At 47.8% G+C, this 69,074-nt stretch overlaps 5 protein-coding genes across 7 annotated transcripts; 4 read left to right on the top strand and 1 right to left on the bottom strand.

Moving 5' to 3' along the window:
- Positions 1–8,963: 8,963 nt before the first annotated feature.
- On the top strand, positions 8,964–15,433 carry LOC104829758 (cornulin-like). Its single transcript, XM_010564206.1, is given in 5 exon segments — positions 8,964–9,163; positions 9,439–9,676; positions 9,750–9,938; positions 10,044–10,111; positions 15,424–15,433. Coding segments are annotated over 5 exon segments (705 nt in total).
- Positions 15,434–15,445: 12 nt separating this feature from the next.
- Positions 15,446–18,831, top strand: LOC104829757 (trichohyalin-like). Its single transcript, XM_010564205.1, has 2 exons — positions 15,446–15,583; positions 16,072–18,831. Exons 1-2 carry the CDS (start codon positions 15,446–15,448, stop codon positions 18,829–18,831), a joined length of 2,898 nt encoding a protein of 965 aa, XP_010562507.1.
- Positions 18,832–22,060: 3,229 nt separating this feature from the next.
- Positions 22,061–24,455, top strand: S100A11 (S100 calcium binding protein A11). The gene is made up of 3 exons (XM_010564140.1): positions 22,061–22,176; positions 23,345–23,482; positions 23,778–24,455. Exons 1-3 carry the CDS (start codon positions 22,174–22,176, stop codon positions 23,928–23,930), a joined length of 294 nt encoding a protein of 97 aa, XP_010562442.1. The 5' UTR covers positions 22,061–22,173; the 3' UTR covers positions 23,931–24,455.
- Positions 24,456–24,593: 138 nt separating this feature from the next.
- On the bottom strand, positions 24,594–45,553 carry COPA (coatomer protein complex, subunit alpha). Its single transcript, XM_010564141.1, has 33 exons — positions 45,445–45,553; positions 45,134–45,247; positions 44,586–44,659; positions 44,195–44,275; positions 43,819–43,895; positions 43,261–43,370; positions 39,223–39,332; positions 38,526–38,625; positions 37,749–37,884; positions 37,220–37,302; positions 36,506–36,656; positions 36,008–36,074; positions 35,827–35,902; positions 33,685–33,767; positions 32,550–32,689; positions 31,548–31,633; positions 30,980–31,118; positions 30,469–30,631; positions 30,225–30,371; positions 29,745–29,934; positions 29,515–29,610; positions 29,051–29,139; positions 28,686–28,809; positions 28,302–28,391; positions 28,102–28,211; positions 27,834–27,911; positions 27,559–27,627; positions 27,195–27,331; positions 26,431–26,617; positions 26,236–26,346; positions 25,859–26,020; positions 25,564–25,758; positions 24,594–25,240 (listed from the first exon to the last, which is right to left on the bottom strand). Exons 1-33 carry the CDS (start codon positions 45,482–45,484, stop codon positions 25,181–25,183), a joined length of 3,675 nt encoding a protein of 1,224 aa, XP_010562443.1. The 5' UTR covers positions 45,485–45,553; the 3' UTR covers positions 24,594–25,180.
- A 71-nt stretch (positions 45,554–45,624) lies between these two features.
- NCSTN (nicastrin) lies at positions 45,625–66,505 on the top strand. Of its 3 annotated transcripts, none has more exons than XM_010564138.1 (17): positions 45,625–45,784; positions 46,078–46,182; positions 47,627–47,750; positions 48,271–48,389; positions 49,452–49,597; positions 49,786–49,936; positions 50,372–50,481; positions 51,312–51,464; positions 52,867–52,971; positions 53,148–53,225; positions 53,371–53,540; positions 54,766–54,868; positions 55,145–55,240; positions 55,759–55,846; positions 55,989–56,140; positions 56,466–56,678; positions 66,429–66,505. In XM_010564138.1, the coding sequence occupies exons 1-17, from the start codon at positions 45,673–45,675 to the stop codon at positions 66,453–66,455; spliced, it is 2,052 nt and encodes a 683-aa protein (XP_010562440.1). In that variant the 5' UTR covers positions 45,625–45,672; the 3' UTR covers positions 66,456–66,505. The 3 variants fall into 3 exon arrangements, with proteins under 3 accessions (XP_010562440.1, XP_010562441.1, XP_010562439.1); XM_010564139.1 differs by lacking the exon at positions 66,429–66,505 and adding an exon at positions 58,206–59,197 and having other exon boundaries at positions 53,473–53,540; XM_010564137.1 differs by lacking the exon at positions 66,429–66,505 and adding an exon at positions 58,206–58,900.
- Positions 66,506–69,074: the final 2,569 nt, after the last annotated feature.

The raw sequence follows: 69,074 nt of genomic DNA, 5'->3' as shown, positions 1-69,074 counted from the left end.
CTGTAGTACCAAATATGCCCTTGCAAAGTTAAATCAACTCAGCTCATTGTTACAAGACACTCTTTTGACATCCTATTACTGGCTGTCCTTTACAAATTGTCGTGCTGTCCCACATCATCTCAGTTAGTTACAAAAATAACTTCTCATTACACATTTGCATTGCCCTGGCTGGCACTTCCCCTCGCAACCCCAACATTTATGGTTATGCCAACACAGCATGCTCCATCCATCCCAGCACATTCGACATTCACACACCCATTTACTGATACTCAAGAGTTTGTTGGCATCATCCTGGGTGCTTCTAAGTGCTTACCAACAACAACCTGGAGGCTGAGCCATTTCCTCCAGCACAGCAGCTGCTCAGCAGGCAAGGAAGTGGGTTTCCTTTCCTCAAGTGTCACTAAGTGTTCATCAAGACCAAGGTGAAGGTTTCTTTAGCTCTTTAAAGGACTCCACAGTCCACCCAGGGCCATAAGTATGTCACGTTTTATATGAAAACTAAACCTAGAAAAACTTGTCCTTTCTGTTGGGTGCATTGACTGTAATTTCAGCAAGCATTTCTTCATTCGAGCAATGTGGGGCAGGGATGGTCTTTGTGGCTGGACTGCAGTGCCCTGATCCTAGTCACAGGCCTGCAGTGCTGGTGGTAAAGCAGCAAAGCAGGAAGGAAGGACTAGATCCAGCTAGATCCTTTCACTGGTCCATGTTATCTGAGGATGTACTGTGTTTCCATCTCTAAACTCAAGAGCAGCCTGTTCATTGCCTTCTCCCAGCTCTTCATTCCTTTGATGGTTCTCATGTTCCCCTCACCATAATCTCCTCCCCTCACTCATCTGCCATTATTCCTGCCTTGTGACACCTCATCATCATCAGGGTGGAGTGTAATTGGTACAGCTGGAAAAAAGGCATCAGGTGTGATTGTGGCATTCCTAACATATCAGCTAGTAATTTATACCTTTCCTACAGAGAGGAAGGAAAGGACAAAATGCCGTCCAACCTGGGTTTGGCCAAACTTTGTTTGCAAACAAAAGTCGAGGACCTCATTTCTCAGACATGGCCGACAAGGCTGAGAGCTTGCTTACGGACATTTCAGCTGGTACTGAGATGAAGGACTGTAAGCAGTACCTCAGGGCTGGTACTGCTTATTTCATGGCGCCTGGTGAGTCATTTTAGGAAGCTGATCCTTCCAAGCAGGTCAACTGCTACACGTCTGCACTTGTGAGCCCTGCCAGTCTGGAGTCCACATTCTCCTAGCCTGAGTCACCAGCTCCAGAGGGTCTTCCAGGCACAGGGAGGAGACTGACAAGTCCAGTTAAAACAGGCATCTCCCACTCTTTACTAAAGCCAGAGAGGTCAGCACCCCTTAGCACATCCAAGTAACTCTTCAAAACACACAGGAGCTGCACTAAGTGAAGCATTTAACAAAAATAGCAAGTTCAGCCATTGCCACATCAGCTCCAAATTCCCTATTTCTTCACCCTGTTTTCTCCCCTCTGGTTTTCAGGTTCCCATCCAGCATCTTGCTGGGTTCAGGACCAGGTGACTTTTGCCCGTGGGCTGCAACTGGCTCCGTTTCAAGCAGGGCACAGTTCTAAACTTCAGCACAAATGTACACCTGGGCAAGAAGTTTCTGAGAATAGCTGCGAGCCTGCCAGAGCCCAGCACACCTTCCTCTGCGCTCGCCTTTCCAGTGTAAACAAACAGAAATGTTGCTTTTAAACAAGGCAGGCCACAGGCAGAACTGGTAGCGCCTGGTTTCCACCATCTGTCCTGTGTCCAACAGCCTGATGAAGGGAGAACTGATTAGTCCTTTCTACTACAGCAGCATGAACCTAGCCTCTACCAATTTTCATGAAACTAGTAAAGATTTAACATTTGTTTGAACCATGCCACTGCGTAAAATTTGCTTGCAAATAATAGGTTAGGATATTAAACACGGGACCATAGAAGCTTTACTTCTTGGGAAAGCCAGGTGAAAGATGAATCCCCATGAAAAAAAGAAAGCAGGTGATTTCCCTGTCTGTATACCTCCAGAAAAAAAGGAGAGGAGTGGGCAGGGCAAGCAGAATCTGCATTCCTGCAAGCAGCACAGGTAGCACAGTGCAGGACAAGGTGCATCAGCCTGCTTACTGCCTGGCTTTCCCCCCTGCTGCCAGCCCACAAGCCTTGTGCAAGCAGCTTCCAGACCTGCACTGTTCGCCTCATTGAGTGCTGCCACACCGCTGCCAGATATGCGTCCCTGCCAGGCAAGCTCCATCTTGCCCCAGAGCACCCGCTCTGGTCCTCAGCTGCCAGCCCGACACAACGTCTTGCTCCTCCCCAGCGGCACCTTGCCCAGCCAGATCCACCACACTGCCAGCCAGGCTTTGGTGGGGTTTCTATCAGGTTGTGTTTCCCAACACACCCTCTCTGCCCCCTTCCACCCTCTGCTCTAGATGACACTCCTGTTGTTGCAGCACAGCCACCCCTGAGCAATTCTTAGCTGCTTCCTCTCCACCTGCCCTCAATGCTCCTGCAGTCACTCCCTGCTGACCAGAGCTGCTTTTCAAGACAGCAGAAAGCAGCTTTCCACCCCAACCAGAGAAGACACTAAACCTGAGACTTTAAGCCATTGCCCAAAACTGCAGCTTCCTCCAAAAATGAGCTAGCAAAAGGAACTGAAATTCTCCCACTGATGTGCTGGACAGTGAGGAAGCTAACGGGCAAAGACACCAAAATTGTCCCCACCACCAAGGGGAGCACCTGAAATGAGTGCAGCCCATGACTCACTTCCACCATGGCCACAAGGGGTGACTCAGGTATCCACCAAACCCTCAGCTTTCAAGTGGAACAAGCTAGCAGAGACCACAGCCAAGGCAAGTGCCCCGTCCCGTCCCAGCCCATCTCCTCTGCTGACAGCCCTGGGAGAAGGCAGCGAGCTCCATGGGTGCACAGGTGGCAGGAGCAAACTGCCGCTGCCTCCATCCCCAGCCAGGGTCCCCGCACATAGCAGGAGCAATGGCTCTGGGCTCAGGATGATACAGTATGGGAAGAAAATTGAAGAGGAGTGCTCACAGCCCAGCTGCTATACCTGCCCAGCCTCTGAGCACTAGCACAAAAAGCTGGTTCATGGTAAGAGCTCTGCCCAGAAGCTGATTTTCCAAAGCTAAACCCTGTGGCCAGCTCAGGGAGTGCGTCTGAGCGAGGTCTGGGTGCAGGCAGCAGACCTGATGGGAGGGACGGCATCCCAGCTGCTCACACCAAATGCGCAGAGGTGTGTCTGTGCATACACACACTTGGCCCGGGCACCCACAGCAAACACACACACGTGTGACCATGCATGCACACACACACAGCGTCCCCTGGTGATGTACAGCATGGGAAGGCAGGAGGATGTGTCCTGCTGGAGCTTGGAGAAGTTGAAAGGCGAGGAACATACAGGCAGTGTCAAAGCTCGTTTTCTGATGACAGATAAAAAGTAGGATTTGGAGTCTTCTGGGCTGGAGGTAAAGAGTAGTGGCAGCATGATTAATTTTGTCTTGATCGTCTGCCAGTTAACAGCATTCCCGAACATCTGGCGTGAAGGACTGCCATACAGCATGCTGCCTTACCAGCGGTCTGCCTCCCTACAGTGAAAAACAGGTGCCTTCAGAGGGAGATTAAATAATTCCTCATAGCAGTAAATGTGGGATAATCTCATCTCACCTTCCTCCCTACCCTTTTTCCTTGTTAGATTTATTCTTAGTCTCTAATTGCTAAATATTTGTTTAAAATGAGACACAGAATTTCATCCGTGCTCTCTATGTGCTGGCTAGCTACATATCATCATTTCCTTTCCTTTTCCAGACCTAGAGCTCTTTAAGTAAACTTGTGAGTTCCTTTGCACCTTCAGAAAACATAATTTACTCCATGACAGCTTCTATGTTTTGAATTAAAAGAGACGGCTGGATAAGTTACAAGCAAACGAAGCACAGAAAAATCCTGCATTCACAAGGAGGATCAATGGGTGAGAGGAACAAGATAATCTGAGATACCCATGCCCCTTTATGAGTTCTAGGGTACAAATGCAAAGGAAGGGCTTAATTAACTTCTCCATAAGTGTAATTAACATATGTATTAAAACTGTCTCAAAACAAGAAAAGTATCCTCAAAAGCCTTGTTTCAGCCAAGAGATTAATTCCTAATTTTAATTGTGGGATTATTCAAATGCAGAAAGAGTCTTTTAGATATTAAAGGCATTGCTAGCTGGCTTTCAGTGCATTACCACAGGGAGACTTAGAATCCAATTATCTCTGAAGAAATATGTTAAATATGCTCATTAACATGTAAAAAAGTGGAAACATCTATTAGAGAAAAGCTGATGTATTACACTTCTTAATGTCACAATGAATTAGCAATAAAGAAGGTTGCAACAGAAATAACTTGCTGAAATGCCTAGGCAGCACAGGAAAACACAGCATTTTATTCCAATTAGCTTAATTCCTGATAATGACATAGATGTAGCGATAAAACTCTCTGTATAATGGGCTCCAGCCCCAGGAAAGTTTAGGAAATGTGCTTCATGTTGGAACGAGGTAAGCCTGAACCTCAGTGTAAACTGCCCTCAGCTCTCAGCAGGCAAAAGAAAGAAGGAAACAACAGGAAGAAAAGGCAAAGGAGGCATGTGAGGAAGGCAATAACCCCAGATAAAACCTCTGGGTCCCATGGCTGCACAGAGTGCAGGCACTAACCAGGCATTTGCTTTTTCTTCTAACCTCCCCCCTAAAGCAAGCCCCATCCATTCAAGCCCCAAAGACTTCCAGCTCTCTAAAACCCATATTTAAATGCTTTCTCACATTAAACCTTTAGTGCAGCACTTTCCCTCCTTCATCAGCACTAACCTACACTTCTGCTCTTCCCTGCTGAGCAGGAATAATCAGAGTCATGCAGGAATAAACAGTAATTTCCTGCTTTAGTTTTTGTTGAGGAACCTGACCGCTCTGACCTAACTCCCACCCCCTTGAGCCCCAGACCCTAAACACACCCAAAGCCTAACACCCGACACCAGCTCAATACCAGTCCCTGCCATTACTGCCTGACATGCACTCATGACACAGCCCCAATTGCTGGCAATGCTTTTTCTGTGGCCCCTTCCCTCCCGATGCCTCCTTCATCTGCTTCTTCTTTCCTCCCCATTAACCAAGGAGCTGAGCAATTTCCCAGATCCACAAGGTCTTCGAGCAGAAGAGAGGAAAATAACCCAGGGCTGTCTGAGGAGGCACCGGTTTTCTAGTTCTTTTTTCAAAGAGAAGAATTTTAGGTGAGATGGCTGAAGTTTCACACATTAAAATACAGCAGGAGAAATTTAAGCATGACCTAAGTTGTAGATCTTCAGCAATCACCACAGTGGTAATAACAGCTCCTATATTATTTTAAAGCTCTTGTGTAACCATGAACACTTAGATTTTCCATACTTTTCTTTTTTTTTCTGCACTTCTGACACAAATCTTGCTCCAAATGATCACGCTAGAGTCCCAGTGCTGCTGTGAGCCAGGTGTCACCTCCAGCTTCACCCAGCCCTGGTGTGCATCACGCCTCCAAACCCATGCCAGTGGTGCAGTCCAGAGCCCAGGGAACCACAGCTGCCCCTCGTGTGAACACACAGAACCAGCATGCTTAGAATATCTTTTTGCCCAAGAAACAGAAAGAAAGATGAACTGGACAGATGTGCATAAAATTAGGTAATCAAGCTGCTTAAAGGAAGCAACCAGAGAGCATTTTACCAGCAGCATAAGCTTGAATACACACTCTGCCTATCCAGAGAAGCTGGTTTACCCAGTGCCCCAACACATTTTCTGCTGGTGAGCTCAGAAAATGGAGCTCCTTCAGCAAATACACCTGAAAAATTTGCTAATTTTAGTGGAGTGAGTTTGCCAAGTAAACAATATGCTGCAGACTTGTTCCCTCCTCTGCCACAACATGCACCTTACCTCTGCAGGAAATCCACCTTGGAAAGCCATCCCTAATTAATGTCCATTTTGGCTGCTTTGAACGCAAACTCCCAAACTATTTATTCTTCTCTGAAGTGCAGGTGGCATCACAGCAGAAAGAGCTACCCCTCCTGCCCCAAAATTTAGGCTAATGATGCTTTTCTAGCACCAGCATGGCTTAAAGGTCTTGGGGTGCCCAGGAATCTCTAACCACACAGGACACCACCTTGGAAGCTGCTGGCTCCTTTTGATATTGGGTGAAAACAGAGAAATTAGAACCTAAGCTTTATTTCAGCCAAAGGCATTACCAGCTAATTGTATTAAGCAATTTGGCTCTGCTGCAAGAGCAGTTTTCACAGTAAAGAGCAGCACAAATGCTGTTCTTCTGTTGTAGAGGTGTTCCTAGGAAGATCAGCTTCTTTCCAGACCTTTTCAGAGAGCAAGCCCTCCCAGCCCCATCCCAATCCTCTTCAAAACCCCCCAGCATCATTGCAAACCAGGTGTGAGCTTGTGCAAAGCTTCCCCTCCTATTTCACAGCTCTCAAGGCAGCACCACTGAAGTTTCATGTGATTAGGTTAGCACAAGTCTCAGAAGCACCTGCCCTCCACTCCCTGGATTCAACATAATTTATTGCAAGCTCTGCTAAAAGTGATGTTTTTCTCTTTTCTGTTGCAGTACTTTTAACTTCTTCAGATATAATTTGATCCTCTAACCTTTTCTGCTTCATAAAGCATGCATGAAATCCCATACAACATAAACCTGTTATTGTCTACAGTTGTCTACAAGAGGAGAAACCGCCCTGCTCAAGGTCTGGGTGGTTTGACTAGAAATAACTCCAGCAAGAACACCCTAAACACTTCTGCCTCTCCAAGGTGCCCCAGTAATTGCCCCCCACCCTCACTGCAGCTTAATGAGAAGATTAGCAGCGAACATGCCACATGTTAGAGGAAAGTGGTGCATTTCCATGCAGGTTTGATAGAAAGGTTGATAAATAGAAATAAAAGGGTACTGTTTAGGAGATTGCAGCTCCTCCCTGGGCACTGCCTACTCAGGCTGACAGAAGAGCTGCTTGATGGCACCTGGGATTAAAACTGTGATATATTAGCTTAAAGAAAGGACATGGTTTCAGACAGAACCAGCCAGAGAAAAAGGAACCCTGAGCTCAAGAGGACTCAGCACATAACCAAAGGACAGGACAGGACAGCCTGCAAAGCCCTCCTGACCCTCCAGCCTCCCATAGTTATCCTCTCCAAGCCCTTCCATGCACACCTGCAAGGATTTCACATAAACAAAATAGGACCCATTAACCTTCCCCCCTGCAAGGCAAGGAGCAAGCCAGAGCATTTTCCTGAAAGTGCTTTTTCTAGTACAAAACTGGATGTATATTATTTTCTGTGCCTAAAACACCTTGCACTTTAAAAGCCACATGGATTTCTGATACCATTTTTTTCCAGTCTTTCTTATGAACCACATATTGGCCAAGAAAAGGACTCTCAAAAAGAGAAAGCTAAAGGACACCTAAAAGTCTTACTCAAAGTGCCTAGGAAACAACTGTCATGTCAGACCGCATTTGGAGCAGCCGGGGGAGCAATAAGACAGCATAGAGAGATACAAAATTTACTTTCCTGAGCAAACAGCAATAACTGCATTTAGGTCTGCGAGGCTCCCAGTTAACCCACTGGACCTCAGTATGGTGGCGTCACCCACAGGACACAGGGTTGCAGCGGGAACTGGTGCTGGACAGCATGAGGAGTTTAAGTCCCTTCCTTGCCATGTGCCTCAGCTTCCCCTTCTGGTAAATAGGTGATTGCAGCCCACCATGCCCATAGTCCCCAGCTGCTCGCTGGCTCTGGGACACACCATGTCACACCTCTGTCCTACTCCAAGTGCCACTTGGTGGCACTGTTTGAAAAGATTTCTTTGCTTGATTGGGATCCAGAAGAGGGAGTATCTGGAAGGAATCACATTAATCTTAGCATCACAATATAATTTTTCTTCCTTTGTTTTCTTTTCTCTTTATTTACCATGCAAGCACGGCTGGCCGGTCTCCTCCCCTGCGTGTCAGTCACTGGGGACCTCCTTTTCACAAAACACGTTTGCCAACCACAAGAGTCCCAGGCATTGCTCAGGCATCACCTCAAACTAAATTCTCCAGTGGTAAAAATAGCCTTTTCTGTTAAATTCCTCTGAAATGTGTCTGCAGGTGGGGCAAGCTTAGGAAGGAAGGATCGTGCATTAACTCCAGAGAAAAGCATCAGAGCAGAAGTTAATGAGAAAGAGACAACTGAAGACAGGGGCTTGACACCATAATTGGGTGTGAGATGTTTCAGGTCACCCTGCTGAAGGGGTGTCTCCTCTGGAAGATGCAAGCTGTGATCCTGAACTGTATATAAGATGGCCAAGAGCTGATCTGCTCCAGACTGCGCTCCTGAAGCTCAGCGCTCCTCCTCCTCGCCCAGATAAGCCTGGACATACTTTTCACATTGTCTGACTTTGCTACCAGCAGGAAAGCAGGAGCTTCTGGCCATAAGGATGTCCCTGGAGCTGCCACTGCTGAGCTCTCCTGAAGGAAAAAAATAGTAATAAAGGAGATCTGGAATTAAACTATTCCATGGTTTGTTAGAGACAACCTCCATTCACAGCTCTGTTCTGTGCCAGAGAAAGCCAAATGGGATTTTTTTCTCTCTTCTCTTACTGTGTGTCCCCAGCCTTTTGGCTCTCACTGTCCCTCACCTCTCCAGCTATCACCTGCTGGTCCTCACGTCTAGCCACTTCTGCAGCTGAGTTTCATTTTTCAGATTTGTTTTCCTGTGACATCCTTCTTGCTCTCTCTTTCCCTTCCTTTATACCGTTTCATTTCATCTGTGCCCTCCTCTGGCTCTTCTTTCTCTCTCTCTCTCTCTGTCCAGCTGTGTTGTTTAAGAGTAACTTATCTGAAACCCAAACAAATGAACCAAAAAAAAGCTCCTTTTTGTCTGTGTTTTTCTCACAGGCTGCCTCAAATTTGCAGCAAGATGGCCCAGCTCCAGGAAAACATCAATGGCATCACTGCTGCTTTCTACACGTGTGCCAGAAGCGACGGCAACTGCAGCCCTCTGAGCAGGGAGGAGCTGAAGCAGCTCACTGAGCAGTTCACGGATGCGATGGAGGTGAGGATCCAGCCCCACAGCTGGCGCCTGCCGCGTGTGTGCCTTCTGGCTGCAGGGCTGGCAGGGTGGGTAAAGCTGTGCACTCCCATGCGGGTGTACAGGACACCTGGCTCCCTGGGAAAGGCACAGATGCCTTCAAAGCCCAGGATCTGCAGGGAAGAGGAGAGGCTGTCCATTCTCCCAGAGCCAGCAGCTTGTGGAGCTCAGTGCAGGGAGCAACACAAGGCATGGGGGAGTGGGGGCATGGAGCTGGATTTCTGCCCTGAGACTGCTCCAGTGCTCCTAGAGAGATGGCACAAATGGTTCACAGGCTTTGCCAACACCATTTGTCTCTTTACAGAACCCTCCAGGACCCCAAAACCATCAAGAAGGTGCTGTGCTTCCTGGATAACAGCAACTGCAGGGCTGACTTCAGTGAGTTGCTCAGCCTGGTTTTCCAAGTGACCAAGGCTTGTTGGAAGCCACTCCAGCAGCACTAGGCACCAGAAGATAGTCAAGAGCTGACAGCACAAGAGAAGGCAGGTAGGGAGCAGCAGCCAAGGCTGCATGCAGCGGGGAGGGTCTCCTGCAACCAGCAGGTCCCTGAGCAGGGTGTGAACAACCAAGGTCCAGGACACTGAGACACAGCACCCAGACAACCATCAAATCCAGGAGGGTGAGACACAGGAGCAGGACCAGGACACCCACCAAGATGATGGGACTGAAGCACCAGAAGGGGATCCAGAGAGAGCTGAGATCCTGGACACTGCAACCCCAGAGCAGGACAAGAATACCCATAAGGCTGAAGAGACTGAGGCACCAAAACAGGACCCAAAAACCCACCAGGCCCAAGAAACTGAGGCACCAGGACAGGGTTCAAACCACCATCAGAGCCCAGAGACAGAGTCAGCAGAGCAGAACCTGAATTGTCCCTCAGAGACATGAGGAAGCGACCCAAACAACAAGACCCAGGTCTGCAAGGCCCTTTGGCAGGACCCCAATCCCAGCAAGACCCAGAAGCTGCTGCCCCCACAGTGGGGTGCAAGCCCCCATTGGGATCCCAAGCCCCAGGAAACATGCCATAACCCAACTTGCCATCAGCTCCCTGAATCCAAGGTGCTGGAGCAGAAGCACAGCAGGGCAGACGCTCCATCTTGTCCAGCACAACAGCAACAACACACTCCTCACCAAAGACAACCCACTACAGAGCAACAGCTCCTGCAGTCTCTGTATCAGTGGCTACCACAGCAGTAAAGGCTGAAACAAGCCCCCATCTAAGTGAGGCTGTTGCCCCCTGCATGGAGGTACATTTGGTCCAGTCCCACTCTGTTTTTTGTATTTCTAGTTGTCATGTCTTGTCCAATTCCTTGTTAAACCTGGGCTTCACACCCCTGGTTTGTACTGAGCTATGCATGACCAGAGCCCTTCCCTCTTACTCTGTGTTAGGCTGCCTCTGCCTGTGTAAGCAAAGCAATAAAACTGAAGGCAAAAGGGCACAGTGTCCCGGTGTGGTGTTGCAAGCATGCCCTCAGCCTGAGCAAACAGCCAGGTTGACATGATGAGGTGCAGAGGACCTGAGTGTCCGTCCCTTGCATGACATATGGCCAGACTGCTCCAGGGTGCAGATGGAGGGATGGCTGCAGAGAGGCAGGTGTGTCTTGGGGGTGGATAGCCTAAAGGAACTGCTGCTCAGCTGCCTTTGCAATTTAGCTGAGGTGAATCAATTGCTCCCTACGGGCAGGGATGTGACATCCCTGCGAGAGATGTCTTCAGAGAGGGTAGAAGTCTGGCTTAACACAACAGCACGGCCGACCTGAACAGATCCTTCACAGCATCCATCTGCTCCGGGTGTTTTTCATGTCTGTCATGAAAAAAATAAACAGCTGCTTAACACTGAATGGGAGGGATTTGACCTATTTAACCTCACTTTATTAATAATCTCAGATGCAAGGGGAATGTGGAGCATGCTATGAAGATCAAAAATCCCTATTAGCTATAGAAGTCTCCAAAGGAAGGAGTGGAGATATATTAAACACAGGAAAAATTATTATTCGGGTACATCCAGTCCCAGCAACAACTGAGAGGCCAGAGATAAAAAGCTGACATGCAACTCATGCACAAACGGAGCCAATCTCAAACTCAGATTCAGTTCAAGCAGTTCGGGGTACCAGGTCTTTGGGCACTTGTCCAAGCATGCACATAGGAATGTGGATAATGCTGAGGGCATGAGCAGTCTGGTGAAGTCAGTGGGGTTTATTAGGGGGTTCAGACGTGCTGGACCACCAGGCAGGCCCAGGACTCGGCATCCCGCAGGGAGGGTGATGCTCAGCCTGTTTTTCACCATGCTATCTTTCACTTGTGACCTATCAGCAAAATCAGCACATGATAAATGCACCCGCACCTCCTGCTCTGTGGCTGGTGACAAGCAGCACACAGAGACCTCACTGGAAAATAAAACGTCATTCCTCTGGGACACCCCAGAATTTCACAATTTGCTAAGTGCTGAATCAGAAAAACCAGCATTTCAAAACTATCCCCAGAACATACATCGCAAAAATGATTTAGTTTAAAAGTGCTGATGTATTAGACACAAAGTACACCAGTATGCTCTACTTCTGATAAAACGTATTAGCAAAAATAAGTCTGACTTACCTCATGACAGCTGTGGACATGAAATGGGAGAGTCAAGACTTTCACCACCTATCTGTCAAAACCCCATTCCATCTGAGACATTCCTCAAAACATTTTATTTTACAGAGAACTCCATTTTTCTTGTAAAATAGGTCTTAGAGGTTTGTCCAATGGCTCTTTGCTTCTTATTAGTTCTGGCTTAGGGTCTAAAATCACTAGACCCAACCATCCCCCTGTAGTCTGTCTGTCCATCAGCTGCCACCTTTTGCAGCATCAGTAAAAAACTGACCTTCCAGTTCAGGTAGGCACCAAGCCCTGTTAGGGTTGCGTTAATTATATGCTCTATCCTAAACAACACTACCTTTGCCATCAGGGGTATCATATTTGAAGTTAAGAGGGGGGGGTTGGTTCATTTTGAGGAGAACATGAAAATTATCCCACTGACACAAAAACCTGTCTAAGAGTCCTGCAAGCCTGGGAGGTGTTGGAAGAGAAAAGGTCTTTTATACACCACACAAGAAGCCCACTTCCTCTAAGATTAAATGCAATAGAAGTTCAGTCACCATGTATAAACAGTGACGTGGACGGGCACAGACTTGGGTAAGAAGCAGGAGGACAGAGCCCACCCTTTTTGGTAATAGCTTTTAAAAACCTACCCAAGTCCTGTCTTATGAAAGCATCTTTGGGGAAAACCAAGCTGTTGGAGAAAAGGGGGTTTCAGTGCTGCCAAGAACGTGCTTTGCAACTCATTGCTTTGACCTGGGAATGGCAGCAAAGCACGGGAAAGCAGACGAGCATGCCAGCATGCGCGTGGCCGAAACGCGACATACCTTTTCCTGCATTGATACCCCAACTCTGCCTGGTGGCTCACGTGGCACTCGACTATCCCGCACTGTCCCAGCCCCTGCGGGGGGATTACAGACTGTTACAGGACACCAAGCCGCACTGTAATACTCTAATTCTAATAACAACTCCAATCTACCATAAAATTACAGTTTCCCAAGGGTGTTATTATCCCACAGGTGGGGTATAATTTGCACAAGTATAATTTAATCTTGAAAAAAAGCTCAAAAATGAAGTATGGTTAGTAACAAATCTTCGTACGCACTTGTATGAGTATCCCCAAGGTGTTACCAGCACTAATTAATTAGGCTCCTACACCCAGTATGATCTTACCTTACAGATGGGCCAGATGAGCCACTCACCCAAGGCTGCGTGACAAGTTCATGCTCTGAAGGCTTTCTGCAATGTCTCCATCATGCTTGTCAAGGCAGCATCCTACCTCCAAAAGCAGGGGCCCAGGTGGCATGGCTGGTATCTTCCTTATTTGCTCTGTGTGCTGTGAGAGTTCAGGATGAATAAAGGAATCAGTTGGTCTCTAACTAATTTATTGTTAAAACATTAAAAAAAAAAGAAGATTGTAGAGGTAATTACAGCAAAAGCTGCCTAGGGCAACTAGATGAAGATTCAACATGAATTGACCTCTCAGCAGAGACGTTCCTGCTTTTATTTTTAATTAAAGATCAAGGAAAGTTGAAATGAAAGTCATTCATGGAAGACAGTTAATATGAAAAATGTTTTGTCATTATTTTTCTCAATGAAAAGTCATTGCTTATTGAACAGATATTTTCTTTTATGAAAATTCATTTTGCAAACTTTACCATTTAAAAATATTCTGTTTGTGGTTGGGTTTTTCCCAACAAAAACCTGGATAATATACAAAAAGGCTCCTTAATAAGAAGTTACCAAAAATAAAACACTCTACAAGGATACCACACAAGCCAAGATCTGGAGGATTTGGGGACCTCACTGCTGTGCACTTGCATTCCACCATTTTTATAGTGCTTAGGTCTTCTGTCCTTCTGCAAGCGAAAGCCAGACCCAAACCCCACTGACCTCAGGCCCAAGGTGCCGAAGGAACTGCACAAAAAGCAAACAAAAATAATCTCTGGTATTGTGGTACTAAGCTCATGGGCCATACAGATCGCAGCTGTCCCAAATCTGCTCATAGTCAGCTCTGCTACCATCAATACTTCTGCCCCCATCCTCAGAATTTCATTCTATTTCATTTCATACTGGTTTTATGTGTGTGTGTGTATTGTACATATATAAATTCATACCTATGCAGATGTACATTTATATAAAAATACACCCTCCCATTAATACATATATACGCTTTATAGCTACTCTAGATTTTTTTAAAATCTGAAATACAATCAGCCCATAAAATAACTTTACAGTCTGGATTAGGTGGAACCAGCCAGTGCCTGAATTGCCACATGGCAACTGCTATTTCTGGGTTAAAATGATAGGTAAGGGGATGATAAGTTAAATAACCCGTTTGAGGACGTCAAGGTGCAGCTGGGCTTGGCCGAAGATGAATCAGGACAACATCCACAAAGGGTGTCTCCTTTCTGTAGCTCCGTCAAGGACCCTATAAAAGCACTCCGGTCCTCCGATCACTCCGCACGGCTTCACAGGAATCCCACTTGATCCCATTGGTGATTTGGGTAAGTCACTCCTTCTGAAACGTGCACTTTGCTAGGCAAGGACATGTTATTTCTATAGGATTCATGTTGGGTGGCAGCGTTGTTCCTGCTGCAATATTTTCTGAGTATTCTGTGTTTATATCCAGTGAAGTGTTGTTTAGTGTTATTCAGATACCTGCATGCTGTTGTTGTGTGTCCATGTGTAGACGCAGTTTTTCTCCAAAAGAAAACAAGAGAGGGAGCCAGGTTTCATGCTTTACTTTGGTCTGGAGTCAGCTCCCAACCAGAATGAACAGATTGGAGAAATTTTCTGTTTTCTACAGAAATAGCAAAACCCAGGATTTCATATGCAGAGCTGTGCACATGTGTTCATGCATATGTGCACGTTATAGAGGCAGCAAGGCAGACACGGCACAGCTTCCCCAGCTGCAAGCTGTTCTCAGCACCGATGTACCTGATAACAGGCTTGGGGATCCTGTGAGGAGGAAGGAAGGAGGTGGCTTTTGAGGTTTCCAGACACAAAGCTCCAACAGGAGCTCTGCTTTCTGCCAAGCAGATCTCAGTAAAATTAAATAAGCAGTTCTGACCTGGGTGAACTGACAGTTCTCCTCTGGCCAAAATCTATTTGCCAATGAACTGATGCTGTAATGAAAGCTTTATCAATTGTTTTGCATTACTACTGGTCACAGGAGCACCAGCCACAGGGCTTGTTTTAACTCTCTGTAAGCACTCTACCTGTCTCTGACCCAGCTAGATCTTGTCTCAGGCTGTGCCAGTGCTGTGTTAGACATCCTCTAACCCGCTTCACAGAAGCCAGTGTATCTCTCTTGGTGCCAGGCAGAGGTAGCAGCGCGGGTCCTGGAAACATAAGTACCTGGTATAGCCCCATGGGGATGGGTTCTTGGGGCATCTCTTGAGTCACCATCCCCAGTTCCCTCCCTGCGATCCAAAAATGCAGGCATCCTGCCATCCCCTATCAACCATCATTCAAATACCTCAGTAGGCAAGTTGGAGGACACTCCCCATCCCACTAAAACTCGTAAGCATTTGAGTGTCTTCCCAGTGCTCTGGTGAAAGAGCTCGCCATGGCACAGGAGCAAACACACAGAACATGGCAGCCAGCATCCCGTTAACACGCACAGCCTGACCCCAGCAATTCTCCCTTCTCTTTTCAGGCTCAGAGGCAAGCCAATCTCCCATCCTTAGGTCTGCTCCTTTTCTTGCAGGCTTGCTTGAATCTGCAGGAAGATGTCTCGCTTCTTAGACAGCATTTCCACCATCATCAGCGTCTTTCACAAACATGCAAAGGAAGATGGAGACAGCTCCAACCTCAGTCAAAGGAAGATGAAGGAGTTCATCCAGAGAGAGTTTGCAGATATCATAGATGTGAGTGCTGCTGCAAGAGGGAGGGCTTGAGGCTGAGACTGGAGTGCAAGAGACTGCAAAATCTCCTTCTGGAGACGGGATGATTCTTATGACAGTGGGATGGGGAGGCTTTCAAAGGGGAGCAGCAGTTGCGTTCCTTTGCACTGACAGGTTCAACAGTTCTCCCAACCCATTTTGCCATGTACAAATGGGCAAAAGCTGGAGAATGAACTGTGGGGAGGTATGGTGTTCTTTCAAAGGTAGGAAGGAAATGTATCCAATAGAGGGATACAGCATATCCCAAAGAGAAGACAGCTGGTTGGCTGCAGCCAGGGAACAACCAGGAAAACGGAGAACAAAGACATGGAGTTCCTGTTGAGCTATGAAAGTGAAGGTGTTAGAGAGGGAAGGAGAAAAGATTGCAGTTGTCCCTGCCTTTGCATTTCTATAACAAGGAGTAGGAAGACTAAACTGCCTTTTTTGTTTCCCTGTGTGTGTTTTCCCTGCAGAAGCCGCATGACCCTCAGACAATTGACAAGATTCTGCAGTTTCTGGAGTGGGATGGTGATAGGGAAATAGATTTTAATGAGTTCCTGCTTTTGGTGTTCAGAGTGGCTAAGGCCTGCTACTGGTACCTGCCAAAGGGACCATGCCTTCTGCAAAGAACAAAGCTGACAACCAGTGGCAAGTCACTCCGAGAGCCTGACATTAAGAACAGAGGGAGCCGTCAGCAGCTCCAGGAGGAGGAACAACAAACTTGTGAGAGTAAGTATCATCCCCCCTGTGAACCTGAGCTGCAACGAGACACCAGGATCAATGAGCTTGAAACACTAGAGGAAATGGGGAGTCATCACCAGCAACATAACACGCAAAGCAGAAACGATGCAAAGCTAAGTAGCAAGCCAGGGGAGTCAACCCCTCAAGAATATGAAGAACGAAACCAAAAGCCACGTGACCAACAGAAGAGCCAAAATAGACGTCAGCCACTAGAGCCAGACAGACGAGGAGATGTACAACACCGCAAGTGCAGCAGCTTGCAAGCACAAGAGGCCAGACTGAAAGAAGATGAGAGGCAAAATCAAGAGGTGCTGCAGCCAGAACAACTGGCAGACGTGAGGAGTCACAGCCAGAGCTGTGAACCTCAAGCACTGCCAAACCGGTGGAGTAGCCATCAGCCACATGAGACAGCACTACCAGCATATGATCAAAAAACCCAGCAGCCACAAAGAGCAGATATAGGAAGTCACAATCAGCCACGTAAACCTGAATTAGGCACAAAAAAGAGGAGCCGCTACCACGTACGTGAGCTGGAACAAAAAGCACTTGAACACAGCAGCCACGAGCCACATGAGCCTGAATGCCGGGACTCAAAAAACACACATCAATCATATATACAGAAACCGCTACAACTCCACCACAGATACTATGAGACTTCTAACCCAAGAAAACAAAACTCTGAGAAAGGGAAAAAACAGGAACATGAGTCTGAATATCAAAAAGGTAAGAGAGATATCCATATGAATCAAGAGTGCGAAAAACAAGAAGATACAAGGAGAAAAGAACCCATACAGAACAAGAGGACTGATCTCCAACAGGAACAGGAACTGGAGCTCTATAAGCACCGCAGCCAACTGATAGGGGGAACAGAAGAGCAAGGTGCCACGACCAACCAGAAAGAGACACGTGAGAGACGTGACCGTCAAACACGCCAGCCCAAAGACGATGGAAGGAGACAACGTGAGTCGGTGAGGTACGAAAGGACACGAGAGACAGCAGTGGCAGCAGCAGAAGCCAAGGTGGAGATCCAGCGTGTGTCCCAGGAACTGGAGCCACGTCAGGACGTGGAAAGGAGGGACCGTCCCCGTGAGCGCAATGAACCAGAGGATGAGAGGAGGATTTGCCGAGGAAGAGAGAGGGAAGAGCCCGTGCGCGACAGGAGGATCGATCGCCAACGGGAGCTGGACCTGGAGCTCTATGAGCGCCGCAGCCACCTGACACGGGAAACAGAAGAGCAAGGTGTTATGGGATCCCGCAGAGATACACGCAAGAGAAGCAGCCTCCATCTACTCGAAGAAGAACAAGAGAGAGAGATTCTGCAACACTATCAGGCAAACAAATTACTATGTGAGCCTTCTGAGTGCACTGCCTCTGAGTCTTCAGAAGGCCAAGAATGGCAGAACCACAGGCTTTTACATGAGGAAGAAGGACATGAGCCAAATGGGTGCCCTACGCATGAGGATGAAGAACAAAGGCGCAAGAGGAGCCTCTACCAAACCATAGAGGTGGATAACAGACACCTGTCTCCCCCAGGAGAGCAGGTATCTGTCACTGACATGAGGGTCTGTTATATCCCCGCTGAGCCTGATGTACGGCCAGAGGTGCAGGTTGCCCCTCAGCCCTGTGAGCCTCAGACCATTGCGTGCTTGATCCATGTGATTCAGAATTTGAATGATCCTGAAGCTACCACGTACGAGATTGTCTGTCACCAGCCCCACGACCTCGGGCAGCCCATCTACGTGAAGAAGTGCTACATGTCACCCCAGCTGCCAGCAGTCCCATGTGACAGGAGCAACCATCCAGAGCCACTACCTCAAAGGGATGAGCGAGAAACAGGGGAGCCCGAAACACCACAGCAAGGGAGCACACCAGCTTTTAGCTCCCAGGAAAACAGAGGGGATCTCAATGAGCCACAGGAGAGGTCTGAAACAGGGGTGAAAGAAGGGGCTCACCAGGCTTCTGCCTCTAAGCCAGATGGTGTTAAGGGTGACTCTTGTCAGGCAAAGCCCAAGGCGGAAAGGAGGGACAGCCAGCACCCCACGATGCCTGATGCAGAAGAGAAGGAGCATCAGCCCCAGGGAGATGGATCAAAACCTGCCAGGGAGCAGGTCCTGCAAGAGCCTGAATCCAGCTGCCAAGTGAGCAAGCATGAGGACAGGGAGGCCAAGAGCTGCCCATCTCTGCCCCAGGCTCCAGAGCCACAGGAAGCTTGTGAGCCAGGCCAGCGAGCCACCAAGGAGAGCCGTTCCCAGCCACCCTGGAGAGATGAAGCCAGTCACTGCCATGAGGATGCAGAGGTTTCCCTGCCAGAGAAGAGCCGCCAGCCACGGCAGGAGAACAGCAAGGGGAGCAGCCAGCAAGTGAGCAATGCCCAGCCTCAACAGGAGGAAGAACCACATCTTTGCAGCAAGCAGAGCCAGGGCCCCCCTAGCCCCCCAGTCTCAGAGGAGGCACCAAGCCGTCCTGCCAGGGATGAAGCCAAGGCATCTTAAGGGGAAGTCCTCTCCCTGGAGCTGGTGGGGCTTCTCCAAGTCTCTTTGAGGATCACTTCTGCTCTCTGCTTTCAGCTTAGGGTGTCACCGTGTGGTGGCATAGAAGTGTTCAACACAAAAGGGTTAATGGGGTGCTCTGAGAGGGTGTCAAGTGGGTTTGGGGACTTTCCATGTAACAAATCCTCAGCAAGTAGGTAGGCAGATAGTTAACCCGGGATCTGCAGCTTCTGTCTTCCTGCATTATGTCTATCCACCTTAATGCACTATTTATTCACTTTTCTGCTCTAATAGGATTCCTTGGGTCTCTCTGTCCTTTATGTCCCTGTCATCTCTTCTACCCTGTGGCATGACTGTTCTGCATCTCTCTGCACTCACATCTCCCTAGCCCCGTGACTGGCTCTCCTGTCAGCTGTCCCTGAAAATCCTTGAGGCTGGGGAAAAAAAAAAACCACTTTTGTAGACTCAATGCTTTTGGTTACACCTTTCTGCTCCCCTAACAGATGAGCAGAATCCCAGCTCCAGCCTCACAGAGGCTTTAAAGCAGCTGAGTTATGCTGTGGTTACTGCAGGGTAACGGTGGCGGGTGGGGTGTCTCTTTCTTCTTCACACTGATGTATTGCATGAGAAACCAGAATAAATAGCTGATGACTGCACTGACTGCTGCCATCCTTCATCCTTGCATCTAATTTCTACAAGGGCCTCAGCCTGGTGGGAGGGTGTCCCAGTTCAGATCACACGTTCCTCCTAATCCCAGGCACTTAATCCAGACAGGGGCTGCTGAAAATCCCACCAAATCCCCCCTACTACATGTCTAGGAGCCCACATCCCTCTAAAACTCTGGCCCTTGCTACTGATCTGCATGATTTTGGGGGCTCCCAGCACAGCTCGCACATGCTGTGATCTGACACCCACATGGGGACACGCAGATGTGCCTGTGTGCTCCAGCTTTCATGGCAGATGTGCACTACAGGGACAGCCAGCAGTGCAAAGCCACTGCTGGTTAGAAGCCATCCAGACACATTTTCCTGGCCACATGCATCCATCTGCCTTTTCCCCTGGGCTGCCCCGTACCTGGGACCACTCCTGGATCCTTGGGCAGGAGAGAGGCAGCAGCACGGCAAGGAAAATGCACCAGATCTCACGCATGGTGCATGAGGCTGGAGATGGAGACATCCATGACCCTCCCCGGAGAAAACCAGATTTTATTCTTTTCTTTCCCTTGAGCAAGAGCGAACCAATTCCCTCAGCAGCAGATGGGGCTGCAATTCTGCAAGAAGAGAGAGAAGCGAGGACCACCCCAGCACCATCTGTGTCTTTCTCTTAAATGCAACCAGAGCCTGCTGGCTGGTAATGCGGCTGGCCAGGAGGAATAAGGGTATCTCAAGTCCACCGTAGCCTGATGCAGCCTCAGCAGGCAGCACCCAGGGCTTCTCACTCACCTAGCCATGGCCACCATCCTGTGATGTTTGGAACCTGGTGCCAGAGGGACTCGGAAGGGTCTGCCCCAGCCAGGGGCAGGCAGATGCACGGGGCGATGCTCTCGGCAATGCACATGACAGTCGCACATCTTGGTGACAAACACATGGCAGCACAGATGGTCTGTCTGCAAACAGGGCCAAAGCCTTGACTGCAAACACACACAGCAGCAGCAGCAGCAGCAAGAAACAGAAACCTCTTGAAATCCCCCACTGCAGCCAGGATGGGGCGGAGCCATGACCGGCTCCAGGATTTCCTCTTGCAAAGGGAGAAATAACACTTGTCCTTCTAACCAGCTCATATTTTATTGTAAAGGGATCACAAAGAGGAGTTTGCAAAATGCAGGTGGAAGTGCAAAATCTAAGGAGAAGAGCAGCAGGTTCCCTTCCCTCAGCTCCCAGGTTTGGAAAGTCCTTTTGATTTACATGGACTGAACTGCTTCCAGTTTGGGAGGAGTTGGATGGGGGGGGAGGGGAGTACTTTTTCCCCAATACATGAGAAAAAAGGAGAAGTTTGGGGGCAGGAAACTGGGGCAAGAAAGGAAGTACATTGGGGACAGCTGTCCCCCTGATTTATGGCTTCCCTTTCTCCTGCCCTACGCTGAGTCACAGCCTCCACCAGGATTTCCTGAAGAACCCATCCCTGGAAGCTGTCCCAGATCCCAGAGCACATCGTGGCTTCCCCACGCTGCCGGGACAGCCCATGTTACCCGGACCTCTCCACTCCAGGCTCCTCCAAAAGCTTTTGGGGAAACGTGGCAGCACCCAGGGCTGGGTGTCACAGGGAAATCTGGCCCTGGGCAGGTGATTCTGTATCAGCGCTGGTTGCAAAGGCGTGGAGCTGGGTGCCATAACCACAGGACTGTACAAACACAGATAAACACAGGTCCGAGCAGCTTCCCCAGCTCTTGATGGATGGGGAGCAGCCGGCCATCACAGCCCCATGTGCTGGTTTCTGAACATCACAAGCCCCACAGCCCCCATCCTCCCTGCTCTGAGCTATCTGGGCACATCACTTGCTTTTCTGGGTGCCTTTTAGGTGCCTCCTGTCCCTCCTCCACCTCCATGTCTCCCTCCTCTTTTCAGCCCTCCAGGGTCTCTCACTCTGCAGCAGCACGAGGAGGGCCAGCCCCGGTAAAGAGCTCAGACCAGCACTGCTGCAGACAAATCCTGGCTGCAGCCAGCTCCCAGTGCAGCACCCCAAACCCATAGGGTTGCCTTTCCCCCTCCTTTTACACCACAAGAAGGTTACAAGGTGTTATCAGCAAAGCTCAGCAGGTGGGACCGGTCAGGGTTGAAGGGGACAGGCAGCAATTGCCCCCCAGGGGTGGGCAGCCCTGGCTGTCGGCAGCGGAACACTGCCTGCTTCCCTACGCCTGATCTGCCTTTGCCAGCCTCATTAGAAAAGCTGGGGAAGCCCAAATTTTGCCCCAGCAAGAGGAAACACTGAGCATGCTCTGGGTAGTAGCAAGGCAGCCCTGAGGGGAGCTTAGCCCTGACCCTGGGGAAGAAATGAAGGGAGCCATAAAGGGACGAGTGGCAAAGGACCAAGGGGAGAACACAGACAAGGAGAAAATGGAAGCGTAAATAACTGTAAAGAATAAAACTCGGGAGAGAAAAGGACAGAGTCTAGGGGAGGGGCCCAGCACATTTCTGAGCCTAAGCCGGGGACCGCAGGCATGTCCAGATTTGCCGTTAGAGCCGACAATTGCCCAACGCAGCCCAGGGGGCTGAGTCAGGGCTAGGCACTGGCTGTGCTGGGAAGGGCGGTGGCTGCGGGGTGCGGTTCATAACCACCCCGGCTCCTGCTTTGCCACATCGCACCGAGGCTGTGCTGAGGACCGAGCCCCCTCCTTGCACCCCAGCCATGGTGAGTGAATCGGGGCAGGGAGGGAGAGGCAGCTCCGTAAGGGCAGGAGGGCGATGGGAGAGAAGCATTTCCCACAAGCGGCCCCAGAGCCGAAGGCGAAACGTACTTTGGCATGAGAAAGAGGAAATGGTGCCAAGGGCTGAGCTAAATCTCTGCCAGGGAGGGAGCCTGGGCACAAGAAGAGGGTGCCGAGCTAGAGAGGGAGGGCAGTGTCCCTGCAGGGGTGGGGGACTAGGGGGTTGTATATGTGGTTGTTTCCTGACACCCCCTCCCCTCCTTTATTCCTACTGATGTTTCTGATGCCCATCATCCAATTCGGGGCTACAGTTCTGCCTCCACTGTCCCATCCCCCCGCCCCCAGCACCAGGGTAGGGGGGTGCAGAGGAGCCAAGAGCCGAGGACCTGTGGCTGAGGGCGGAAGCAACTCAGCTCCTCTCCCATTAACCAAAAAAGGTTGAACTGAGCCTCATGCAGGGCAGGATGGGGCAGGGAGTCCCCTGGATGCTGAGGTTAGGCAGGGAAGGGTGGATTCCTCCCCCAGCTCTCCCTGCACTGCCCTTCCCCAAAGTCTAGAGCCATGGGGAGGGGAAAGAGCCCCACATCCCCCACACCTCCCTCACCTTGCCCTATCCATCCCCACTGGAGAAGCCCATAGGCCAGCCCAGATCTGTCCCTGCCCGGAGGCAGTAGTTTGGCAAGCCAACTCTGCTCAAATTTTTCTCTCATGACTCAGAGTTTCTCCTCTGTCCAGACAGGACAGGGGGAGGGAAAGCGGGAGGCAGGCTTATCTTTCCAGAAAAGCAGCCCCAGCAAAGCCGTGCTGGAGAGCACGGAAAAAACTAGCACATCGCTGTGGTTGCAGTGCAAGCTCTTCCCAGTCCAGGACGCTCCTCCGATGGGAACTGACATCTCCCCAGGGGATTTTCCATGAACCACTCCCCAATCCTCTGGGTCCTTCCTGCACCACAGTGCTGTGTCAAGGCGTCAGAGAAATTAATACCAAAGAAAAATGCAGCTGGACAGGTTGGGCATAGGAGACTCCTCGAGGAAAGCAACTGCAGGAGGCCCCACTCAGCCCAACCTTCCTCCAGAAATAGAGCCAGGTTCCTCTTCTGCAAGCCCAGAGCTCCCTGCAACACTCACCTGAACTTGCTCTTGGCTCCTGCAGCCCACGGAGACTGAACGCTGCATCGAGTCCCTGCTAGCCGTCTTCCAGCGGTACGCAGGGCGTGAAGGGGACAACTGCACACTCTCCAAGAAGGAGTTCCTGGCCTTCATGAACACTGAGCTGGCTGCCTTCACAAAGGTGAGCAAAAATAGAGTCTCCCGTGGCATGCACTTCAGCCCCCGGGACAGCAATTAAAGCCTCTGCCTCCACAAGCACCATGGGGTAGGCGATGGGAAGAGCTCACTCCCATCAGAAGCCAGAGTGTGGCCTGACAAGAGTTGGCCTGACTGAATTCTGCCTTCCTCTGCCAGTCCCTCTCCACTGGTGATGAACTCAGCAGCTGCAGTTCCACACCTAGGACAGGGGGTTCTTTGCAGAGGGGCATCTTTGCCTCGAGGCAGACATCGATTCCCATCTCTTTGGTCTTTTGCAGAACCAGAAGGACCCAGGTGTCGTGGACAGGATGATGAAGAAACTCGATTTGAATAGTGACGGGCAGCTGGATTTCCAGGAGTTCCTGAACCTCATCGGGGGCATTGCAGTGGCCTGCCACAATTCCCTGCTTGTTAACACCCCTCGCCCCTAGACCTGGCTCCTGTGTCTCCCCCACCACTGTGAACATTCCTCAAAAAAGACCGATGCAAAGCTGGAAGCAGTGCCCTTAAGATGGGGACATCCCCAGTCCTCATTTTTATGTATAAAATAAAAGGTTTAAAATCCTAGCGTAAGGCATGGTTTTATTTCAGCATCATCAGTGAGGAGAAACCACTAGGAAAGCAGTCCAGCCACAAAGGGAGCAGGATCTCTAGGACATGCATGTTCTCATCCTTGTCACTGCCAGAAACTACAACCTGCCTGGCTTTGGAGATCCTCCAGCCTGTTAAGTACCATGGGGAAAGGTACAGTAATACTAAAGGGTACAACTACACAAGGTAAATGCAAAGACAGGAGCATTACCAATAAGGATAATTTGAGCACTGGCAACAGCAATTACACATTAATAATTGGCAGAAGCAGCCTCTGCTGGCATGATAAATTATTTCAGGACTACAGCCTCCATTTTCTGGAAACTTCAAAACCCACCAAGTCTGGTAGCTTAAGAGCACAAAAGAGGGAGGAGGGGGGGGCTGAAAAGTAGAAATTAAGTCTAATCTCTCTTCTATCTCAGCAAGGCCAACTGAGCTACAGAACAGGAAGATCAAGATGGTCAATGTACTTTATTCATGAGAGAAGCTGATTATTTTGAGAAACATTGCTAGGACAACAAAACAAAAAGTCAACACTAGCACTTGGATGCTGAGCTGTTCTCCTGCCACTTCCAATGGGAGCAGAGCTGCCCCTGAGCAGGGACAGGCTCTGTGCTGGCCCTGGTTCCAGACAGTGCCACATTCCTGTGAGAGCCAGGCTCGGCTCTTCCTGCTGTCCAGGTTGCAGCAGGGTTTTTGAGCTCTTCTTTCAGGAGCCTAACACAAAAGGATACAAGAGGCAGTTGCTGCCTCTCAAGCAGTTTCTACAGAGCACGATGTGTGGTAACCAGGGCTCAGCAAGAGCCACCCTTTACCCTCTGAAAAGATTTTTCTTGAGATGATGGTACATAGAAACTTCAACATCAGCTGGATCTGGAAACAGAAGCGCAAGTTGCTACTACTTGGAAGCAGCTAAGAGTGTCACTACAGCATTCCTGGGTGGGGAAGAGCAGGTAAGACACAGCACAGGCATGGCTATGGTGAAGAGACTAGACTAAAGCTGGAATGATGGGAGGTGAAAGTTTCTGCACTGTGCTGTGAAACGAGACCATTTCCCTCTGATCTCACACCTCCCCAGGACAGGCATGCCCTAGCGGAACTGGAGTGGGCTGATCCGCAGCCCGATGACATCTTTGCCAATCTCCGTCACCTGAGGAATAAAAGGGAGATGATTAATGCTTAAAAGCAACTCAACAGCCCAACCCCGTATGCAGCGTTCAGAGCCTAGACAGTTCTCAAGAACACATGCTGCTGATCACTGCAATGTCGGTCCCTGAAGGTAGCATTTAAACTACACAGTATTTCACAATTCCCAAACTGTTCCACCGCACATGCCAAGCCCTCCAACGTTCAACTTCACCCAAAAACTATGCCAAGTTAGGGGCAAGCATGGGGGAAGCTGCTGGAGGGGACTCTCAAGGGAAACATCACAGGTTAGGAGTGGGTGGTTAATAGACGTTGAGACTCCCTTACTGTAGTGATGCGGCAGATCTGCCCATGGAACTCAGGGCAGTAGCAGGCTCCGCTTAGTGGACACTTCTCCACGGGTTTGCCACGATAGATGGGTCGGTAAGAGGCAGCACAGATGTCAAAGGGGTTGTGCATGTCATAGTTGAGCTGGTAGGTGTCAGTGAGATTCTTCTCACATGCTGACAAGATCTTGCGAGTCTGCAAAAAGCAACCACATCGACCAGAGAGGCAGCTAGGAAGCAGTCCAAATAGGGTCTGCCACAGCACATATTTCTACCCATGCACCTCACAGACATACCTGCTGGGCCACCTCAGGCTTTGGACCCAGCTCCAGCAGCCGACGGGCAAAAGCAGCAGCTGTCTTGAAGTTTTTGAGTTTGAAAAAGAGGTTGAGAGCAGTACGCAGCACCAAGATCATGTGGACAGGCTGCAGGTTGGAGTGGGTGAAATAGGCAGCCATCTGCATTAGGGAGAAGGAGGGAAAGTAGGGATACAATCACTACCAACCACGTAAATAACTGGATGCCCTGAAAATGCTGCAAGAAACCCCTCCCAAGTAATCACTGCCACATCCGCTTTAAAGGAGGAAATGGCCGAATTTGGGATTTCCAATGCCTTTTTAAACCTAAAGGCTACTTCCCCCTCGTGGTGAAGAAATTCACAGAGTTTCTGTACCTCACAGATTCGCTTCTGCTGTTCCAGGGTCTCTTTGGGCAGCTTCTTTCGCTCAATCTCCATTGAGAGTCCTACAATATACTCCCGGCAAATGGCTATCAGCTGCTGGGCCTTTCAGAGAGGGAGACAGAGTCAGGCATTTGGCCTCCTGCCCCACAGGCACACAGACAACAGACCGAAGAGTATGCCTCTCACCTCAGCAATCTCCTGCTTGTTGTCCACCACCAGCAAGGGCACACTGAGCAAGATGGAGCGGAACTTCTCCACGGCCTCCTCAAACTTGCCAGCCGTAGTGAGCTGGTAGCACAGCTGCAAGCGCTGGATCAGGTCATTGAGTTTCAGTCCAATGGCAGGGAGGGCATTCTTTAAGCCAGCTTCTTTCCTGGGGGCACCAAAGAGGGGTTGGGCGTACAAATGGGACCACTGCAGAGGCCAGCAGGAACACACATATTGTCAGCTCAAATGAGATGTTTTGACCTAGGGCCACGCTGTTTTTCTTTGCCATTAGCTCAGCACAAAAGACATATGTGCTTCCATAATTCTGCCACCCACAATGCCCAGCCCTCTCTGCATTAGCGCAGGCTGGGAAGTCTGGCTCATTTTTCTACAGTGGCTTCCAGGCACCACTGTAAAAACAAACCTGTGGTTCTCTAGATGCCTCAGACCAGCTTTGTCAGAGGCAGAGCATTAGAGCTAGAAAACACAGCATCCCAACTGCCTCACCCTGGATTTAGTCTCTAAAAAACATGAAAGCAGTTCTTTAACATCTTTACATCAAACAGCAAGCAGCAGAAAAATCCCACTAAAGACAGAATGCTCCCTATTTATATCCAGCAAACAGGAAGCTCCTCCGTTCACAACAGAGGGAGGAGACATTTCTGGCTACAACTGTCAAGGAGTCTGGGAGGTATATGGCACAAGTTAAAAAGCACACAAAAGGAGCTAACCCAATTGCTTACCAGTTGCGATGTGGGTATCCATACATGGTAGGGAGACATGGCAGGGCTTGGTAGGTTGTACGGCCACGGGCATAGGTCTGCAGGAACAGCTGCTTGTAGGGTCCAAAGTTTGTTACTCCTACCTGGTCATGGAGGAGCTGAAATAGACACATTGGTCTGCTGAGTAAATCTTATCCAGGGCTGTACAAAGGTCACACAGACATCACTCAGGCTCACAGCACCTCTTATTTTATACCCAGAGAAAAAAAAATGCACAAAATGATTCACAAAAGGACACAAAATGAAGCTTCAGACTGGATCAGAGACAAAAGTATATGGGGACAAGGGCACAATCTTTTCCCTAGAAACTCCAGGGGAAACTTACTCTCATTGCTGTCTCAAAGGAGCCTGCCAGAATGTGGTCAACAGGAAGCTGAGAATTGTTACACCACACCTACAAGAATGGAAGGGGAACTTATACAAGAGAAATTGTGTATACACACAGATTTGTCTTATCTATCCTTATCATCCCTAACCCCCCTTAAGAAAGTTCCTATGCTGTGCTCACAGATGAGTGTTAACAAGAAGGACTGAACCCAAAAAAACAAGTGCCAAAGTAGAAAGTTTCTGAGAAAGACAGTCAAAGACTTGTGCCACTACCTGAGCTGGGCTGGTGCCCTTGGTGGGTGGCACAAAGAATCCATCCTCTGCTGCTCCTGCTGGACCAGCAGGAACATCCTGGGGGAACACACAGAGCAGTGATTAGTGTGGAAGTTTCCAGCACCCAGATGAAATGAGAGCTGGCCATAGCTGTGGTGACCAAGTCACTGAAGAAGCCTGTAACACATTTCCCCCACCACAACCACCACCACAAGCTGTCATTGCCTTCCCAAGTAACTACAACTGTGCTACTTAAGAAGCCTCCTACCAGTTCAGGGGGAAGATCCAAATCTTCTTCAACTTCCCATCCACCTCCTTCTTCCTGGCCTTTACCTAAACCTTCCTCTCCAAAGCCTTCTCCAGCATCCACAAAGCCATCTGCACAGAGGGGGCAGGGGGGAAACAGTCAGAGCTCTTACACAGGCACACACTTACACTTCTGCAAGAAAAACTCTTGGATTCACCCACCTTCATCCAACTGCAACTCTGCATCTTCTCCCCAGCCTTCAGTGCCAACAGTGTCAATATCGATATCGGCAGCTAAGGCACCCCCTTTGCCTACAAAAAGGGTAGGATCCTTCATTTACAAATCTCCGAGTGGGTCAGGTGTTAAGCAAAGAATTACATTAGGCCAGCACCCTCCCCTCCAATTGTCAAGTCCCATCTTGTGCTAAAAGGCCAAAGATTTGAGAGATTTGCTAAAGACGGTGTAAATGCCAAGCTCAATTCCAACCTCTGCTGGTAACACACAACAAACCTGAGGTTAACAGCAACAGTTCAGGAACCACGGGGACAAACATCTCCATTTTGCATATCCCAGCTTAATGCAACTTTCCAAATACAAAGCAATACCTTTGCTAGCAATTGTTCCTTCGAAGAACCCCTTGGAGACAGTCAGCAATGGCCAGTTGGTATCCAGAGGCATGACAGGAGCAGGAGGCTGCAGCAGCTTTGCATTGTGATCAATGTCTGGAATCTGAGCAGAGAGGAGCAAAAACCAGTTAAAGGCCACATAAGGAAAATCCCATTCTTTGACCTACCCGCCTCCAAGCAGCACAGACAGTCTCAAGCCTGCTAAGTGGCAACTGGAACAGAGATGGTTCCTCCCTCCCAGAAAGAAGCTGCCTAGCCAGTCACACTAACACCAGATCCCACTGTCATCTTCTTCCCAAACTCCAGAGCTCTTGAAGTAGAAAGCATTAAGTCAGTTTGCTAACCGTTTCCTTTTCAGTATCAAATGTTTCCTTCAGACTTTCAGCTTCCTCATCCAGACCATGAGTTGCAGCCGTGAGATAGGCTAGGGACTCTGAAATGAGATACAGCTAACGTGAGTGCGGGTTCTTCATTGCCTAGAGAAAGAAAATTTCTCATACCTGCATGCATGGCCACACTATCACAAAGGAAAGATTAGCAGCATACCAAAGTGTAGAATCACACCTTTGGGGGTGTTACTGGATTTAGGACTAGAATGTGTAGGCAACAACTGATCATTTGAATATGCTCTACAGTTGATTCAGGTTTCCTGGATGGTATTCTAGCTCTTGGGTTACTTTCTGCTCATCCGATTCCGTTTCTCAGGTAAAGGATTATAATGATCTGTCTCCAGAGATTACTGTTCATCCCAACAACCTCCCCAGCTTCTCCCCAGACAACAGGGACACGTTAGTCTGATATTACTCACTTTGCCCACAGTTCTTCAGGATCCTCACTCTCTCTGCCACATCTCCTAGATACAAGGCATTCTGATAGTGGCCACTCATATCTTTACGGATCTCAGCTAAACCAAAAGAAAAAGAAAGTCACAATAGCTTTGCTGTTCTTAGCCTCCACTGTGATGCCACTCACTCCCTCTGGGAATGACACTCAGATCCTCTTTATCTCATCCTTCTTTGCCACCATCCTGCCACTCACCTATCTTCATCATCTTCCGAAGCTTCTCCAGATTGCCAGTGATGAGATAGAGGAAGGAAAGCTTATCAAAGTTCTTGGTGCGCTGGTAGCACATCTCCACAATCTGATGATTTCCCTGCAGCAATGCCACCTCTCCCAGTTTCTCCCAGCAATTCTTGTCATCCAGAGCTTTGGCTGCTTCCAGAGCAATCTAACAAGAGAACTGATGTGGTTACAAAGGCTTTGCAGAAAGCAACTTTATCTGCAGGCTTCTGTTCATAATGCCTGTGATGGAAAGCATGGGATTACAAGGATCACCGCACTAAATCATGCCCCTATCCAAAGGCCTGCACCTTAGTAAGGCTGCTGTCATCCTCAACTCTATCACTCTCAGCTAACACTTCTTCTTCCCAATACTTCTCCTCCTTGCAGCAAAAAGTAAGGTTTGGAAGCGATGCCCCAAAAGACGTGCCTTTCTCACAGCACCACCTGCTGCCTCACCTCAATGTTGCCACACTCCAGTGCCAGGCTGAAACGGGTCTTCTCATCCTTGACAAAGTGCAAGGCCACCTCTGGGTAGCCCTTTTTCTGCAGGTAGGCAATGATGGACTGGCCCACAAGCTTAGCATTCCTCACCATGTGCAGCACCTGCAAAGAAAAGGCTCAGGCACTGAAGCTGTCAACAACTTCCTTTACCCTCAGGTATATGTCAAGGAAGAGTACAGGGTTTCTTACATCTCCTCACCTCATCATACTTTCTGTTGATCAATGCCAGCTTGAATTTGAATTCTGTGGGATCAATTGTGAGGACCCTGGGGCGGCACTCTCTGTCCAGGCAGTACACGTTGTTCCCCTTCACACGGGTAACATAGATAGGCAGGTCCAGGGTGCGGATAATTCCATGATCCCTATGCCAACACAGCACATGCATAACATGCACACCAACACAACACGTGCATGACTACATTCCCTACCTCAAAGAAATCTCAACACTCTGTATGTTATTTTAGCCTGCATTATAAAAGCAAGCCCCAGTCAGAGGAACAGTGCAGCCATCCAGCCCAGCAATAAAATACCAGTGCACAGGGTGAGCAACCAAACATGAGTATTTAGCTCTAGCTGTATTTGGGTACGTCCATGCTGTAACAGAAGTGCTGTTTCACAAGCACCAGCTTCAGAGTCTGCCAAAAAAACCCCATGGTAGTCTGCACAAGGCCTGCCAGTTCAAGGACTCGGCGCATGACTCCCAGACTCACCCGGTGGTGACAGCGTATTTGATGTGATTGCTGGTAGTATAGATGAAAACACCGCTTTCATCCCAGGCACCGCTCTTGACACGGATGTTTTCATGGATGTTACACAGTGACTCCAGCTTTCTGTTGCAGATCATGATGGCTGGAGAGGAAAGCCGAAAGAAATAAGGCTAGGGAACCCTCTACTGTTAAACACCTGCCTCTGAATTATGGCTTCTTTCTTCCATAGTCCCAGCAATAGAGACTATATTCAGAGTGTCAGACAATAAGGATATGACGGCAACCACAACTAAATTGTCACTATCTGCCTTTGCTTTATGAAAGAGATTAGCTGGATCATTCTGAAGAGTACAAGAAGCCCTCTGTTTTACAAACTTGCGGAAAGGTTTTGCTGAAGAGACAAAGTGGCAGGGCTCACACTGTGAATGTCTTCAGCTGCACCTTCACTGCTAGCCATGGCACTGAATGGTTTCTCTAGCGGGCCGTGCTAGCGGGGACACTGCTCCCAACCAAGGAAGGAGCTAGTGTGCTCTAGGATCCACATGAAACACTGCACCCCACCACCACTTACCATGCTTAGCCAGCAGAGCTACATGGGACATGTCAGCTGACCAGATGACGTATTTCACCTTGGAGATCTTCACTGAGGCCAGAGTTCTGGGAAAGGACAGCACTGACATCAGAGAGTTGAACAATATCCCTCCGACAGCAAGCTCTATGATCAAGCTGTATGATAACTACCAGCGCTCAACACCCCGAACCCAATTTGCAGATGTGCTGAAGCCCCTTTTTGCCACTCTGGAGCTATAAAATCATGAGGTAGAACTGAGTGTCTCTGCAGTCCAGTACAGCAAAACAAACCTCTCCCCATACCTGTGCAAAAACAAATATATTTGTATGACAATTGACTTCAAAACCTGGATTTCTGAGGGGGTTTTAGGGATAGATTTAACTGAACAAGGGAAATAAGGCATTTCCAAGCAGCATTTGCATTGTTTACTTGTAACTTTCCCAACAATTCTGGTAAGACAAAGGCATACAAATAAGGAAATGAGACAAGTTCTGGGACATAAGCAATCAACATAGACCGTATCTATCTGTAGATAATCCAGAACCTTCTCAAGCCTACCAAGATGGCCAAAAGCACCAACTCCTTGCTTGTTTCTTTGTGGCTAGCAACACATACACCAGCACAAACATGCTGCTAAAAGAGCATTCTGAGCAGATATAAAACCTAAGGGACAAGACATCAGGCAAGCTTAGCTTGATTGAGTTTGGGTTTTTTGATTTCTCTCCACTTTTATAGCACCCGATTCTGTAGTCACGGGATTTACAAGGGTATGGCACACATCTCCCTGTGATCAATGGCACGATGCCTGCAGCATAAATTGCACCTTGGCTATGTTTACACTCTGCTCTTCATAACAGTTGTTAGCCGTGGTTTGGATCAGTCTGACAGAGCCTGCAGCTGATGCTAAATTCTGGAGTGCATTAATAGCTATTACTTGTCCCCAGAGGGCATACACCAGCAGGATTACAATATTAAAACTTCTCCCTGCAGACTGGATCTTACCGCTTCTGTTGCACGTCAAAGAGGGTGATGGAGTCTGCATCTCTCAGTAACAGGTTCCCTGTGCCAGCGTAGAAAATCTCATCACAGTTCGGCACCTGCACCTTCTTCGTGATCTCATTCTTCAGGTTTTTGATTAGGATCTGCCATTTGATAAGAGGAAATGTAACAGCACAGGACAGTTAAGTAGATTCTACAAAGAAATTTAGGATTATTTTAACTCAGAAATTTTGTATAGCTGAATCTCAGTGACAAGAGGCCAAAATAAGAGCTGCAGCTTTTCTCAAAGCAGGATCAGACTTTATCCTGCTAGAAAACCCAACCTCAAGTTTGCCAGGGTGCAGACACAGTGTATCCTTCCTTTTCAGCCCCACTGCTGTCATTACTAGCTGGCTGATACAGTTTGCAAACCCCCTCTACAATAAGGATATGAACAAAGTAATATTAGGGGAAAGCGAGAGAGAACACAGTGTAGATAGAAAAAGGAAATTATGAAGTTGAGAGGGGTGAATGGCAAGTGGAGGAGGGAAAGGCAGGGAGGAGTAACAGAAAAGGCATGAAATAAATTTGAATTTACTAAGGCAAAAAATACCCTGAATTATTAAAAAAAAGAAAAAGAAAAAAAAAAAAAGAAAAATACAATTCCTGCAAGGGGCAAAGAGCAAGACTTTTCTTCCCCTTCACATCAAGTAAATTCAAGCAAAGAAAACTTTTCATGACTGTCTTTCCCCCTTCTTTCTCCTATTGCACTCCACAAGTGAGAACAAAGAGCTTTAATTAAAAATCTAACCTGTATTTTTATCATTTCCCCATTACTTCCATGCTGTGAAAGTGACCTGGGTGGCTTCACAGTCCTGTTCTGGTCAGCTTTCATTCCTGAACTTACCTGCTCTAGCAGGCTTCTAGCAACTGAGCTACGATGTACTGTTAAAGAAGTTAAATAATATTTCAAATACATTTTCACTGTACTATATTTCTTCATGTACGTCTGCAGCCCACTCTCTACTGACAATGCTTTGCCAGTCTACTTGGATCTCCAATAATTCTGTTAACCCAATCTCCCCGCTTTCCATCTGCATGCTTCCAAATGACAACATACCCTGTTAAAAAGATGACCCTATTAAGCTTGTCCCCTTACCGAATGCATGCGATCCAGGACTGCAAAGCGGTTACGAGCTACCCACACAGCTGTTAGCCCGGAGGAACGCTTCCCTTCAGGGGCTAGGGAGAGCAAAACACAGGCAGTGAATAAAACCTCTGGCAGGCTCTTATGGCAACACATTAGTCAGTCTTGTTTGATCCCATCTTGGCTGTTGTAGCTGCTTCCTAGTAATTCATGTTTAACCTGAGGCTATTCAAAAGACTCATTTCCTCCCCTGATGTCCTTTCAGATCTCAGTGTGGCCAGCGCCAGCCCTTCTCTCCAGCCAAGGCACAAGACAAGTGGCTGTCTGTACCGCCAATGCCACTGCTTGGCACTGAAGCAGGCCATCCTGGGTGACAGCACCGTCTGTCAAGCTAACGAGCAGAGCCTTGCTGGCCAAACGAACTGAGCAGCAAGGGTCCCGGCTTCAACGTAAGCCCCCCCTCTCTCCCCCCCGCAAACTGATATAACGAGCTGGAGGAGAAAGGCTGCACTCTCCCCAGCACGCAGCTGTTCTCCCAGTTTTAAAATGCTAATACAAACACAGCACTCTGCATGTCAGACAGCACAGGAAGAACAGTACTGCAGGATGTGTATCAGATGTGGAGAAGGCTTTTTGCAGCAGCGGAAGGGAACAGAGTGAGAGCTGCTGCTGGTTTTGGTAAAATAAAATTTTCTTTAGCTCTCAGCCCCTTTTCTCACCAGTCCTGCTGCTCAACACAAGTGTTTTTGGAGATTCACGCGCTAGACCAAGCACTACTTCACGAAGCATAGTGCCATTTGTGGCAGATCTACATCCTAACAAATGATGATTTAAACCTGACTGGCTTGCCCCTCAGCCCTCATTTAGTACCCAACACAAGAAAGACTTGGCCAAATTCAATTCCCAGCTCTGCCTGGGGTTTTCTGATGGCAACTTCAACTGTTTTTCTGAACCTCCACAATGCAACATTTTTACTGGCTTTAAGTCTTTAACGCCGACTGTAGATCAGGCAGAAAATGATTGAAATATACTACCCAGAAGACTGTTAAAGAGTGACAAGAAAGCTTCCCTTGTAGGTCAGGTAAATAAGCTGAAGGACATGAGGATGACAACTCCAAGGCACATGTTAAATACCTACATTATAGTCCTGGGAGATCATCAGAAGGTTGCACACATAACAGCTTGTTGGAGAAGATACCTACCAACCAGTAGAATTTTATGCTATTCTTGAAAATGCACTAAAAGTGCATGGTTTTCATGAGGCCTAGACATTTCTTCCTCTGGAAGAAGAATATCCCCTTTTCCTCACTTAAAGGGTCACAAGCTGGGTGTCCCCAGACAAGTCAGCATTGAACATCTCAATCTAACTAAATATTTGAAAAACATTCAGTAACATTTAATCTATGTAAAGTTACCATAAAGCTCCCTTTCTCTTTCTCTCTCCAAATACACCTGCTGACTGTACTCAGCAAAGAAATCCTCCCTTCATTAGACCCACAGAAATCAATAAATCGATGAACAAGTGAGCTGGATTCCAGTCTAACTCATTCATCACTCCCACTCATTTCAAAATCTTTACTGCCGTGACGACAGAGGCAGGAGGAACCAGCTGGAGTTTCAGATCCCAAATGGAATTCATAGTTAGGAGAAAGAATTATTTTTTTTTTCCTAAATCATGTTCTGATTTGTAAATTGCACAAAACTGATCTGGAATTTGTGGAGAGGAAGAATGACTACTGGCACCCTGGCATTGTCATTTTTACAGCCACTTTTCAGAGTATGAAACCTCTTAGAACAAAACATATCTGGTTAAAATCCATCTCTGTCGACAAGCCAGGAAGGCTGCCTGCTGCGTTGAAAGGGAAAACAGAAAGTTCCTAATAACAAAATTATAAAATATATATTTGTAGCAGTAAAAGTTTGAGATGAACATGAATTTTTCAAGTCAGTGTAGTGTGATATAGTGAGCAGGAAGCCTGCCAAATGATGTGTGCTGCAGGGGCATTGGGAAACACAGAGAAAGAGTCCAACAAGAGAGGCTTAGAGAAAAGAAGCTTTTTTTATATATAACACACACAGTTGGAGAGCGGAGGAGGGGACAGCTACATAGTAATAAACATGCACAAGGACTAATGTGAAATAAGAAATGCCTACCATCCGGATTCTGGGAGTCTGCATCCTTGGGAATGGTGTATAGGTCATAAGTACTGTTCTCTAAGTTACTGGCTCTCTGCAGAGAAGGGGAAAAAACCATTTTGAGATAGGATTTCACAGAACCAACATTCACAGCCTCATGGAAAGTTCCTTAGCACATTATGCAGCAAAACTGACTTACTGTGCAGAGAAGGACGGCGTTCTCAGCTGGGTTGTATGACATATTGAACACAGGGAACTTGGAACCACTGAAGAAAAGAAGAGTCATGAAGAAAAGAGAAAGTTAGAGTGGACCAAGATTGTTTCTACTAAAGTCATCTTCTGGTAAATGCTCTTCATTCTCTGAAATATACCAACTACCAGAAAAGCTCAGTTTTGATTAATTTCCTGAATCAAAACCATTTGGAAACACTGTAAGAGCATGAGCATTTCCTGAATGAAAGAGCTGGCCCTTCAGCTTGAGACTTAAAACTAATTAAAAAAAAAAAATTATATCTATGCACAGATAAAAATTGACCTAAAAAACTTTTTGTAGGCTTTGGAAGTTCATCTGACAGAAGAGTCAGCTGAAACTGAAGTATGTGAATACAATAATACGACCTATCAGTAAGCAAGAAACTAACAAGGGATTCAGGATACTGGCAACACCTCTTGTAAAACAATGAGCACCATCTCCTACCTTCGCAGCTGCATGACAGCAACATCTTTTGAACTGTTGAAATCAAGCTGGCGGAGGAAACGGTCCTTCACATAATACAGCATGTTCCCATGCACAGCATAAGCAGGCCTCTCACGCTCCAGTTTGAATACAATCATGCCACCGTCATGGCCTGAGAAAAGGCATGCAAGAATTCAAACATGAATTAAATCCTGTGGGTTTTTTTCTCATTATGAAGATGACACTACCAAGCCCTTCAAACCAAGAAAGAGCTAACAAAAATCATAACCAATGACTGGAGCCATGTCTGCTACACCTCAGCCTGACTGAATTAAGTGATTCCTCCTAAGGGCCCACACCCCTTTAGGTTTCTTAATAAATCTAAGATCTGACGCTCTTCTAGAAACACTTTGCCTCGCTGTCACACATTTCTTTAAGTGTTAATAGACCAGCATGGGTTCCCCTAGGATCTGTCCCATCCCTTCTTAGCCTTAGAACATTTAGCTAGTTAATGCAGAGCCTATCTTGTTCTAGCTTTGAACTACAGCTGATACAATGAGATTGTGCTCTAGTAAATAAGGATCTTTTCCCCACAATACATTTAACAAAAGCATCTGCAAGTCAGTGTGTTCTGCAAAGTGTGCTAAGAAAAGCACATCCTATATGGATTTCCTATATGGAAAACATTTTCTCTTCACAGCAACCTATCAGACACTGAGTAGGAGGTTTTTTTACCTGCAGCAAAGAGGTTGAGGTTGGGGTGAGCAGCCAATACCCAAAAGCGATCATGATCACGCCGAAAGGTCTGGACACCCGTGCTAAATGTGCAATAAAAGGAATAAAGAATATAAACAAAATGGAAACCTTGGCGTAAACTTCAGTTTCCAAAATGAAGATCCTAAGTTTTGCCATCCAGACCATCTCCAGCATTCAGCACAAGTCATCCACAGAGCATAAAAACACTGCATTCAAAGCCTTCTGTCAAATAATATATTCTCATTTAACATATTTTCAGCAGCAGTATCACTAGATAAGTCAGCCCTCTTCCACTTGCTTTCAGACAATTAAAAGCCTTGCTCTTAACGTGTGTCTCAAATGGACAGAGAATGTGAAAAACACGGCTTCTCATTCATGAATTATCAAACACTAGCACTGATGTTTTAAGACCTGCTAGTGTTCGGTTTCTCTAAGAATAACTGTAGGTCTTACATACATGTAAAAACTTTCATAATAAGATTGAGTCAGATGCTTGACAAGCACTAACCGTTTAGACATATCCCAGACACGGATACTCTTGTCTTCTGAATTGCTGAGTATTAGCTCCTGCCGTGGGTGAAAGACAGCGCACGAGACGTTGTTGTAATGCCCCCGGCAAGTGTCAACCTCCCAGGCCTTCGATTCTAACAAGAAGTGGAAAAGAATGAGGAAAATAACACTTAAGCACGTTAAGCTCTGCCATAGCGGAAGCAGAACAAGTGCTTTATTATAAAGCAAACTGCATCAGCCACTAGTTACTATACCATTCTCTGCAATTATCATCAACAATGCTTGGGATTATTTACCGCTCTATCATACAATTTTATTATTATTATTATTACATTTATCACCTCTCCCTAACCACTACCACAGCTCACCTAAGAGAGACAGATAAGCTAGATTACTAAAGAGGTGATAAGAATTGTATATAGTTTAGTTGGACTGAGCTGACAAAAGCACAACTGGTCCTGATGGAGGGCTTCTGGCTCTCGAATAATCTCCATGTCTTATATATTCAAAAAACTTCAGAGTCAAGTTTTTGTACTCCTACAAGCTTCTGCTCAGCAGTGCATGCAAACCAAAAGAAGCTAGAAGTGTTCGCTAGAGAACTGAGCTCTCCTCAAATTGCAAAAGCCAACGCTGCTTGGGATTATTTACCACTCTATCATACAGACACGTTTGCAAAGTGTAAATTACCTCCAGGTTCAGCCTACAGATATTCAAACATAAATTTCAACTCTTAACCCCCTTCTCCCTGTGGGCTCCCCCTGGAGAATCCTCTTACCATTCATCCGCCAGATCTTCACTTGCCGATCATCAGCTCCTGACACAATAAGTGGCATTGTAGGGTGGAAGGCAGCCCAGTTCACCCCACGATCGTGGCCCTACAGGCAAAAAGAAAACAGTCACTCGAAGCAATCTGGTGACTGAATGGAATGAGCAAAGGAAGGACAAAGCAACAAAGACTGCAGACAGGCTTGCCAAGACACAGCTTTCACTGTTTTTATACACCATGTTGCTCATACCAAATGCCTACAGATAGTAAGATTATAGATGCCCACAATAATAAGCTTTGTGGATACCGTTCTTCACCAGTAGAGCAAAGCTGACGCTCAGCAGCAGAGCAGCACTGCTTCCTAGCTTTAACAAGCCATTACAGAAGGCTGTCTCTACCATAATCTCCTCTGTTGCTTCCAGTAACACAAGGCAATAACATCTGCTATTTAACTGTGCTTTTGGCTGTACAGAGAAAACCGTATCTGTTTGGTTACAGTGCAAACATCTCCAGATTTCAGATTTTAAACTCAGAAAAAGTAATGCTGTAATCTAAAGAGCATATAACTCTACAGAGCTGAGTTAGGTGTTTCAACTCTTTTTTTCCTCTGCTATTTTCCTGGGCTTTTAGAGGATCATTTGTGTTACAGAGATTTTGCTAAATAAATCTGAAAAGATTGTACTGCACACACACATTGACACTGTACCTCAAGAACGTGCTTCACAACCGCATCCGTTGTCCCAAACAAATCCACCCCTGTTATTCCCCTGACATCCGATTCCACAGCTCCAGGGGACAGGTTCTTCTTCCTTAGGCCTTGTGGAACAAAGAGGAAGGAGAAGCAGGGGTGGAGGAAGCAAAAATCATATTATCAAGACAATGTTTCTAATTTAGCAACAAGTTGAGCACTCTCCCTGTGCTGGGAACTTGAAAGAGGGTGAGAAACATCCAGGACTCCCTTCCACTTCCTCCAAAAGCTCAAGCTCTGATTAGACACACCAAAAAGAAAGTTTGCAATGCAGCAAATCGTACAAAGGATCACCTCAGCTCACTGGGACACAGACAGCAGCACCTCAGCAAAGGAGGACCAACGCATTCCGATTTTTCTCCCTCTGACCCCTTTGCTAATCTAAGCTTGCAACTTTCAGGACACTTTCACCCATGCCACTTTGATGACCTCTTGGTTATGGATTTGAACAATCTGCCTGGACACAAAATATTTTCTGGAGCTAAAACTGTATGAAATAAAGACTGTTCCCAATTCTGAAGAAAACTAAGTCATCCAAGTTAAAACAGACCTGTATCTGCTGTCCTTCATTAAAACCCAACAGAACACAATAGGGAAACTGAGAATCGAGAAAAGCTTCTCCTCCAACAGTGCACAGGGAAAAGACTGTACATGTAACACTCTAAAACAAAACTTAGAAAATGTACTTTTCCATTTAAGTACTTGGCCCAAGGATGCTACCATGAAATTTATCAAGGATAAGAAAAAATTGTCTAGGATAAAAGGAGAATTGCACTGGTGTGGATGCCAAGAGAGAGGGAAATGTAAGAAGAAAACAAACAATACTGAAGACAAAAAATTATTATTTTCTTGTTGCAATTCTGATTCCCAAACTCCTCATGGATTAACAGCTCAACATCTCAACAGCCTCTCTGGCAAAGTTAGTCTAATGAAACCAACATGTTAAGCGGTGTCTCACAGCAAAGCACAGATGCTCAGCGCACTGAGTGAGGTGCACATACAGATGGCCCAGGTAACGGTGAAAGACTTGAATGGCTGAGTAGATACTTCTACAAAGCTGACACAAAGTACCCCAGAAAGGAGGAATAAAACATCCATAATCCAAAAAAGATGAGTGAAGAAACACCAGACTTTTGGAAGGGAAAACACTTGAGCCTTTGACAAGCCAGTGAAACAGGACTGGGACACAAGTGAAAAATTTCTGGCATAACTGCACAAATTGAGAGGAAAAGCAGGACACTCACAGAACACACCAGCCTCCTGTGTTGCTCTGGGGAGGGAGCAGGGACAGAAAAGGGACTTGCGGCAGAAAGGCAGATATTAGGCATTCTGAGGTCAACTGTTAAAAAAAAAAAATCTGAAAAGGAGACTCAGCTCAACATGCACACAAGCACTCAGGAGAACAGGTATTAAAATAACCAGAGTGAAGGGGCAACATGCTCACTGTGAATGACAAGTTGCAAGTTAGGAGAGAAAGAAAGCAGACAGTGCTTTGCAAATTCTTTTGGTCTATTCTCATATTCAATGGAAACTAAAGAGGGCTCTCGGGTGCAGACTCTTTCATTGCTGGGCTCAGATTCTTTCCTGTCCCTGTAATCCATCCACATTCAGTGGGTAATCAGAGAAGTGCAGTGGAAGCTGAAGCTGTACCAAAGGTTTTGCCAGCCATCACCATATGTCCACTGAGGGTGCTCAGAGAGAGGCAGTCTAGGTCTACAGATGCTATCTGGGGACTCTCAGCTCAGGTCTTCCCAGTCCCAGGGCTTCTCAACATTGCCAGCCCAAACCTTCAGGTGATCCTCACTTAAGCTGGTCATCCAGATCGACTAAACAGAGCCCTGACAGAACAAGGGAGTTTCCTGCCAAGAATCAGACGTCAACATTTGCCAACCATGAGTAAGGTTAAACAGGAGTTGGTGTGTGATGTTAGAGCACACACAAAAGCAGTCTGATCAGGGTAAGACCACTAAGACCCTCCTTGGGGGTTAATATTTATAAAGAGACAGAGGAAAAACAGAAGATTATTTTGTAGTTTCTGCAGGTTAATATCAGCATCATGAGCAAGGACTTCATTCCACAGCATCGGTGAATAACACAACACAAACGTTCATGCATTTTAATATATCTAAACAAGCTTATTCTGACTGCATTCACACAGTCTCTCTCAGGAGATTAGCAGGAAACAGACCCTTTAACCTTGAGCATACTTGTTTTGCATTGAAGATCCTTTTGCAGCAGGTTTCAAACCAAGGAGCACTATCTGTATAGGAATTCAAAACAACAGGGCCATCTTCACATTCTGGTGCCCAGTCTGGGTCATGCTCCTCATCCCTCACACTCTCTGCTGAGGCTGACAGTTTGGGGAGGAGGATTTTGCAATGTGACCTTTAAACTCACTTAACTGAGGGCATCAAAGAACCAGTGCTCATAATCCCTAAACCTGCTGAAAAAAAATCCCCACTGATGTCAGCAGAAGCTGCAAGTTAATAGCAGCACTTAGAAATGGAGTTAAAGCTCAACACCAAATGATGCTCTCTATGACTAGGATTATGTGCACAACAGACATCAGACAAAATGGGGGAATAACCCTTCCCAGGAGACTGCTAGAGCCAGAACAGAATCCTGCTAAGGATATAAGTCATTGGGGGGAAAAACTGGGGAGTGGAATTGTATTTTGAATCCGCTTCTCGACTCTCTGTAGGTTTTTCCACACACTAGTATTCTCGCAGTGTCATGTCTGACTGGAGTGACAGCTGAGTCAATAATTCACCATGTCTCTAAAACCCCTCATCACATATCAGCTGAGACAAAAAGGTCTGTACTATCTCCAAACCAATTTCGCAGCTGGAACTCTGCTGAGAGAGAGTGTTTGTGGGAGAATGCAGCAGCAAAGCTTAGTGGCAGAATAGCTGTTAAACTCCCCATGCTGGCAGTATAGACAGGGGGACAGGTTTTAAATAACCAGGATGTCCTGCCCCCAGCCCCCACTGTTGACACAGCTGGCCATGTCTGAGCGTGTACTACAAACAACGCAGTGTGCCCAACCAAAACTGCAATGGCGAGAGCGGCAGGTCGGATGAAGCCTGTCTCTAGAATAGTTTATGCAGTAACACCACCAGTATTGCCCCCGCCAGCCTCCCACCCATCCCTTATCTCCACCTAATATTTTCTCCATTTCTAGCTTTTCATTTAGGGATTATATTTCATTCCATTAAGTCACCTTGTGGCCTAGGTGACTAGGCCTTTCTATAACTAAGAAACAGCTAAGATATCAGCAAAGTACTTTGGAGTTTTGACTTGCAACTCCTGCCCTGATCTTTACGCCACACTTCATTTTATGAAATGGACAAGCAGACTGAAAAAGCTGAAAGAATCCCTAATAATATTAACTTCCTGTCACCACCCACAACTAGGCTACCAAAAAAAAAATCCAAACCCCAAAAAACCAAAACCCAACAGAGGCCTTTTTATCCTTCTCTCAGAATGAATGACATATTGCTGTCTCCAAGAGTTTTTCAAGGGGATATAGGTGGTCCAGAAATTTCTAAAATCCTCCTACAAGTCTGTCACATCTGCAAAGCTGGTCAGTTGACAACACTATTTCCCTTCTGACAGCAATACTTGTTGCCTATATTGGCTATAAAACCAGACTGGGAGATTAGGTTGCAGAATCTCCATCTTTAGAGGGTTTTTTGGCTGCACAAAACTACAGCTCACCTCATCTACTGTCACAGAAGACTTGCTTCAAGCAAAAGGGTGGACTAGATGATGCCCAGACCTTCCTCCCAGCCAATATCCTATGACTTCATGGCAGCTGAGGGGAATAGGTCCCCATCAATAGAGAAATCTTAATTTTCTCCTGAGGCTTCTGCAGTCAACAGGCTCTCTTCCCGCTCTTAGATCCGAACCCCTCTTTCCTGCCTCAGTTGGCTTTCAGCAATTGCAGTTTTGAAGTGGGCTTTGCCACTGGGTACCCCCTTGATCTGGGCAGCTCACCAGAAATATCCCAAACGCGCACAGTCTGATCCAAACTGGCTGACACTACCAGGTCCTCAGAGGGGTGAAACTGGGCACACATCACATAGTGGTTGTGTCCTGTCAGCACACTACAACAGAAAGGACAGAAAATACCATATGAATATAAGATATATTAATACACATTACAATCTGCACCAACAGCAGTAAGCTCAGTCTCGGGTAGGATGATGAGGAATACAGGATTGCTAAATAAACGCTACTCTTCACGAGTTAGCATGACTGAACACTGAGCACATCTGTTTTTACATTCAAGGGTCAAATTCTGATGTCAATAACTTCAAAGGCTCAGCACTGACATGTATGATTTTAACCTCAAAAATCTTTCAACCAAACACGTGAATTTACGAATACAAGTCTAGTGGCATCAGAATAAACAAGCAAAAGACAAGACTGACGGAAATATTCATAACTGATATCAGTTCTACTCCTTCAACTAAGCACAGTTTCTGCTTGAAAACAACAGACAGCTCGTCCCCAAACGATGCAGTTATTTTTTAAAGCAACCATTGATTTTACCAAACACAAGTTCTGGACTGCCAGTTCCAAACCCGAATGGTCTGGTCATCAGAAGCACTCAAGATCCAGGGATATTCCTAAAAGACAAAGTATTCTGTATATGAAGTAATACACACCCCAGACATTCCCTCCCTACATGGTATTTTCCAACTGTCCCCAGGTATGACCCTTTTTAAATCTTATTTAAGATCTTGGAGGCGGAATTTATGCCTCTTACACCTCTACAGAAGACCACCATATCTGGAGCGCCCTTATACCAGCAAGACCAGCACAACTTCTTTAGCAAAGGTTCCCAACCAGGGGAACAAAAGAGATTCCCTTTCACACACAAAGGGAGCAGATGCCCATCACTGGGGTAAGGACGAGAGGAGCTTACGTGGTGGAAGAAGGTAGTGCGAATGTAATCCAAGTGCCCGAGCAGAGTGAAGAGACAACGGCGCAATTTGTAATTCCAGACCTGCACAACACAGAAGTAGAACAATGACGGTAGGTGCCGCCGCCTGCTAGATTTTTTGCGTGCATTCTCACGTTTCAGTTCACTGACAAGCCTCTCCTTCCATTTTAAAATGCGTTTCTAATGCAAGCTACAATGAGACTTCAACTCGCTGCAGTTAACTCTAAGGTCCCGGAAACAGGAGAATCGCAATTGCCAAACCCTGTTTCCCTCCCACACACACTCTTTCTCATCTTTTAACCGGTTTCTTTGCACATTCCCTTCCCTGAATGATGCCTTTTAGAGAACAAGAGCTAAAGGGGTAAAATTTTACCTTTATTTTGTAATCATCACCTCCAGAAACAAACAGAGGCTGCTGTTTGTGGAAATCAATACCTCGAACGGGTCCTACAAATAGGAAGAGCAGGTTGGACACAGCAAGATGGCTGACAGCTGAAGCAGTCCCTTGTACCACTTAAAGACTACAACTTGCATTCCTCCTCGCTCCTGTTGCTATTGATAAATTAAGAGCTTCAAAGCAACAATAAAGACTCATGTAACAGTCTGACATCTCACCCCCAAACCCATTCCTTTCCATCAAGGTGCCTGCAGCAACCCACCACAAAACATCCAGGCCCTTCAGATCTGTATTTACAGGTTTATTTTCATACCAAAAATAAAACTACTACCCCACTTTATGCATGTACAAGCAATGTTCAGAGCCAGCAAACTGGCCACAAAACAACACAGGCTAAAACTGAGAGGCTCTGAAGCCAAACAAGCAGAGGCCTCAGTAACACTTCAGCAGAGCCGCCCTTCCTCCTCTCGCACCCCGGTTTTCCTCCACACGCAGGTCTCAACACCTCCCCCCAGCACACTGACCGTCGTGCTCATCGAATTTGTCGATAAGGGTGCACATTCGATAATCCCACAGCTGGATAACGCCATTGTGCAGGCTGGTGAGGATCCACGGCCGCTTGGGGTGAAAGCTAAGCCCTGCCGAGGTACAGAGATGTGACAGCGAAGCCTCCGCGCACTTGGGAGCCCAGAGGCCCAGAGCAGCCCCGGTGGAGCCGTTCGCCCCGTCGCCCGCCCCGCCCCGCTCCGCTCAGGGACTCCAGGGGCGGGTGAGAGCTCCCGGCACGGCCTCCCCAGGAGCTCCCAGAACGGCACAAGCCCGGTCCCGCTATTACCTTTCACCCGGGCCGACTTAGTCTCGAACTTGGTCAGCATCGCCCTCCACCCCGGCCCACGGCAGGGCCACCTCCCCAGCCCTCCACGTCGGCGCCCCGGAAGTGCCCCAGCTAACTTCCGCTTCCGCCACCTCCCCACCATAGAGTGTCAGTCCTCCCGCAGGTGCAGAACGGCTTCCGGTGGCGCTTGTGCGTGGCCGCGGCGGAGGAAGCGGAAGGGCTGGGAAGATGGCGGCGGCGGGGAGAGCCTGGGGCAGCCGGGGGATGGAGGCTGCTGCGGGGAGCTGCCGAGCCCAGCTCCCGGCATGGTGGGGGCTGCTTCTCGCCGTGCTTGCAGCGGGTGAGGCTGACTGGGAGAGGGGCGGGGCAGGGCAGGGCAGGCCTGGCCTCCCCCGGTTTGTGGCCGCTCCGCGACTGAGGCGGAGGGACGGACGGACGGACGGACGGAGGGCGGGCGGGCCGGCCTCGCCTGGCCCCCTTTGAGGTGGCGGCACTGGGACCCCTTGCCTGTCGCCCTCTGAGCTGGGGAGGGGCTCGTCTTCCCTCTCCCTCCCCGAGTTGGGGAGAGCCTTTTGAGATGCGAAGAGCCCCTGGTTTGTCCCCCTCTGAGGTGGGGCTGTGTTTTCTCCCTAGGCTCCTGCCAGGGGAATTCTGTCGAGAGGAAGATCTACATCCCCCTGAACAAAACGGCACCGTGTGTTCGCCTCCTGAATGCCACCCACCAGATCGGCTGCCAGTGTGAGTACAGCTGCGGGGCCCTGGCGCAGCTCCTTGGCATGGTTGTGATGGAGTGTAATGCAGCTCTCCTGTTGGACTTGCCTAGATCAGTATCGCCCTTGTTTTCAGCACTCTTTTCCCTAGTAATGCTGACCTGTTTCTGCTAAACTGAGGAGTGGAGACCTTAGAGAGAGTGTGTTCTTACAGACCTCAAAAATCCCTGCCAAGGCTGAGAGCAGCATTTTGAGCTTTTGCAGTCAGTGCACACACAGGGCAGAACCAAGCCATGGCTTCTAGGGGTACGAGGCAAAGCTGTGAGCACTGCAGAATGCAGTTAGGGGATAACAAAGTATGAGAGGAAGGGAGCAGGAAGTGAAGAAGTGAGAAGGTGATGGCTGAAGGGACTGGGGGGCTTGGCTGAGCTGCTTGCACAATGCTTGTTAACTTTGTAAGGGGTTTTTGTCGTGCTGAAATGGGGAAGGCAGGACCACATGACTGTTAAAATTAAAAGATAGATAAGGGAACCCCATTTAAGCTGGCTGAAGATAGTGTGAGTCAGTGTTCTGCTCATTTCCAGTTCAGTTTTGCCTCCACGGTGAGCTACTCCCTGCAGCAGAGGTTGTCAGCTGCCGCTACAGGGCAGCACAGTTGCACTTGGTGTGTCAGATAACTGAGGGTACAAGGTTCTCTGCCTCCTCTTCCACCCTCTGTGTGAGCCTAGTGTTTGGTCAGACAGCTGTACGCAGTCCTGCCTTCCCAGTCACGGGCAGTTTCTGACAGTGACAGCGGTTACTAACTGTGGGGGTTGACAAAATGCTTGTTTTTACCAGTAGCTTCTTATGAAAGTCCTTTGTCTGTCATCTGTTTTCTTTGGGACGGGGCAAAATGATAAGCAGTGGACCTGCTTTGTTGCTAGTCCCCTTTGCTGCACAATCTTTTGCCCCTTGTGCTCCTCTGGGCCTCGTGCTGAGCTGTCTTTGAGCTCTCAGTTTCTGAATTTGCAATCTTTACTCTTTGCTGAGGGGCAGCACTGAACTGGTGCTGTGACTGTGGTGCTTGAGGCAGGTCCTGTCTCCTCTGTGTGCCTTTCTTCTCAGGGCTTCAGTTTCCTGCTGTCCTTCCTTATTCTCTTCAGTCACAGGAAACTCCTAGTGCTTAGTTAGCTGAAGATCCTTAAATGTTTTCATGTGCTTAAACAAAAGATGCTTTCAAAGCCTGAGTGCTTATTTCTTAATCTATGCTGTTCAGCAATTTTTTCCCCTACTAAAAGCTACTATTCCTTTTTCTGTCCTGCTCTAGCTAAATGGTGCCATTTCACCAAATTGCTTCCTCCAGCCCTCTAATCCCATGAGGTGTTCTTCCCTAAAGCCCTTAGTAACATACTGCTCTGCTATTCCGGGATGGTTTGGGGGTGTGAACGAAGTAGATCACTGTGAAACAGGAAGGGCACACTCTCCTTCCGCAGCCTCCATCAGCGGAGATACGGGGGTAATCCACGTGGTTGAGAAGGAGGAGGACCTGAACTGGGTGCTTGTTGATGGCCCACACCCACCCTATATGATATTGCTCGATGGGAACCTCTTCAACAGGTCAGTCATCATCAGTTTTTATCTTCCCAGGTTGACTGAAGCCCCAAAGACCAATATGGGTCCCTAATCTGGTGATGAAAATGTCATTTTTCAAGTGACAGATGGCAGAATCAGCCCTGACTGCACTGAAGTATAGTGAGGTGGAAACATTTGTGATTTTACTGTGGTTTAGTGCCTGAATTTGCTTCTTCTTAAATGGGCTGCTTTGCTGTTACAAGAGCTCTGCTCTGTGTAAATTCTCATGCCATGTGCATCACTGTAGCAGTTACTAAAGTTCATTAAGCAACATGATTAAGATTGGTCACATCTCTTCCTGGGCAGGAAAGAAGTAGCTCAAGTTTTCTGCTTGTTGCTGTATGGATAATCTTATGCAGTTCTGAGAAGAAAAAGGGACGTGTTGGTTATTCTGATCAAAAGCATCATGACATGCTCAACTGTAATAAGCCAGCATTAGCATGTCTTGGAATTGTAACTCTTCATTAATTAATTCATAATTTCTGTTGTATTTTCTGTCTTCCAGGAGGGTAATGCTGCAGCTGAAGGGAACCTCACGAGTGTCAGGCCTTGCTGTGGCCGTTTCCAAACCTAGCCCTCCCCAGGGATTCTCTCCTGGTTTGAAGTGCCCCAATGATGGGTTTGGTAAGGAAATGTTAAGTCTTTATCCTTGTTAGGAGGAAGAGGAATAATGCCTTTGCATTGTATGGTCAAAGAAAGAAATGCAAAGGATAGCTGAAATTGCAGCTGCACTTTAATGTCAAAATGGTATTTAAGATAACAGGCTCAATATGTTCTTTCAAAGTAGTTGGCATGAACTGGAATCTCATCATTTCTCAGCAAAGGCTGGGACAGGTGTTTAGGGGAAGACTGTTATATAAGCTGGCTAAAACAGCATTAAGTCACTAAAGTGTTAAACCTGACCAAGGGTGGTTGTAACTTCTTTTTCTTTAACGTGAAAGTTGTACTTTGTCCACATGTGATCATTAAAGCATCTTGTGTTTGCATAGATTGAGTGGAGTGTGTGTTAACCTCTCTGTCTGGGCCAATTGCTACTTTTTAAAATTACATTCTGCCTCCCTGAACTCCCCTTGTGGTTTCAGTTAGGTTTTCATTTCACTATTTTTTCATGCAGCAAATTTACTGTATTGCACTTTGAGGGGAGAAATTGCTACACCTTCTGTAGTTTGCACAAAGCTTTCTGCTGTGAAGGATGCCATGTACGCTCCTGAGATGAGTTTAGTGTGCTGGCATTTGTTGTGTCTGCCTTCATGCTGTTTGCACGGTATCTAGGTGTTAAAATGATTGGCACATTACAGATGCCTTAGGGGTGCTTCCAGCACATGATAAGCTCAGAAAATACGGGTTTGTATGTTCCTCCTTTTGAAATATAATGTTTCTCTGTGTGCCTCCTCCGCTCTCTCAGCATGTGATAAATGCTCACTGAGTGCTCATGCCAGCCTCCTGGCATGTGATGGCTTTGAGCATGCATGTTTCTCATTCTCTCTGTGTGACACAGCGCTCTGTCTCTGCCACTCTGCCGCATACAGTGACCAACTCCATCTCTCCAAGCTTTTGTCAGCTGGTTCCTCAGCCCTTAATAGTGCTCATTCTGTATTTGCTGCTATTTTCTCAGCAGGCCCTACCTCTGCTGCAGTCTGTTATTCTCATGCAGGCTCAGATTTGCCCATTTCTTTCTGTTTTCAGGTGTCTATTCCAAAGATTATGGCCCTCAGTTTGCACACTGCAATAAGACTGTGTGGAATCCTGTGGGGAGTGGGCTTTCATATGAGGATTTTGACTTCCCTATTTTTCTCCTTGAAGATGCCAATGAGACACAAGTTATTAAGCAGGTACTGCACTTGCTCAGTGAGTAGGAGAGGGGAACTGCTGCACTATTCAGGAAAGGGGGCAGAAGTTTTGTTTTCTCTCAGCTTAGATGTTGAAATCTACAGTAAAAATGTATGGTCCAATTTTATATGCAGTATACAGTGCTGTTACAGAAAGGCTAAGTTTTGTAATGATTTTTATTTCCATCCAGTGTTATCAAGACCATAATGTTCCTCGTGATGGATCTGGCCCCGAGTACCCTCTCTGTGCCATGCAGCTTTTTTCCCACATGCATGCTGTCACCAGCACGGTTACCTGCATGAGACGCAGCTCCCTCCAAAGCACCTTCAGCATTAATCCAGGTGAGCAGATTCCTCTTTCCTTGTCGTGATGTGGGATAAGGCTGGTGGTAAAAATCCCAGTGGAATACAGTTGTGCAAAAGAAAGAAAATTTTAGAGTTTCTTTAAAGGCTTCCTTGCCAACTGAACCTTTCCAAAATAAACTATTCAAGTGGTAAGGAATTTTTGGCTATGTTTGTCATCAGTTTAGAAAATAATATGTAGAAGAGGTGCTGGCTGAGAAAGGTACCCAATACCTGCTACATAGATCATCAAGAATGGCTCTGAGATTACTGCTCCATTAGACTGTGCGTACATGAATTGAAATCCTGGTCTTGGTGAATGTTTTGCCAGTGACTTTACCCTGATAGACCCACTGATGAGCTACAGCTGACCAGAAAGCTCATTTCTCACTTATCACTGCTGTAGTCTCAAGTAATGTTGCTTCTGCTTCCTAGAGGTTGTATGTGATCCTCTTCTTGATTACAATGTGTGGAGCACCTTGCAACCTATCAATTCCTCTGGAAAAGTTGATCCCAAGAAGGAAGTTGTTATTGTCGCTACGCGAGTAGGTACCTCTTAATCTTGCTTTGTTGAGCATGGATTGGAAGGATTCTGGGAAGACGTGGGCTTAGGGTCTCGTGGGAATAGACTTCTCATATGTTTTTCATTTCTTCCTGTATTCCAGACCTTTTAGCTCTGACTGGCTATTGTGTTTCTACAGGTACAAGCCTTTTAGTTGGTGGGTTTACGTGCTCTTTCAGTATAAGGACATTTGCCTTTTGTTTCTTTCCGTCTTGTTATGTGAGACTTTTTTCAGCATTTTCTTCACTGATGGAACCAGACAAGTAGAAATAGCTAGCGTGTCTGTTATGCTTTCCTAAGATACTTCACATCCTTAAAAAGCATTCCAGAGAAGGAGACGGCATGGTTGGCTCATCTTTATCTTTTTGGGGGGGAGAGGCTGGATCACATGGAGATCTTCTTGTGTGTCAAGCAGTGAGTCAGTGTCAGAGCTGAGAAAGAAGTTCACTTCCACATCTAGCAGTCTGTTTTACAGTCACTTTACACTCTCCAGAGATGCAAGTTCAAAACTCCATTTTGTCACCATCTCAGAGCCTCATGCTGAACAGTGATGCTAGCATTAAAAGTACGGCATGCTTGATAATCCCAGTTTTCAGATCAGTGCTGAGGGGTGGTGGCGGTGGCAGGGCTCTGAGGCCTTAGGACTGCCATGGCAATGCAACTGGTATTTTAAGTTTCATTAGGTGGGGTGCTTTGATTCTTCCCTTGTAAGTAGGATGAGTGGGATAGGAGAGAGGTGATAGATTTGATTTCCCAATACAGTATTCCTCTGTCTATTTGCACATTTCTTACACCTCCTGTTCATGCTTACAGATTGACAGCCATTCCTTCTTCTGGAACATAGCACCTGGAGCAGAGAGTGCTGTCTCTTCTTTTGTGACCCACTTGGCTGCTGCTGAAGCCCTTCATAAAGCATCAGATGTTCATTTGCTGCAAAGGAATATAATGTTCACCTTCTTCCAAGGGGTAAGAGCAGCAGCATCGCTCCACCATTTGGCTTGTTCTAAGATAGCAAATCAGTCCTTGGCTCCCTGCAAATGAACTTTTTCCATACTCTTTGTGCGGAGTCATTTGTCTGCATCCCCACACCATGGTTCTCTCCACTCCCCCAGTGAGAACAGGATCTTAATTGCATTGGGATAACAACAGCAGATGGAGCTTCCACTGGGGCAACGCATATTCTGCCCCACAGTTCATTCTGGATGAATGATTCAAACTTTGCTTTCCCTCCTGTCTCCTCCCATTGTGCCTGTCTTTATGTCTGTTCTCTGCCTCACCCCCGTTCAGGATGAACTGCAATGGCCAGGCTTTAAATTCTGAAATGAAGCCCAGAAAAGGCTAGATTAAAAATATATGTGTTGACAGCAGCAAAATGTAGCTCATTTCTGAGAGCCCAGCACTGGAGTTGGCAGCTGTGGAAAAGCAGAACAAGCATGTAGAGGAGGGACTGATGGCCAACAGCTGATGTTCCCCTCAAGGCATCTACATTGATGGCTTCTTTTGTGCAGCTTTGTGAAACTGGCTCCCACAGCCCCATGCTGTGGCCATGTGATTCCCTTCATTCACCCTCCTCAGCACCGATATCCCTAGTCAGGATTTCCCTGGGGGAGACAGGCATACAGTGCTACGGAGCGGACATTCTCTGTCATGCTCCCGGGATGTAGGAGGAATGATAAGACTTGGCTGTAAATTAGTCAAGGGGGAAGTCTGGTGGCTGGCTGACTTCACTGCCCTTCTTTGTTGTGGGGATTCTCTTCTTGGGGGCACCTATTCTTCCCCAGGCAATGCTCAGCTTTTTGCAGCTCCCATGACAAACTCATTTCTGTCATCTAGCCTTCCCTCCCTTTTTTCCAGGGAAACAGACACCCCTCCTTTCAGGAAAGCTTCAGATGTTTAATTCCTGGAATAGAGAATTGCCCTTTTCCCTGACTTGCTGTCCTCCTTACCAAAAAACAAAGATGATGACTTGTGCCAGAGTAAAGGCTGTATTAATGCCTCTCTGCTGTTACTCACAGAAACAGTATCTTGCTAGATATCAATGCTTACTTAAGTCTAACTTTGCCTCCATGCCTTTCTTGTGTGTGAAATTCAGTAGCTGTCCCCTGGGGTTTTTTGCTCTTTGCCTTCCTTTTTGTCCTTTGCTGCATCCTTTCCTACAATATCTTTGTCTTTGGAGCCAGGCACAATGTAATATTTACTTTGGTCTTTTGGTGTGTGCCAGGCTATGTGAACCTTCAGAAATGCTTGGTGCAGCAGTTGGCCCTCGAACTCCTGGTTTTGTTCCACCTCAGCGCCTCAGATATTGCTGTTAGTTGTGCCAAGCAGCTCTCCGTATGTGATTCATGTATTAATTTTTTTTCTGTTGTAGGAGACCTTTGATTATATTGGCAGCTCACGAATGGTGTATGATATGGAAAAAGACAAGTTTCCTCTCCGCTTGGACAACATTCATTCATTTGTGGAGTTGAATCAGGTGCGGGATAAGTTAGGGAACCTTTTTATTGCCTGTTTCTCTGTGATAATTTAGCTGTGGTTTTCCCAGCTAGCCTTGCACTGTTTTTGATTTTTTTACTTGGACTGGACCTCCCTGCTCTGCAAGACTTAGTGATGTCCAGTCATGTACTTATGGTGGGTTTTTTTTTTGTGAAGGTGGCTCTAAGGAATGACTCAATTCTCTGGATGCATACAGACCCTGTCTCTCGGATGAATGAATCTGTTGAAGTGCAGGTAATAGAAAGCAATCTGTAGTCATTCATCTAACCAAAATGCTGTGGGATCTTTAGCACACTGCAAATGATCAGGATGTTAACCTTTCCAGAGAAATTACACATCCAGAAGAATAGCAGAACAGTGCCATTTTCTCTTCTTTCAGGTTAGAAACTTGCTAGATGTTCTGAGTAATAGCAGCGTGGGAGCAAACGTGACTTTGCAAGAAGCTGGGTATTCGCAGCCTCTTCCCCCATCTTCCTTCCAGCGCTTCCTCCGGGCCCGGCACATCCCTGGAGTGGTCCTAACTGACCACAAGACTGCCTTCCAGAACAGGTACTTTTCCGGGGTCAGTGGACGCAGGCTGGCCCATGGCCGAAGGCAGCAGAGCCGGCAGAGGGCATCTGAGCTCCTGCAACACTTCTGCCAGGGGTGTGCTGCCTAACATACATGTAGAGCGGTAGTCCCCGCGGGGGAGCAGAGGAGCAAACATGTGCCATGGGATTGAACAAGCGCAACATAATTATTCTGACAACCAAAAGAAATCCAGTTTTGTATAGAAAATGTTCCCCACAGCTGGCTGGAAGCCAGAGGTGAGCAAATGGCAACTGAGCGTGCCTAAGCCTCATCTGTTCTTCCAGAAGCTAGCTGACTTTTTTTTTCTTTTTTTTTTTTTTTTTTAGTATAGCTTTCTATTTGTGATGGCAGAAGGCCCCAGGCATTGGAAAGGGCACTTTCATTTACCCCACATGACCCTACTGCAGCACGTTCCTTGGGTATCCCCTGTTCCTCTGCAACTTTGGAAGTGGAAATGTAGGGTAGAGGACAGACATATGTTTCTCCCCTCTTCCCTAAACCCTTCAAATTGTCTCTTTCCCTTCACCTTCTATCCTTTTCTGCTATTTCTGAGGATCTCTGTAGTAATCAAGGGGAAGTAGCTTCCCTTTCACCTCTAAATCTGCACTGCTGTAAAGGGGTGGGAAGAGTTGGGGTGGAGGAAAGTGCAACTCACTGCGGTGTTACCCATCTTTGGACTGGGGGGATTAGTCCCAGACTGGCTGGGAATGTCAGGCGCAAAGACCATGCAGTGGGCTTTCAGCCCAATTCCCAGTTCAGCTGCATGTGCTGCAGATGCCTTGGTGTAAATCTCTCATAGAGTTCACTTGGAATTCTTTGCCGCCTTCAAGATAAGGCATTAATAAAATCCACTGGCACGACTTGCATCAAAAGCCTTCTTCCCAGGAGACCTTCTGCATGGGTTGTCCTTGCCTCAGTTTCTCTACCCATTTAATAGATTGGGCTGTTGTCCACCTGAAAGCTAATCACAGCTTGTAAATTGCTTGGAGATCCTCAGATGGGAGAAGCTGTGGAAGGGCCAAGTTAATTATAAAGCCTCATTAAACGGTTTAAGGAGCGTGTGGCAGGGCAGTGCTTTGGCAGGGCTGTATCTCTGCTCCCAGGAGACTGCTCCCACTGTTTGCTTTAGGCATACTCTGAATTTAATTCCATGCCCTGTGGTTTCTTTCTGCCCCTCCCCAACCTCTGTTTGCCTTCTTTTCAGATACTACCAGAGCATGTATGACACTCCAGAGAACATCCGGATGCAATATCCCGAGGGGCTTAGCCCTGAGGAGACCTTGGAGTATGTCACAGACACAGCTAAGGTTCCTACTTTGCATTTTCTCTAGCTGCTGTATCTGGGGTGGATGGGGCTTTGGGTAAGGGCAGATAGAAGCAGGGTCATGGGAAGACGGGGAAAGCTGTTTCCAAAAAGGGCAGAAAGAAGGAGGGAGTGCTTTGTATAGTGACAAAGGCAATAGGCACTCAAATGCTAGCACGATGTAAGCGTTTTGATGGATGTGTAGATTCTGGCTTGCTCTCATTGCTTGTTTTGCTGGATCTGCCTATCTTGATTAACACAGAGCACTCTTCCTTTGCAGTCCCTGGCAGAAGTTGCCACAGTGGTCGCCCGTGCTCTCTACCGGCTTGCGGGGGGAGCCAACACCACCTCTGCTATTCAGGCAGATCCAAAAACGGTACGAGCAGATGGAATTGAGTCCCTAGCATCTCTTATGAGCCCTCACGTACTTCCCTTCTGTCTCTGTTTATGTGTGTTTACACAGCATGCTGTCCTGTCTGTTTCCATAAGGGCTTTGCCTCCCCCCCCCTCTCTTTCCCCGCCACAGCTGAATGAAAAACCTTTCACCCTTCTCTAGTTCCTTGCCTCTTGATCTCAGGGCAGACATCAAGCTTCATGAGCCCTCTACAAAACAGAGCTCCTTTATCCTCGTTCCACAAAGCAGAAGAGGAAGCTGAGGTGAAATGGCAGTGTGTGCCACAAGGATCAGCTAAGGAGTCAGCGGAGCTGGAATCAAACCCAATTCTCACAGCTCAGTCCTGACTTATATACAGTTGTGAGATATAGTCTCTCATTTGCTGTGCTCTTGGCCCCTGTAGCGGGAAATACCTGTCAGCCAAATAATTTTGAGAGGTATAGCTGTTAAGATGCTATTTTCTCTCCTCTTTGTATAAACCAATTTCCACCTCTTTCCAGGTCTCTCGAATGCTGTATGGATTTCTGATTAAAATGAACAATTCCTGGTTTCAGTCCATCATTAAACCAGACATAAAAGGAATTCTGGGTAAGAGCAACATAGCATAGGGAAGAAGAACAAGGGGATGGGTTTGACCCCATATGTTACCTGGCAGCTTTCTAAAGCTCCATACTAGCATTGTTTGCTTCTGGCCATCTCCCCGTCAATCCCATGTCTCTGACTGTTCCAGGTGATGTTCCCCAACATTACGTCGCTGTTTCCAGCCCTGTGAACACTACCTACCTTGTACAGTATGTCCTGGCCAACCTTACAGGCACTGTTGTTAACCTCACCAAGGAAGAGTGCCTGAACCCTGAAAAAACACCCAGCAGTGAGAAAGAAGTATGTATTCATTAGAGTGGGGTGATAGGTAAGGACAGATCTGCTGTCCAATTTGCTGATTTCTGCTTTTGAGGAAAGCTGGTTAGGATTGCTTTTTATTGCTCATAATAACACATGGGAGAACTGGGAAACTCCTCCAACAAGGAGGCATCTCTTAATGCCCAAGGGCAGGGGAGGAGTGGGCAAAAGGATCCCTTTACAGTGACAACAGTCAGTAAAGCCCCTCTCTCTCTCTCCAAAGACAGGTAAGGTCCCAGAACAGGGGGTGGTCTGGTTATTTGCTAGTGGCTGTTTGCTGTATCTTACTCTCCTGTTTTGTTTGCAGCTGTATGAATATGCCTGGGTGCAGGGTTCTCTGGAGCCAAACTCAACATCACGAGTCCCTTACTGTGTTAGGTCAACTGTTCACCTAAGCAAAGCACTCTCTCCTGCCTTTGAGCTGAGGCAATGGGGATCTACAGAGTACTCCACATGGACAGAGAGTCGGTGGAAAGAGATCCATGCCCGAATATTTCTGGTAGCCAGCAAGGAGCTAGAGGTGAGTTTGTACATGTCTGAAAAAGAAAGTAGAGAAAGAAGTGTGGCTAGCTTTGAATAACATCTCCTGACAGCTGGAGAAACAGTTCAGAGTTTGTTACAAGATCTTGTGCCATCATCCTGCGTGAGCTCCCTAGTTAAGAGCAGCCAGGCTTTGATCCTTGAAAACAAGGTAACCAAGAATGCATCACTGGTGATAACGCTACCACCTCCAGCCATTTGTGGGTTAATAATATAGTCGCTGGAGCTGAGACAGTGCAGAATAATCAAGAGTCCCATGAGCAGGCTGAGCTCTGTGAATAAAAGATAGAAGTGACAGGAGTCTTAACCCCTTCCCCAAGCGCAGGGAGCCAAGCCTATGAGTCTGACTGTTAAGGTGTTTTGTCTGATGTGCAACCCGGATCTTCCTTCCTGCAGTTCAAATCCCCTCTCAACCGTGCAGAAATAACTTTTGCACAAACCTTCACAAATGAAAGCTTCTGTTGGTTCAGTGTCTCAGATTCTACGTACTCCTTAGCTGGGTGTGATGTGGCTTAAGTGCCAGCAGAATAGGGGTTAAGTGTACAGTCACTTTGGGACTCTCTGCCTCTCTTGATGCCCTCTGGTTGGCTGTTAATGATGTCATACCCTGTCAGGACAGACTCAGGAGTGCACAGTGCTGTTGTCATCACGTGCTAGCAGTAAGCCACCCAAAGGCCATGCAAGCCCAGGCAATTGTTGCATCTCTCAGATAGTTAGTTGAAATCTGAGCGATTTATTTGTGTGGCGCTGGGCCTTTTTAACACTGTCAGGCAAGCACAATGCCCTGCCTGTGTCTGTCGGCCTGTTACAGCCCAGTAGATACTGGTGCCCTGGAGAGGCACAGTTTAAGCCCAGCCATCCCTGAAGTGTTGACCCAATAGAAAATGTACTGAGAGAGTTGTAGCGGCACATGAGTGTCTGGCTGCTGTATGGGTACTGTTCTGAGATATCCAGGGGAGACTGGGGATGGCAGTCCTAGCATGCAAGGAGAAGGGTTGACAGGCCTTAGATTGGTCTGGAACTTAGGCTTCAGAAAGGTGCTGAGCAGGAGGTAACCTCAGCTATGCAAAGGCTATTGGCAGATGTTGATTCTGCCAGCAACTGTGCTTGTTGAAGGCATTTACAGTCCTCGCCGGAGGAGATGACAGTTCATGCAGGAGTAGCCAAAGTGTCACATTAAATGCTTGCTAAAAATCCTTGCAAACTGCGTTGACCACTCTGAAATGCAATACGTTATTTATCTGTGATACAACTTTCTTACCTTTTTCTCTTAAAGATCAGTTTGTGTGCTCTGTTGATAACTACAAAAGCTGGCCTGCTCTGGCAGTTGCTTTTGTCTAAGGCTGGAAGGTTCTCGGAGTATCTTTTTATTTCAATGTACATAGTGCCCCAGTAGTGAGCTGCTCTGTGTAGCTTTCTCTCAGAGACCCCCATTTGATGCAAATTGTGAGGTGCTGCAGGTCTGTGTTTGTAACAACAATGCTAAGTGTTTCTCATCCCTTCCTAGATAATCACTTTGGTTGTGGGCATTGCCATTCTGATCTTCTCTCTCATCGCCACATATTTTATCAATGCCAAAGCAGATGTACTTTTTAGCATCCCACGGGACCCTGGGGCTGTGGCTTACTGAAGATGCTCTCGGGGCTTGAGAAGTCTTAGCCCTTGGATTACAATTGTCAAAGATAAAACTACACTGGAGTGCCCCTCTCTCTGGATAGGGATGCAAATGTTTCTCTCCAGAGCTTCCCTGCTCGGGTTCTGGGGACTGAGCCCTAAAACTTAAGAGACTTTCCCAGAAAACCACGCCGACCAAGCCCTAAAGAAACTGTGACTGAGAAGTTCCCAAAACCTTTCTTTTTAATTTGTCTTTACTTCTGAGCAACTTGAGAGGATTGGTCCTGAATGCCACTGAGACGACAATGTGATGGATGTGTTCCCTAACTGAAGGCAAGGGTAAAGGTATTTTCTCTGGGATGTATGTGGACCAGCAGATTTCCATGGTGTCTGACAGCACAGGTTGCCTGTTTAATGTCCAACAGTTGCTGTGAGTCTGTGTATACTACAATGCAGGGAGGGCAAAATGTGTTTAACAGATGATTAGGTGTAAAATGTCCTTTTTCAATGGTGCAATATTTTCTGGGTTTCGTATATATATAAATAGTTCCGTTTAATTAAAAAAAAAAAACAAACTCCACTTACAAATTAACCCATTGCCTGTTTTGTCTTAGTTGCTGCCAAAAGGACCAAAAACACTGAGTATTGCAATATGTTTTGGTCTTGGGAGAAAGAGAGTTTGTCTGATTTGGTTTTTGACTCTTATTGAAACTTTTAATTCTTTCTACAGCTGGACAAAAGAAAGACATTGTGCCCTCACACAGGACAGGGAATTAACTAGCTGTTGTTTAGACTGTAAGCTCTCCAAGGCAGGGATGGCTGATCACTCCAAACAGCGCTTTGTACAATGGTACCTTGATCTCGGTCATTCCCTAGGCACTGGTATAATAAACATGTTTTTTAATGAGCATGCTCACACGCTTTGTTTCGTTCGATGCTATTGCTTAGTGTCCAGCAAGACTGGGCTCTCAGCGCTAGCAGTTGTGACTGACCAGGCACTTGGATATTCCTGGTTGTTCCTTTTGTATGAAAATTCACTTGTTCTTCAGCAATCGTGATTTAAAGTTGCAATAGTGCTGTTGTCCAAAGCGAGGAGCTCAAAAATAGGTAGAGAGGATTAATTCCAGAAATCAGAGCTGACTAGCACTAAAGCAGACATCACTTTCCCTTCCCTAGAGGACAGCGAGGGCTTATTGTTTTTAAGTCTTTTCTCAATGAGGCATACACTCTGGAGTTTTAAAGTAATTCAGACCTTGTACTTTCAGTGCTACCCTGAGGGAGACTTTTTCCACTTGCTAATGCATCCTGCTATCAGGAAACTGCTCCTGATACTTGGTGGAATGTTTCTGTGCCTGATTTCTTTTAGTTTCTCCTAGCAATGCTGAAGAAACTCATATCTCAATTTACATGGAGATATCTTGTCTTTACAATAAGGATTTTCATAGCCTCTAACTCCTGATCTTTGGACTCATTCCAACTTTGTCAGAACAAAATCAGTTCCTCAGAATTATGCAAGTAAGCTATTTCTGTGCATGAACGTATTTGGGGTGAGACGGAGGACCTCAAGACAGCATGTGGTCTGGCAGAGAATTTTGCAGAATGTGTTTTTCCTTCCCTAAGGTAAGTTCATTCTGGTTTTGTACATATCAAAATGCAAATGCTTAATTCAAGGTGGAGCAGTGCTGTGTGGAGAGATGTTGGGATCGGTGATGGCTAATCAGCAAATTGGGTCAATATACACAGGGTTCTTGATAATTTTCAAATTAAAAATGCGTCTGTTCTTCCCATACTGCTCACTCTCCTGTCTTTCAAATCTAGATTCTGTGCTCAGGTTTGGGCTTTTTTAATTTTTTCCTTTTTCTTTCCCTGAAGGTTTCTGGTTGGAATTTTTTTCCCTCCTTGTTTTCCCCATACAAACAGGAATAAACCCTTTTACCGCTCCCAGCCCCATTTTCCACTCCCAGCTTTTTGTTCAGAGCTGCTCTCTGGCGAGGCAAACAAACAGCTGCCTCCGTTGTCTGTGCCTACGCCGCTCCTTGGATGGCCAACAGGTCTCCCCTGTGGACAGTGCAATGAGCAACCCTCCTATCAGTGGCTGACAAAAGGAGGGGAGAAGCAAGGGGGCTAGGCTGGCAGGCACTGCAGCAGAGACACATTTTCCCTCCTGCTGCCAATGCTGGAGAACACCGCAAGTCTTCGCTTGACTGTCAGCCCAAAATTTACCCTGAGCTGGAGGTTTGCGTGTCCCTCAAACTCTCTTGGTGCCAGCAGTGTCGCTCGCTGCTCAGAGGGGTAAAAGGAAGGCAGTAGCCATCGGTGTTTCCAGCCCTCCTCATTTTGTTTTGCCATGGTCAGTAAATTTGTTTTGCTCAGCTGGCTTTTGATGACAAGGCTTGCGCCGTGCAGATCTGAGCCTTCCCTCCTCTGGGGAATTGGGCCTGACTGTTGGATGAAAGGGGGTGGGGAAGAAATAGTCAGGATTGCAGGATTCATCTGGGAAGTAAATAAGCTACGAGAGTGAATCCTATTCCCTAGGTTTCTCTTCCCTGTCCAGCCCCAGACTGGCTGCAGCTGCTTCCCTTCCCCTCACAGAGAGAGAATCTCACCGGTGACACGGACCCCGCTACTGCCCTGTTTCACAGGGGTGAGGGGATGCTCTTGAGATCTTGAGGTGAATGGTATTTGAAATACAAAGGTGTTTTGTTAAAGTAAAGCCAATGTTGGTGAAAGCTGCTTTTTGTGACGTGGAGAATGAAGTCTCATTTTACACAGAAACAAGACCATGCAAAAAGGTCTTACATTCACTCGCATCCCCCTCCAGATCATAAACAGGGCAAGAGATGGGAGGAATCGGGATTTCTGTGACCTATTCAGTCATTTAGTCTCACTCCTGATCTTCAAACAAAGAGCTGACAGTGGATTTGGGAGTGCTCATTCACCTCTGCTGGGACCAGGGAAGTCTTTGCTGCTTTTGTGTACAACTGCTCAATCGCTGCCCTTTAGGGAATTGCTGTCTGCTGCTTTAAGCCTGGAGTTAGTGTCTTAGCCCTGGAAAGGCTCACTCTTAAGCCATCCTTTCCATACCTTCAGAGTACAGTTATCTGCAGTAGATACATGCCCCCAGTTCAAAAATGAAACAGGCTTGACCCCTTGTGTGTCTTCCTTCATAATGTACAGTAGCTGCCTTTGGTTTGGGGCTGAGTTGTATCTCTAGTTCCTCCTTGCTATCCTGGTATAACAGCAGCTGTCCTCAGCTGCGCAAACCTTAAAGTTGATAACTCCCCTGATACACTTTCCTCCATCACTCCTGACATTATGTGCATTAATTAGAGCATCCCTAATGCTAATAAGCAATGGGGAATAAGTGCCTTCTCAGTACATTAATGTGCAAAATAGTTTGAGTATCGGCATACATGTAGATTTACTTTTATCTTTGCGATAGAAGCAAAATTATTGAGTTCTGAGGAACAACTGTGTGTATTTTGAAGTGTGCTGGCTAAATAAGGTAGAGTCTAGGTTGTGCTGGGTGACAGTGCAAAGCTGGTGGTACGGCCTTCTTTGAGGTAGGCTGACGTGAATGAGAATTCCCCCATTCAAAGCCCATTTGCTTTGATAATTAGAAAAGTTTGCATGGGAAATAATGCAAAACATATGGAAAGCAAACAACTTTCCTGCTCTGTGTCTGGTTGTCTTTGAAGCAGCAGCTCACAGCAGAGTACCCCTGGCTGCCTCTTGGTCTAGGGAAGGGATGCAGCAAGCACCACTTGCATCTGTCGTAGCTGGTCCTGGAGGACATAGTCCAGCTGAGAAACAATTCACAGGAATGCTCTAGAGATACATAGCTGTTTTCTGGCTTTGACAGATTTCTCCTGGCAAACCTTGCTGCATTGATTTAAGATACTCTCCCAGCTGACGAAGGTTACCATCTCTCTAGCACAGTCAGCAGAGGAGACAAAAGCTCAGTCCATTTCAGTTCAGCATCACAATCAAGTTCAGGTACTGGGAAAATGATCTTTTCTGAGTCTTAAGACTTTGGCTTGTTGCTCCAAAGCATGAGTACTTGAATTTCTTCCAGAACTACTACATTTTGAGGTTGTTTACATCATTCCTGGTCTAACCAGTTTTTCCTGACACTTATAGATGCTGGACAGCTTTGAGTTCTGTCCAAGCACTTGGCATCTTTGGCATCTTTTAGGCAATGAGTTCAGCAGGTCAGTTATTCTGCCGGTTTAGTGGGACGGGGGTTCTGCAAGCTTTGTCCCCTGCTCAATGCTTGACCAAAGAAAGAGGGAAGAAAGGAGAAAGTGGCTGAGCAGCCAAGGGTAGATTCACCCTTAAGAGATGGAGCCTGGAAGAAGCAAGTTCTGCAGCCCTCTGCCAGGGGAAAAAGAAGTGATGCAACTTCTAGCAAGTCTTGCTGAACTGCTCCTCAAAATAAACAGGCCGTTGACGCCAGCGAAGGCTTGGGCAGCTGCTCCCAGGGGCAGTTGCCTGTCTGCACCTTGCACTGTGTTTTGCTCTTGAAGGTAAAGGCTGCAGCTCTGAGCCTATTCCCATCTCCTCCCCACACCCAGCTGCAGTGAGTCTGGTGCTGGCAGGACAGCCCTGGAGAAGATCAACCGGACACTGGAACCGCCTTTCCTGTTGTACTTGGAGAGAAGTAATTCACTACCTGCTGCTGGCTCTTTTGGCTACAAGGTGCCAAGCCAGGAGTAGAAACCCAGGGATCTCTCTGCCTCACTTTTCTCCTGACTGTCAGTGACTGTCCTCCAAAATTAGCTTCATGCCTGTACCTTGCCTTGCATGGATCCATGAGAAGTCCTGTCCTTACTGGTAACCCTGCAGACTATCCATGGCACTCTCACCCATGCCTCTGGTACTGAGATAGTGCTTGAATTACCCCAAACCACCTCCAGCCTATATCAAATCCCAGACTAGGTTTTTTGGGCAGCACCTGACTCCTTGCTGAGGAGGGCAGCTGGCACATGCTCTCTCTGCTGTAGAGCCCCCAGGCATCTTGCTGAGACACACACTCCCCCCTTCATGCACACACATAATTTGCAAGCATCAGTTTCCTCTCCTCTCTCCCCACGCAACTCTACCAGGGATTTCTGCACAAAAAGAAGATGCCACTGACTCTCTTGACCTCTGAACTCAGCTGCCTCCCAGGAGGCAGAGGGCTGGGGCTGAGCCCAGAGAGGAGGGTTTGCAGCTGCCCTTGTGCCCTGAGGGGGGAGGCATATGGGGGTGACAGTCAATGAGACAAGGAGAAAGGAGAGGAAATGTGTGTTTTCTTAGCACCCGGCCTTCCAGCTCCTGGGAACTTTATGGCTCTGGAATATTAAGAGGCAGGAAAGTTAATTAATACCCAGAACAAAGCCAGGGCTGTTTGGCTTCTGGGAGAAGGAAGCAGTGGAGACGGGAAGAAAAAATTGGTGTCTTAAATAAGTTGTTTTCCACCTTCTGTCAGCAGCTAAAATAGAGATGAAGCCCACTGTGGGGGTAAAAGGATTGATTTTTGGAGACCAAAGAAAGAGGCTTTCTGACAAAGGGCAGGAGAGTTTGTTGGGTGAGCTATAGGAATAGCTACCATTGCCTTATTCAGGCTGGGGACAGAGTTTGGGACATCGCAGAGCAGTATTAGTAGTGCCATGCTCTCTGTCACTTCTCTAAGAAGTCGCTCTTTCTCTTACTTGAGATGACACTTCTGCTCCCCATGTAGCATCCTTTCCTCACCAGTCTTCCCAGCTTCTGTTGCCTCTCCTGTTCCCAGCACTGGAACCCAGCAGCAGTGGCTGCAGCTTGCTGGAGTCGAGCTGTCCCACAGATGGCCTTGACAGGACTGTCGTTCATCCCCTTCACTTCTCCCTGACAGTCAGTATTGCAGTGTGGCTGGGTTCAGCTTCCAGTTGGGCTATTGCCTGCCTGATATCTGGCTCAGGATTTAGAGAGACTGAGGTCTTGCTCTACATACTGCTTTAAGGCATATACAAACAACCAGACCCTGTTTTCACAAGTGACAATTGTTTAGGCATGGATTATTCAAGGGAGAGCATTTAGCTTTAACTCCCAGATAAATACATGGAGAAAACCTGCTACCTGCCCCAAGAGCTACTCCTCTGCATGCCTTCGAAACTGCTCTAGATCTGTCTGTGCTGAATACTTTAAAGACATCTGAGCTTCGTATGCCCTGTGCCTCGAGTGTCTGTGGAGTGGGCCTGAGCCTATCCTTTGCCTATGTAGACTGGCAGGTCTTTGGTCCATGGACCAATAAAGTGGATACAGACGTAATGGAGCCTTTGTGTGATGGTGCTGTCTAAAGGATACATTGAGTCCTGTGTCCCAGTCCAGTGCTCTGTCCTGTAGCCTATGGTCCCTCTCCAGTAGTCCTGCTGCCATGATCATTGACAACTGCTTTCTGTGTCCTACCCATGAGCAGCAATGAGGTCCAGCTGAAGGAAGGAAGTCAGCTTAGCTCAGGATAACTATCGCAGCAAGCAAGGGCCATTGGCTGGCACCCAGCAGGCATCCAAGTCCAACATGTGTTTAAAATCAGGGTCTGACTACTACAACTAGGAGTGTAGGAATTGCCAGACTGGATCATGCCCAGGGTCCATCTCTGCTGCCTCCCTTGTCTCTGACAGAGACCAGCACCCACTGCTGCTGGGAAAGGCACAGAAGACCCTGGAGTGACCCCACGCCCCAAATCCACAACACACTGATACCTGGCCACCTGGATCCCACACTGGGTACCATTGCAGCTGTCTGCCCCAGCTCTGCTCGACCTCGTCCTCTCTCTGCATGCAGCAAGAACATCCAGTCAAATCTCGCCACCACCGCGCCTGCATGTCTGTCCATCCGTCTGTCCGTCATCCAGTCAGTTGCATGCATCCCTGGAGGAAAAATACCAGAGCTAGAGAAAAAGGAAGGTAGTTTGGGGAGATACTGATTCAAGCTTGGTCTTCCCCAGCCTGCCTTGTGCGGCCCTGTGTTCCTGGGGCCCTGTCATTTTATCTCCAGCCTCTTTCACCTGCCTGTCCAGCCTGAGCACTTGTGTGTGGTGCAGTTGCTCAGAGGAGGTAGAGGGTGAGGCAGGGATGGAGGATGCTGCTTAGGACCTACAGCTCTTTGCTACCCAGGTGATCTTTCCCCAGTGCCAGCACAGCTTTAACAGTGAGGTTTCTGGGGCTAATCAAGATCGACATACAAACAAAACAGCATCTCTGCATCTTGCAGCCAGCAGAAAGGGAGAAGCAGATGGGCTAGAGGAGGCAGGGAGCTGCTGCTAAATGGATTGATGGAGAGGCCTTTAAGAGAGATGGATTGGAGAGGGAGCCACTGGAGGAAAGGTCTGGGGCGGCCACGCTGTGAATGGGGCAGGGGCCCAGGGAGATGATGGGAAGGGAGAAAGGCCTGCAGATAACAGATGGATGGACACAAAGACTGGAAGGGAAGAGAGGGACAGATGGACAGGCAATAGAGAGTCAGGAGAAGAGAGGGATCTGGACATAATTAGATTGGATCCGATTATGACAGACTCGATTAGAGCAATATTATGATCAGGAGCTTCTGTCGCTATTTGGCTTTTAGGGGGGAACAAAGCCAGAGAGCACGTGTGGAAGGGGGACAAGCAGAGGCGAAGGGAACCGGGAACGATGAAAGGAAAGGGGCTCCTTGTGAAAGCTGTCAGTGGTGGTGGTGACAGATTGTCTAGTTATCGAGCACCGGGGCCGTCTGTCACCGACCGCTCACAAAACCTGCACTCCATAAAAGCCAGGGAGACAAAGGCGAGGAGAGGGGCTATCGGAGCCGAGAGCTTCTGTCACTAGCCAGGCAAGCGTGCCCAGGGCGTGGGGAGAGCTGTGCAGATCAGGGGCCTTCTGTTATTAGTTAGGCACATGCACAAGTAAACATGGGCGTGCGTGCAAACACATGTGCTGAGGGGTGCTGGACCTTGCTCAGCCACCTACCCGCATGCACGTGTACTCTGCAGCCCAAGTTTGCACATGCACGCACACTTGTGCACACACAGCTTGCATAGACAGCCTGCATGTGCACACACATTTGTGTGTTCTAACAGCCTTGCCCAGAAAGGCCTTGAGCCCTGGCTTTGCAGGTCATCATCACCCTGAGTGAAGATTAACAGGCTGCCCAGGTGCTTCTGCAGCGTCGATCCAAATAGCTCTGCTTCCCTCTCACTGTCTGCAAAGAGTCTGGTAGCTGGAGCATCACCCGGCTGAGCATTGCAGTGTGGTCGGCGAGGCCTTGCGCCATCTGTGCAGAGTGTCTGAACCTTCACAGCCAGCCTGGGCTGCAGCCATTAGTTGCAAGAGCATGCTGCAAACCAGACATGATGGAGCTGGCACCTGCCCCCTCCACAAACTGCACTTGTGCATGTCTGGACAAAGTATAATGGCACCAAAGGCGACACTGTGGATGCTACAGGATCTCTGATGGCTTGGCTGCAGGGAATGGTCCAAAAAGGCAGGTCTGCCAGAGAAGACTTTGCCATGAATGAGCAGCTGGGTGGTCACAGGAACACAGTGGAGCCCAGCACCTTTTGTTCTGCAGAGGGTCCTTGCTGGAGAGATGGGGCGCAGTCCCACCATGTGCATGAAGGTACCAGTTGATGGGCAGGAGTAGTAATGCCCCCCAGGGACTCTGTCTTTCCAGCATCTGTGAGTTGTGGCTGGGATCTTCTTCCAAGTCTCCAACCCATTGTTTGGACATGCAGCCCCTCACTGTATAAAAGTTACAAAACTCCAGCTGGTTCTGCTCCAGCAGCACAAGGGTTAAAGCTGCCTGTTTTCCCCGACAAGCCCAGGCCAGTGTGGTCCCCAGTGGCTTTGTACAATATGTCGCCTCATCTCCTGCCAAATGCTGCCTCTTCTAGTCTCTTTTCATACCTCGCCGTGCCCTCCCTGCACGCACGCAGGAGGCCTGGAGCAGCAAGCCCGGCTCAGGTCCCCCTGACCCTGTGCCACAGCTCCTCTCTCTGCAGCCAATCCCTGAACCTTGTGGGTCAAGGTGGGCAAGTCCTGGAGGGCTTCATCCCCTTGGATGGAAATGCCACAATGGACCCACCTGCGTCCATCAGCCTCATAGGTCAAGCTGAAGATATCGAGAGATTTTTAAAAGTTGGCGGTGCTCCCACTGGTGTTCACCACCCTCTTTCTTCTTGAACGCTGTGTTGAAAGGGAGGCCCAGGAATTCAGAGGAAACAAGGGTTTTCTGCAGGCTCCAGCTTGTGGGCTCCTGCGATTAAGAAACCTGGTTGGTTTTGACAAGGAATACCAGTTTTTGCCAGCCAGGAAGTCAGGAAACTCAGAGGTGAAGAACAAAGCCAGAGGGTCTCTTGTTCTCCCTCCCCAAAATCTCATCAGTTTTTTGCCAGCCTTAGGATATTTGAAGCTCAGAAGCTCTTGCCAAGGAGGTAGAGAATGAGGCAGCAGCCAAAATCCCCGGGATCACAGCAGCTTCCATGGGCTGCAGGCTCTGAGCAGGCACCAGGGAGGATTGCAGCTATGGGGGCAATATTGGCTTCGATTGCAAGGGAAGGGTCTTGAGTTTCTTGCTCTGTCATCGCCCTCCCACGAGACCTGTGGCTGTGGCTTCATCTTCCCCTGCCCCCCAGCACAGCCCTGCTGGTGTTTGTCTTGTCCTCCATGATCCAGTGAGCTCTGCAAGGCCATGCAACACTCAGCATCAGGGCTGCGTCCTGCCCCTTGACACTTCTCAGGTACAAAGAACGACCATTTTCTAAGCTGAGGGACATCCCCAGATGAAATCCTCCCTCCTGGCAGTGCAAAATTTGGATGCTGACAGATGAAGGGGCCTTTGCAATCTCAGCTCTTACCTGCAGGAGGAGGAAGTCTGAGAGTCTTCATCATCCCAGGGCAGAGTTAAGGTGACTGTGTTATGGGAAGGGGACCTTGGCTGCTGGGAGCAGGCGTTGTGCTTGTGTCACTGCAGCCGATCAGAGAGGGCTGTCCCCAGTTAGTGTCCCCTGCCTTGGGGGTAAGCGGGGCAGTCCGTGTCCCCACAGAGCACTGTGCATCACTCCCCAAGAGAACTGCAAGGATCAGGGGTGGGAGGATGGATCTGCCAATGCCTCGACTTGAGGGAAGAACTTGAGTGGAAGCCTGCTGAAGGGAGCCGAAACCTGCCCGCTCGCCTGGATGCTGCACGCTGCAATGGCTGTGAGGCCAGCACAGATCGGGCCTGGCATCCCCAGTGGGGAGGCTCCGGCAGCCAGCTCCGCTCCTTCCCTCCCCTCCTCCCCGAGCCCGGCCCGGCAGGATGCCTGGAGCAGCGCAGCATCAGCTGCGGAGAGAGGTGGGGCCCTGCTGGCGTCCTGGCAGGGGGAGAGGAGCTGGCCCTGGGGGTGGGCAGGCAAGACGGGAACAGAGGAGGGGCAGGGAGCACAGAGCGAGAAATAAATACAAACAGCCCATCAGGCTTCTCGGGGGAGATGGGGGGCCCAGGCGGAGCACTGCAGCGAGGGAGGAGGGGGACGCGTGTGCATGGGCAGGGGGATATGGGGCACACAATGGGGCTGAAAGGGGTTGGGGAAGGGTGTGCATGCCTGTGTGGACGTGTATGTGCTGCTTGTGTGTCTGCATGTGAGAGAGGAGTAATTTGTGCGTGAGAAGTGTGCGCAGGACGTGCATGTGATAGATGCATGACGTGCATTGCATCCAGTGTATTATCCAGGCATGCTGTGCATCGTGCGCATGTTAGTCTCAGGGCGGATGTGGCTATT

The sequence above is a fragment of the Haliaeetus leucocephalus genome, unplaced genomic scaffold, assembly GCF_000737465.1.
Source record: "Haliaeetus leucocephalus isolate CR32 unplaced genomic scaffold, Haliaeetus_leucocephalus-4.0 Scaffold175, whole genome shotgun sequence".
In the NCBI taxonomy this organism is placed as follows: domain Eukaryota; kingdom Metazoa; phylum Chordata; class Aves; order Accipitriformes; family Accipitridae; genus Haliaeetus; species Haliaeetus leucocephalus.
Note: the sequence above shows the minus strand (reverse complement) of the source record. Positions and strands in the feature narration are given on the sequence as shown.

What these genes read in the sequence shown, in the direction of transcription:
- LOC104829757 (XM_010564205.1), top strand. Translation starts at nt 15,446, where the DNA reads ATGTCTCGCTTCTTAGACAGCATTTCCACCATCATCAGCGTCTTTCAC. An exon ending in AGTTTGCAGATATCATAGAT is followed by an intron (nt 15,584 to 16,071) that starts GTGAGTGCTGCT and finishes TTTTCCCTGCAG; the next exon opens with AAGCCGCATGACCCTCAGAC.
- S100A11 (XM_010564140.1), top strand. An exon ending in AGCTGGCTGCCTTCACAAAG is followed by an intron (nt 23,483 to 23,777) that starts GTGAGCAAAAAT and finishes GGTCTTTTGCAG; the next exon opens with AACCAGAAGGACCCAGGTGT.
- COPA (XM_010564141.1), bottom strand. Translation starts at nt 45,484, where the DNA reads ATGCTGACCAAGTTCGAGACTAAGTCGGCCCGGGTGAAAG. An exon ending in TCAACAGAAAGTATGATGAG is followed by an intron (nt 30,372 to 30,468) that starts GTGAGGAGATGT and finishes TTTTCTTTGCAG; the next exon opens with GTGCTGCACATGGTGAGGAA. An exon ending in AGGGCACCAGCCCAGCTCAG is followed by an intron (nt 27,628 to 27,833) that starts GTAGTGGCACAA and finishes CCATTCTTGTAG; the next exon opens with GTGTGGTGTAACAATTCTCA.
- NCSTN (XM_010564137.1), top strand. Translation starts at nt 45,673, where the DNA reads ATGGCGGCGGCGGGGAGAGCCTGGGGCAGCCGGGGGATGGAGGCTGCT. An exon ending in TCTCGCCGTGCTTGCAGCGG is followed by an intron (nt 45,785 to 46,077) that starts GTGAGGCTGACT and finishes TTTTCTCCCTAG; the next exon opens with GCTCCTGCCAGGGGAATTCT. An exon ending in AAGACTGCCTTCCAGAACAG is followed by an intron (nt 53,541 to 54,765) that starts GTACTTTTCCGG and finishes CCTTCTTTTCAG; the next exon opens with ATACTACCAGAGCATGTATG.